Below are 72,089 nucleotides of genomic sequence, written 5' to 3'. Positions count from 1 at the left end.
ACCACCTTGTTGTCTACCTGGCAATGCCCTTAATCTGCCTGTATAGGTGGATGCTGGCTCCCCCCTCTCATCACGGGGTGTTCCTTCATGTTTGCCATGTGCCTTGGTAGGCTTCGACGCCCTAGGTTCAGATTCACTGGCGTCAGACATTCATACCCCTTGGCCTCGAGGGCGCGGCTTTTCGCATCGCCTCCCTCCCTCCCTCCCTCCCTCCTGTGCCTCGTCCTCCGTATCCCCACCGGAGTCTGACTCTGAATATTCCCAGTTTACACAACTTCTTGCATCATCTTCGTTCTTTCCAATTTCTAGTCTATCTAGGGACAATCCCCTACTCAAACTACTTTGAGTGATATCTTCAGTGTCATATAGCTGAGTGCTCTCTAAGTGCTCGTCTTCCCTTCCCCCTTGGTAGGCTACCTCTAGTCCCATCTCATCATATATTTTGTCAATCGTTTCCCCGATGCTTCTGGTATCGAAGTCATTGCCAATATTTATCCCGCTTGTACCTGGTACCGCATCGCTTGCAGGAAAGAATTCTTCTATGTCTTCCCATTCTACCGTAGGATTGGGTTTGACAACTACCCGCTCCAAATACTCAAGATCTCGTGCCCTTTGTCTGCGTTTTCATTCCAATTCCTCATCTATCTCTTTTCGCCTCTTCTCTAGCCTTATCTACTTCTCTCATTTGTACATTTCTACGTTCCTTTGCCCTTCTACTCTCCTCGTCTTCCCACTTTTTCACCTTCCTTTCGTGCACTCTCCTTTCTTCCTCCAACTTTAACATGTTCAGCCTGTATTATTCATAGGCTGCATACTGTGTGCGACTGAGCGGTATTCCTTGCTCTTCGCGATATAGTTCTTCTCGCCTTAATCTATCCTTCTTTCTTGCCCTTTCATCCCTTGCTTCTTTCTCCTTTCTTTGCTCTTCATCGTGCCTTCCTCTCGTTAGCACATCATCACTTCCCTTTCCATCTAGCTTTAATAGTATCTGTCCTCCCATCCATTCGTCTTTTGCAAATGCTGTCTCATCACTTCCTTTCCGCTTCTTTCCCTCTCTCTATCGAGAGGTGCACTAGCCTGTGCCTGATCCTAACTACTATCGCCACGCCTCTCCTTGTCCCTCGGGACTGTGGAGGCTAAATCAATTTCCTGCTCCTGTTCTTTAGTTTTGTCACTAGCACATGTATGTGACTCATATGCGGGGTTACTGTACCCTGTGGCTGCTTTGAGTTCTCGTAACGGGTAAAGACCCTCTGATTTGCTTCCCTCTATGACTGGTTCTGTCGGGACTGGTGGTGTGGTAGGCGTCTCACCCCCCTCCGTACATACATTTAATATCCAGTCTGCAGGTGGTTCTTCTTCCTTCGTTTGCTCAAACATCTTCCAAAGCTCGAGAACAGCAAGGTGTTTCTCAAGCTTCTTGCCAGTATATGTGACATGTAGGAAGGTTGTCATGTGCTGTAAAACAGCCTTAGACAATGACCCATTCTCGGGCCAAGGCATAAACATCTTATTGGCAGTACCCTTAACCCACTCCTGGCTATATTTCTTTAATTGTATTGCATGCTTGCACAAGTGCCCAAGTGGGGTAACCTCTTCCATTTTTTAACTTCGACACCAACAATATTTACACAGTATTTTAATCTTTCCACTAGTATGAGCGAGCACCACAACCGCAAGCTCCAATCCACTTCTTCCCGCCAAAATGTATACTATCAATTTATTCAAAAGAAACCATCAATTCACTGGTGATTTCCTCTTAGGTACAGAATCGCGTAAAGCCAAAATGCATTTCAATCAATCACGGATACAATTCTTGCACATTTAACATGCAGTAAAACACATATGACGGACACTTGACAGACTAGACAGACACCAGTTGGTCATACATATACCTGCCTTCTAATTAATACCACACCATGGGATTTGAACGAACCCTGTTAATTCCGTCTTTAAACGTAATCGTAGCCTAAACTGTCCCCCCTCTGTGGGCTCTGGGTTCACGTTCCTTCTGACCACTCTTTAAAGCGCAGGAACAAGGCAAAATCTCATTTTTCTCTTGGGTGTCCCCCCCGGTATTCTTTTACATTTTAGCTCTGGTGCCCCCCTGGTATTCGCTTACGTTTTAGCTCAGGTGCCCCCCTGGTATTCCTCTTTATATATGTTTTTTCTTTTTATACTCGAGTCATTAACCCTTTAAGTATATACCATATTCTCTACCTCTAGCTAATTTATTTTTCTCCACCACCCTCCGTTACCTTTCCCCTACTTGCTCTAATGCCTATGAGACATTTGCCAAGGTAACGAGTTTCGTTGTTTCACTCACCGATCGCCTCTTTTCCACTCTGGAACTTCAGGATCACCGCCCCTTCCTCTTCCCGCTTTTATACTTTTTCGTCCGATCCGCTGCCCGTGGGAACGAGAAGGGTTATGCTTGGAAAGGCGGGTTCCTTCAGACCCACTGAAGATTTTTTGGAATATTACACTATCATTGTCCACGAGGAGCTTCTCAGCCTACTCAGCCGGAATAGCGAAAGGACTTGTGATGTAACCGAAGGCCCAAAGTTACTTCATGCTGTCGGCCTATGGGTGTCTTATAACTATATCAATCGATTATCAGTAATCAATGGCCGAAACCATCCTCACGCTACCAAGTGTTCACGGTGAGAGGAAATTACTGATGGGCCCATTGGTCAGTACTCAGTCCCCGAGAACCTGTAACACAAGATAGCTGCACCATGTCAGGACAGGGTGCAGGATTCACATACTCCAGCACATCTAAAAAATCAGGACTCAATAAGTTGGCAAAGGGAAGTCAGTTTAATGATAAATACATCAGCATATGGAAATCAGCAGCATCGCGAACACCTGTCTCGCTCTGACTTCCCCGAACTTTAGTCCAACAGCCGTTTTTATAGGCTAAACTCGACATCATTGACGTCTAATTCTACAAAAGAATCATCACGCAATATAATTGGTTGGGAAAGGTAACTTAAGTATAGGTGTTATATCTGTATATGACAATAGAGCATGCAGGTTGGTTAACTCTTATTTAGAGGGCGTCTATGCCCATCCCTCTACATCACACGTGATTGACGTCATTATAAGTACGACATCCTATTGGTTACAGTGTCTATAGGACCCTAGATTACATGGTCCATTGTGATTGGGTGAGTTACACTCCTAAACATAAATCTCCACTTTAATTAGCAGCATGCAGAATGGACACCCAGGTGCCTAGTGTGCCAAGATTCACCCTGCCTCCCTTCCATCAATCAGTGGTTTTAGGGCGATGTGTCAATTAGTTGCCTAAGGAAGGGCTTGAAACTGTAGTCTCTTATCAGGAAAAGTGATGTCACCCCTTGGATCTGGGTGACATCAGACGGTGGTACCATGAATCTGCTCCGGTTTCCAGCTTTTCGTGTATTTAATTCTCTTTGTAACCTCACTCCCTTGCCCGGGCCTCCTTATATCGACCTTCACAGGGCAGGTTGGTATGCTCTGAAGTTTCAATTCTCCGTACCCGAGCTTGCCTCCCCCTCTGGGTTGACCTCGATTTACCAGGCCTGAGCCGTTCTTTTGTTAAGCTTCATTTCCGCTCTTTTCCTTGGCTTGGGCCTGGATATGAAACTCGACCAGTCAGGCCTTGGCCGCCTGGGCATACTTCTGCTTTTACAAAATGGAGTCACACGTGTACATTGTGCTGCATTGAGGTAGACGTATATAGTTGACGCTTGCTGCTCTATTCTTCTATTAAGCATTGCAGGTAGTATCGATTTCTTAGCTTCTTGCATTTCAAGCTTATTTACACACATTAGTTGGTTCAATTCTTTCATCTTGGTTCTTTTGCTATGACGTTTTACATTGTAACATTGTGTTGTCCTTCGTGTCTTTTGCACCTGTTTTCGTGGATCCTTGTGTTCGCGTGTTGCCTTTTATCATGCGTTAGTCTGTCCAGGCCCTCTTCTCATCACTGTTTCCCTTCCATCAGGGCTCTTTGTGTCTCTTCATGAACAGTCTGTAGATACTCATCGTTTCGTATCAGCAGCTGGTATGGTTGTCTGATTGGGTACCGTGTGTTAGGCAGAAACCTGTGCAGTTCCCTTGGGGACCACTGCAAAAGATTTAAGACTACAGGTGTTTGGCAGTAAACCCGCTTGGTAGCAGTCTGTACCACACAGATTCACTTGGTAGCTCTGGCTGAGCAGTCAGACTTCCCTCAAGAAGAGTTAGGCAGTATATAGAGTATACACAATAGGTACAGAGACACAGTAGCACAAGCAAACACTGACCAGAGCTTAAGTATATAATTATTTATTTAAAGACACACTTGTAATTTACACTAGCAAAAAAGGTGAGTAAATTCAGCCCACAGTCACTATCATATATATACAACCCTAGTTACTTATTAGACAAGTCTTAGTGAGAAACACCACTTATTTTCAGACAGAGGTGAGCGCTTAACATAAGATGGCACTCTAATAAGTTATCAAAAAGGGAGGGAAAAAGGCAGAGTTATGGAAGCACACGAGTTTCAATACTTTTACAAAAACCACAGTAAGGCAGGATAGGCAGAGTTCTACTGGAGAGCAAGGAAGTCAATTGCAAGGCCCACTCTTGGAGAGAGAAAGCAGAAGGGGTCCAGGTTCACCCAGTGAGGTTATGCCCAAAGAGTCTTGTAGATAGTTCGCACAAAAAGGATGAAATTAAAGTCAGGAAAAGTTAGCTAGGTTGTCCCAGGCCAGCCCATGTTAGAAAGTCGAGGCTTTACTGTCACCCCGAACGATCTGTCGCAAGGGAAGCCAGGCGGGACATAGTACCTTAAGTGTGAAGAAGATCCAGCGGGGGCAGTTGTTCCTGGCAGCGGGTGCAAGTCGGTGTTTCGTCTAGAGGAAGAGGAGGTCTCGCCGTGGAGGAAAGATGAAGGTTGTTGCACTGCCGGGGAAGAAACCAGCCGTGGAGTTCTTCGTTTAAAAGGTACTACCCTTCTCTTCGCGGTAGTGGTAAACCGTGGTATACCGGTTGCCTGGATGCTTGGCACGGGCAAGGCGGCCACGAGATGCTCCATGAAGGTGAAAAGAAGGCAAAACTGGTTATCCCCACCAGTCAAAGTAAGAAGACTCTCCGGACTGGAGATCTCCTCTGTCGTCGGGAAAAGTAGTGAGACGGTTCAGCAGAGCTCCACCGGTGGCGTCGTCGTTGCAGGTCGGCTCAGCTTCTCCCTCCTCGGATTCTTAGGTCCTGTGGCGACTTCTGAAGTTCCAGTTCCCAAAGCCCTGCTTTTATGCAGCACACCCCCATTCACTCAGCCTAGCTGTCAAATCAAACATGCTAAGTGGTGAGCCGGCCGGCTCACCACTTTGGCCAATCACACAAGAGTGTGACTTGAGTTACCAAGGTAACTCTGTCCAGGGTGCCTAAATGCCCTCCAACACCCCCTGTGGTACCCAGAAAGAGTGGCACCACTTTTGGAGGCTTCTGTGGAGAAGCCCGCCAAAAAGTGGAATAAAGGCTCGACTTGGGTTGGAGTCACAGAAGAGAACACAAACGCCATTTTAGAATCGAGTTCTGGCAAAAAAATACCAACCGGTGAATTGATATTAAATAAATAAACCGGCGGTATGTTCGAGGCTATAAGAATTCAATAATTAAACAATGGGAAAATCCCATAGAGATATATTCGCGGTCGAATATAAAAAGTAGTATCCACCGCCACCAGCCAAAACCCAATCAGGGGGGACAGAGACGTGCCCCCTCGAACAACAGACCCCGGGGCAATCGAATTGCCCCGACCAGTACGTCCACAATGTGATGGTTTGTACTGGTTTCTGGTCATAATTTGAGACTAGTAAAGCCAATGGTGACTTTACATGCCCTGGGAGACAGTAGTCGGTCCCAGGGTATGGAGTCTATGTTGGGGGGGTTGCTACGACACCCCTGGGTTACGGCACGGAGGGTGCTGTGTAACCCACATCAAAAACACATGAGACCCTATGGAGTAAAAGACCCCATAGCCCATAAAACACATGGAAAGAGACAAGGGAACACCTCACATCATGTCTAAGAGTGGGAGTAAAAGTCTCACTCTTAGCAGGAGAAAAAAATAAACCCCAAAAATCCAGCAAAGCTGCTGGGGGACTCACTAGGTTTGGGAAATTAGCCTTTACATAGAATTCTCCCTAACACACCTTCACAACTGGCTCACATGATTTGGGCATCGTGGTGCAGGGTGGCAATAAATTATAGCCAAAAACGAAGGTGGAGGATCTTGGGAGTTGCTGATCTTTCCGAGAGCGAGTGAGGTATGCGAGTTAGTGTGACCTCAGCTCTCCCCACGAGCCCATGCCTGTTACAGCAATAAAATAACAATTTGTTTTTGGAGCCAATTCATTGTTAGGCCAACTTCACCTCGGATGACTAGCCCAGCAGCGCCCACATGGACCGAGATGCACAAATGAAGACGGGCCAATGGCTTGGCATCCCATTTGGAGCAGGCCCTACATATATAGGGCATCTCCAATCCGTATTGTAGATTTGTACTATACGTCATGACGTCATTAGTGACTTCTTTTGTGCGTATAACGTGCTGCACATCAATACGGAACTCAGAATTTTTGGTGGCAGCACTTCTATCTTGTAAGAAATAAATACTTATTATCCTTGCAAATGTATCTTGGGCATTTTTCCCTACAGGGCTGTATTAATTCTGGTGTGAGCGTGCTGGGGTGTGCCTCGAAGGGAAGAGCAATCATTGGTTCAGGTCAAGACATGGTGATCGATCCCATTAATAATATGGCAGCAAGTATTAATTATCCCACCCTACTACCATAACAAATCTAAGCAGGTTCTGGGCTGCGGCAGACTTTTCCATGTATATGTTACACGGATGCTTTATGATCCCAACAATGTCCTTGAAACATTATGCATGGCTGTTTTCAGGGGACTGCCGAGAGGTTTCGATCTACCTCCCTCCGCCCCCCTCCTCCTTGACAATTTGTTGTCCCTTGGCAGTTCTGGAGGGGACATCGGTGATCAGAATAGAAAGTCAAGATTGAGAGTTGGACAGAAGATGACAACAGCAGTTTGGGTTTCTTAACATATAGGGTAGCGCACAAGAGTGGCTGTCTCACATTAAAGAAAGCAGATGTCATCAAGGCAGTCAGGAATATTATGCATAGACTGAAGGATTAGACCTGCCGTACCACAGGGCATGCCGCTGTTTGACAATCTACAGACACACAAGTATTATGGGAAATGTGGTATTTGGGTATAGTTCTAAGGTTTGCAAAAAGTCGTGCTTAGACTGCAATAAAGGAAAAAACAACATAATGCCTCTCTGCCTTGAATAGAATCAAGCCCTTCTTATGCAAACAGGTCTGGCTAACCTGCAGTGTAGTACATCATATCCACATTCAAATAACCCTTTGTCCTAACACAAAGAACGTTGCTTAGTTCACTCCACCAGTCAGTGAGCAACTCGCACGTCATCCCCATGCATTGATATGCTGATCTGTTTGCCCCAAAGAAGTGACCAACTTCACAGACACGTTACAAGTCAGGGTCTTCCCATCTGCCATTATGGCTCACCTGTACACTGAATGCTGGATTTGCTTAAAGAATCACACCTGAAGTCTACTAATCAAGTGTAGTCATGGCACACACAATTGAAACAAAAATGTTTGTGAATCAGTAAGCATTGTAAACAACGAGTAATCCTTTATTTACTTGTGTATACAAGCAGGAAAGGTACTTGTTTCGACGATTTTTCTACTTTACTATATACTTTCTCAGAAGAGGGAGTCCTACTGAGAAGAGACTTCAATAGGATGATGGAAGACACATGGACATGCCAAAAAAGAGGTCTATGATCTCATTGATAAGTTTCTAACCAAGCACTAGTAGGTTAATCTTTTACACCCGCGAGTATCAGTGTAATAAAAAGGCATATTTTATACTACACCTAGTATGGTAAACTCTCTGGTGAAATAATTAAAAACCACACGGATGGCCCTCATCTTCATATGGACTTAACTTTTCCATTAAAGAATCGCTGTAAAAGGTAAGAGCCAACAGAACTACACAGGTTTTGCTGCAGCAAGTAGGTGCTAAACATCGCCTTACGTGCAGACAATGTTTCGTTAGACTAACTAGATTGGAAGCAGGACTTAAGGAATTTTCAAAACGTCTTGGAGTAAAATATAAACGAATAAACATTTGATGGAATTGTAGCATAAAAAGAAATGATCAATTCAGATACAAGTAATTTAAAGTGATTTGCAATAGATTTGACACTTGTGATGAATTTACTTCTGCCCTGCAGGAGTAAAAATGGAGAGTAGTGGCTAAAGCGCCTTCTTTGCCCTCAAACTGCTACAAAACAAGAGTGATCCAAATCATAGAGGTAAACAGGCTCAGTTTAGAGATACAACTCCTTTGCCTTTTGTGGCTACGTGGGGCAGAGGAAGGCTATACTCTCAAGAGGGGTGCGAGTGTGATACAGTAGCAACCCAAGCAGTGAAGATAACAGTCCAAAATAAAGGAAATGTCCAATCAAGTGTCTATAAAAATAGATACACTTTAATGAATGACACCATCTGCAAAAATACATATAGGAAAAAACACTATACAAAACCCACTCCAGAGGATGGAGCATAAAATATGTACACACAGGAAGATGCAGCACTCGGAGTCAGGGGTGCAAAGCAAGTAAAAACCACAATGTTTGTAAAAAAATATGTTAGGGTGCAAAAAGGAGGTAACCTAACCAGTCTCTAGGGCACTAAGGTAGACCAAGGCGGCAGATAGCAGTCAATACTTTCTGCAGTTCCTGGCAGTTCAATGGATTCGAACCAGGCTTCCTGGTACTTTTCACACGGTTCAATGAAGTTGTGCAGCAGTCGTCTTTTAGAAGGGGCGTGGGCAACTGTTGAGCAGGGGTCAAACTGCAGCTCACAGTGTTTCAAAGACAATGCTTGAAGTGTGGATCGGGATGGTCAACACAGTCTGTTCAATGGCTGATTCAACAAAGAGGCTGGAGACTGGATGCGCAGTCCTGCTCAAGCAGCTTCATGTGGCATTCAAGGGTCAGGGCCCGATGACCCACCAGGGTCGGTTTGACTGGCAAAGATTGGTAGCAAAGATGCTGGCGGGTGGAGTGGCAGTTTGAAGGTGGCAGATGCAACAAAGAGCTTGTAGTTCAAGGCAACAACGCGCTCAGCTAGTGCAGTACAGTGGCAAACAGGTTTGAATGGGCAGTTCAGCTGTTCATGTACAGCAGTAGCATTCTAGATGGGGAGCGGCGCCAAGCAGGAGCTTGTGTGGTTTGAAGGTGATGCTTGGAGAAGTGTGGATCATGAGGGGTACCAAGGTTGGTTCAACAGTCGGTTTTATGGCCAAGAGGCTGGTGACTGGTGTGGTGTTTGAAGGTCAAGCGCGAAGGATACTGCAGGATCTTGTCACCTGTAAAAGATCAGCAGTAAAGATGCTGGCGGTTAAAAAGGTGGTGGCTGCAATAATGAGCTTCCATTTTGAGCCGGACCAACGTCACGCTTGGCTAGAGCGGCGAACAGGTTTGAACCTACAGTTGAACAGTTCAAACAGCGGGTGAATGCCAAAGGCAGCTCCGGGCCCTGATGGTTTGAGGAAGTTGGACAGGCTTAAATCTCGGTTCAAACTGGTTAGATGGCGAAAACACAGGGATACTGGATGCCTTGACTCTGGGTTGTTAAGTCCTAATCAAGGGACTTGAGGATACCTTTTAGTCCTTGTTCTCTGGCTCCCAGACACGGCAGAGGCTGGCCCACCACTGCAAGTGTCCCAAAAAATGGCAATTATAGTTACAGTTGTGGCTGGCAGAGAAACTGACCCTTTTCCCAACCGCAGCTCACCCACAATGGTCCTTGGGGTTGGTTGGGGGACAGAGCTCGCCTCTCCCTTGGACACTCAGTCTTCACCTCACTGGTGGAGAATTCTGGAGAGATCAACTGTCCCAACAGAGGTCCAATGAATTCTTCCAACAATGTTTATCCAAAAGCGAATCAAAGAAGGAGCAAGAGACCCAAGTAAAAAGCCAACAGGTGATTGGACTAAGGCTAGCCTACTTTAAGGGTTGTGGTGAAAAAGAAGGACTCTGACTACAATGGGTCATGGTGCTGGATTTGTTTATTCAAATAAAAAGAAAAAATGCCTATATGGCCCTAAAACAAAAACTAAGGGTGCTCGTCAATGTCCAAAACAAAAGAGTCTGAAGTCCAAATTCCTAGTTAACCAGCCCTACCACTTTAGAAAAACTAACTAAAAGGAAAAGGAGGCTTGCACAATAGCCCCGGAATGTGCTTCTGCCTGACCTGGCTCATCACAGATGTATCATCAGTCTCAGAGTTCCTTTAGAATGTCTTTACACAGTTCACAGTCTTAGTAAAGAGTTTCTTGGTTAAAAGGATATGCGTTTTGGATGGTTTTCTCCTCCCCTTTTAGAAAAAAAGACATTCTGGTCCTCAGTTTTTTACCACTGGTTAAATCCCTCCAGGATCTCCGTTTCCCACCTTGGTGGCAATGGGACTTGCCAAAGTCCTGTGGCTTGGTGGGGTTATTGGTTCTCAGTCCAATTAATCTTTTACATTTGTCGGCTTTCACAGCCTAACAAGCACACTTATCCCGTTCACTCTCTTGTTCACAGGATATGTGCCCCTTTGATTCTCCAGCCTTGTTATACAGTGTTCATATTTCTTCCCCTCCGTTTTACTTAAGCGGCGTGCCTGTTATACTCTTAATTTCTTATTTAATTTCTATAAAGCCCACAGGCCTCAGGGTGCACAAAACAAGAGCGTAGCCCTTTAACCTGGGGAAAGCTCAAAGAGGTGGTGCTTCACCAGCTTTTTGAAGAGACCGATTGAGCATTCCAGGCAAAAGGGGCCTGAACGTCAAAACTTGTGACACCAAACCTGACAAGTGTGTACCTCGGTTGGGCCATTTTGAGGTTGTCCTGGAACTGCAGGAGGCAGCCCAGTTTGTTTACATTGGTCCAGTCTTTTAGATATTGTGGTGCTGTGTCTCTCCAGCACCAATAAGAAAGTGTCAGGATCCTGTGGGTGATCCTATGTCCAATGGGAAGCCAATGTAGATCCCTTCTAGCATTGGATACATGGTTCTGTCTTGAGAGGCCATGAATGGCGAAAACTGTGCCGTTTTGGGAGACTTGCAGGGAATGCAGGTAAATTCTTGTGGTGCCAGCCAGCAGACTGTTGCAGTAGTTTAGTTTTGAGTTCACCAAGACGGTGGCTAGCAGAGAACAGTTGCTGACTGAGATAAAAAGGAGAATGTGGTCTAGATGCTTTGTTGTAAATGTGCATGCAGAGCGGGTGTGTGAGATTTGGGATTTTATGGGGAGTTCGGCGTCCAGGACCACACCGAGTTTGTTGATGCTTTTGGCTACATTGATAAAGTTTCCAGCAATGGTTAAACTGGTGTAGGCTGGACTGAGTTTCTTCAGTCTTGAGGCAGAGGCCTTGATCAAGAGCTTCGTTTTTCCTTTGTTAAGGGCCAGAGAGTCATCGGCCATCCAGGACTGTACTGCATCATACACTCTATTGATAGCACCAGCATCATGTGCGTAGTCCCCAGTAAGCTCTAGGACGACCTGAGTGTCGTCAGCGTAGTTGGTATAGTGGACACCCAGGAGGTCTAAGAGGCTGAGGAGAGGCCTGATGTATAAAAAGAGCACAGGAGCAATACACAAGCCCTGGGGGACACTGCAGTTTTGGGCAGTAAGGATGGAGCTTGCACCACCAACTGCCACTATGACAGTGCAAGGCCTGAGAAAAGAGGCAATCCATTAGGGCGTTGAATCCGAGCAGCATGTCTGGTCCCTTCGTCAAGTCACCAAGAGGGAAAGATCGACCAGATTGAAGGCTACAGAGAGATCTAACAATTAGCAGGGCGGGGTGACCTCGATCGCCTATGCTGGCCAAGGTGGATTTAAGGTCCAGAATAGCCGTTTCTGTCCAATGCTTAGCTCTAAAGCCCGACTGGCATACCCCCCAAAATGGCATGTTTGTCAATGAAGCCCTAAAGTTGTAGGCTACCTTATGCATGATTTTAAGAAAGAAGGGGCCATTCGTGATAGGACGATAGTTTTTGGCTGCTGCTGGATCTAGATTGTTTTTCTTGAGCAGTGCCATGATCCAGGCCTTTTTCAGGGACACTGGGGGCAGGCCTTCGCTGAAGAAGAAGTTGATAAGTCTCATTATATCCAGGGGACCAGTGATTCAAGGGACCCCTTTGAGGATGTTGGCAGGGCACTTGTCTTCCAGGCAGGATGTGGGTTTCATACCATCGATGACCTTTTGAATTTCGGCATCGTAGCAAGGTGTAAAGCTAAAGGTGTCATTATTGAATTGAGGAGAGTTGGCATCTGAGTCAGACCGCACACTCCTGGAGGTCGTTGATCGTCTGTAGATGACCCCGAATTCTACAAGAAAATGTGTTATGGATTGCCTGCAACCATGCAGAATCTTTGGTACGATTTGAAATTGGTTTATCCTCGAAATCGTTTAGGATTTTGAAGAGTTCACTAGAGCTTGAGCACGCATTTTTTGATTTGGTTATTGAGATAAGCAGATTTGGCTTCCATGAGGACTATTTGAAGGCATTTACTGCCTGTTGGAGGTACTTAAGGATTGAGGACTTAGGTTCTAACGCCACACTCTTTAGAGTAATCTTTTGTTGCGTCAGAGTAAAATCAGGTACCTAAGCATTGAAAGTGGGAGAAAGACGGAGGACTGGGACCCCAGTCTGGATTGACATTTTAGAATAGCATTTGGCAGTAATGAGGTTGGCTTCGCGTCATGCCAGTAGATATGGACGCTGACATAGTGACTTTTGTTGTATCTGTGTTTGATATCTAAAGACAGTACTTTAGCTGAAACTGAAGAGGGTACTTTCCCTGAAGATGGGACCCAGAGTCGTGAAACGCGCAGGATTTGTTCGAATGTAAAACCCTCATTTGTTGAATTCTTTTGAACTGTTATGGATAAACATTGTTTTGAAGCTAACAAGGAGAAGGGGCATAGTAAGACAAGGTCTAATTAATATGAGTTATCATGCTTTCTGTTTCTGTTTTGGAGGTAATAACAGAAGGGAACTTGCTTCTTGTTTTTTGAATAGCTTTTTGAGCTGTTTTATGCTTGTATGAATATGTCCAAATGCATATGTATACTGCAGGTAAAAGGGTATTTTGATTAAAAAATATGTTGTAGAATATATTGTTGATTATGAAGATTTCTTCAGAATTAATGTTTCTGAAAGTCTAAGACAAATACTAGTAGGACCTTGTGTCCACAACAGGAGTGCGCAGGTAGAGTTTCGGACTAGGACAGGTCTGGACACATTTATAGACCCATTGAGCCAGGTTTCTGTGAGTGCCATCAGGTCAGGGTCAAATTCAGACAGGTGGTCAGCGATTTCCACTCCATGTTTCAGGAGAGAACGTATGTTTAAGAGGGAGATGGACATTAGGGAACCTTGGGGAGTAATATTCCCTATCAAACTAGAGCCCGCAATTGTATTTGATAAAGCCATGTGTGTGCCAACATGAGAGGTCTGCACTGTGCTTGCAGGTGCCTCTATGACAATCGTAGGCACCCCAGAGGTGCCATTATATGGTGCGATTTCCCTAAATATTGTGATGTCGGTGTGCGGGTCTTCTACGGGCACCACCTGAGCGATAATTTGATAGCGTAAGACTTTAGGAAAAAGCAGTGATTGTTCCCCATAAATGGGAGCAAGCACCGCCTTGTCGTGCGGGCATGGTTGTTTATACTGACCGGGGATAAGATGGAGCCTGTTTGGGGTCTTTCAGTCACCCCGTGTTCACATGAGGTGGTAAGGGAGCCTGTAAGACCGTCATGGAATTTGAGGACAGGCGCGGGTTGCAGGGAACAGAATGGGAAAGGAAGCGCTGCAAAATGGTCTCCTTTTTGCTCAGATATGGGGAGAGGTCATGTGTGTGAATGCATGTACAATTAGTGTGCAGCTCTTGAATGCCTCAATAATTGCAGACATTATGGAGAAAAGTAATTCAAAGACGCACAATACCTTGATGGCTCATGGACTAGAACAGTAACAGGCACACAGCCCACACCTTGCCCAAACCTGCGCCAAACGGCCTCTCCAAACGTGTCAGTGCTGACGTGTCACCGACATGTACAAGACGGTGGTTGTTGGGGGCCTGTCCTGGACCACCGGGCAGGCCCCTGTATGTGTCGGGAGCACCCGACACAGTCCCTCGGTGCGGCGCTCACGCCACAGACACATGAGTGGGGGTCACCCAGGCAGGGTCGCTCAGACAGCCATGATCACATGGCGGTGGTAGCCTTCAGGGACGGCTTTGCCCAGCAGGGGCACCGTCCTCGTGCTGGGCCCAGTCCTTGGGCCCACAGCACGCGGTGTGGCACCAGCATGGTGCCAGACAATAACTAAACCACAGTCTTTGTTGGTCTGACTGACGAGCCGGAAACGGCTCGCCTCTGTTATTAAGTTAGTCATGTGGCTCCTGCCGCGTGACCCATTACAACATCCTGGGAGCTACCATGCTCCCAGGAGGGGTGCCATGCAACAGTGGTGCAGGGAAATGTAGTTCCTTTGAACTACAGTGTTCGCAAGCGGCTGAGCAGCTGAGGACTATGGGGCGAGTTACAGCCAACACATGCTTAAAATTTAGGGAGTAAAATAATTCCATTACAAATTAAATGAAAGTTAGTCATTAAAGACATGCAGAATCCTCCTGCTGTCAAGAGTGCAAAACTGAAGTCAAAGTAGCATTTGAATTTGCAAAAGTCCAAATATGTCCACATGGAGTGAAAAGGAGGGTTTCCGAGAGACATACAAATAAGTGAGTTTAATAATACTTATAACACTACTCCACAGCTGAAGGTTTTGGCTACATGGCTCCCTTTTTTCAGATGTTTTTGGCTTTTTCTGGAGTTAATGACCAAAACGTTCTTAACAGAGTCTTTGCTCACACACAGCAGCGAACGTACTCCCATTACCTGTTTTAATGTTCAGCCTTCAAGTTATGCTCCCATTGCCATCATGTTATTATAGTTGTACGGTTGTCTCCTCTTCCCATCCCCTCGACACTGCAGCTCCCAGCATGCCCCAGCCACACACTGCAGTCCTTAGGTATAGGTATTGTTCTTCTCAGGTGCCTCACTGCTCCACCAGTAGTGAGCTCATTGTGATGCATGAGCAACATTACTCCTCATGAATGGTCTTATCTGAAAGCTTTTCATGTGTATGGAGGCCACTCTGACACAGTTGATCAAAAATCTCACCTATATGGTGTCATGGAGGCAATGGGACGACTTTGTCCAGCAACCTTTTACTGTATGAGTTAAGTGAAGGCAATATATATATTTATATAACGACTTTGAGCCTTCCAATTGAAGATGAACAAAATAAATCCATGTTTCAAACTCGTCAGACATGTGGAATAAAAAACCTCTACACAGACCAAAAAATTATAATGAAATTAGAAGAGTACACAAGTTACCACGCACAGGAGCACACATTGAGGGCAAGAGGTCCTCCCTCCTGAAAGGGGCCACCTATTACATCCACAAAAAATAGGAAAAGTAGGTTGCAGTAGCTGACGAAATGGATACTTTTATATGAAGTAAGACAGTGTACAGCGATCTTTCTTCACACGATTTGCAGTAAAGTATCTGAACATAGCCTCTGTGGGTGGAGTCAACGGCCAGGAATTCAATGGCTTCAGGGCAAGTGGCTAGAAGCAAAGATTGGCTGCATGTAGCACTGCACTTTTTTATTAACTGCAATAACGTATACCGAGGATTCCCAACCTATCAACAGGGAATATTTAAAGCATGTGAATCAAAGATCCAACACCAGAGAAAATAGACAATATTGACAACTCAAACCCTAATTAGCTAAATAGTGTAAGTAACACATAATTGATTACTTTATTAGTATACCTTAGTGGCATTACACTGCCATTTGACGTAGGCCAATGTCACAATATTTAAGAAATTCATTAATTCTCTACTGGATTTAAAAAATAACAAAAATCGTACTTAAATGCAATTAATCTAATATAGTGTATAGGTCAATACAGGTTTGAGTAATGTTTACAAAGGTTTTCACCACGCATTCAAAAATAAATACCATGCAAATCAACTTTAAGAAATTCAGTAATAATCAATACTGTAATATTACATGAGGTCATAAACAGAGTCAATGATGACAATTTGCAGTATTTTTAAAGTTCACATTTTTTTTTTAATTATAAAAGAGACCTTTCCGAAATCTAAGTAAACTATTAGTTGTGTTCGAGTCAGACGCAGTAAATGTTTATGGACCGCTTTCATCCTCGAATGTTAAAGTGCAATTAAAGTGCTCTTGAAAAGATTCCATGAAAGGTAAGGTGGTCTCCTCTACAGTGATATCCCTGTCAAGTTCCCGGCTTAGTGATGTGACACCTTTCCCGATAATTCCACAGGGAACAATGTGTTCAAACCATGTGAGATCCGTATTGCAGTTGAGCGCCAGTCCATGTGATGTTATGTATCTCCCACAGTGAATACCTGAAAAGAGAATAAAATACCAAATCAGCTACAGTGTTTATATTAATAAACAATTTGTTACAACTATTGGGGCAAAAATTGTTCATAAACAATATTATTTAACCCCATTACAAAATAGCTGAACACCAATTGGTGCAATACACGCACCCAAGAGGATCAGTGATTCTCAACAAGCCTATAAGCTTCAACACCATTGCGAGGTGTAAACTAACAAAAGGGCGCCTCGTTATAGAGCCTGAGAGGACTTCTTGGATTTGTGCAATTTTCTCATTGAAACAAGTTTAATACATTTTAATATTCACATGGCCTTCCTTAAAGTTTACACAGATCCCTCATCTGTTTGGATTGCTTAAAGGGCTCCTAATGCATTCCCTGAACATTTCTAAAAACTAAACATTAAATATTTTAAAACAATACATTTTTCTGCTAGGCTATTTAACAAATCTAATTGGAGCACAATCATATCCCCATTTGATGCTTGTAAAATACTGTGTGAAACAGCGCGCTCAAGTAGGATTTCTGAAGATCCCAACTGAAACCATACCAGCTGATGGAAAAACTCTTGAGGTTCAAGGAGCCAAATCTCAGAACAGTCATCTTTCTGAAGGAAGACATCAACTTAACTTACAATTTAGGAGACTTCGGAAAACTTGTCAAACCATATTTGAAAAGCAGAGCACTGGCTTTTATGGTCCCCACATTTGTCCCCTTGTTGGCCTTCCCCTTTACTAGATGCCTACAGGTCATAAGCGCTATATAAACACACACACACACCAAACAACAGATACAAACATGTACAGTTTCCAGATAAAAGCGTGGAGTTCTGCTGTGTGTGTTCTGCTTAACATGGTGCATCAGTTTTGGGAATTCTTTGCCTGTTCAAAACAACTATGTCTGGCTATTAGGTGGCGCTGAAAGGGCTACCTTTAAAGCTGAAACTATTGTCATTAACATAAAAGCTGGGGGGGGGGGCGTGGCCAAGCAGCCATGGAATAGGCTGCACTACCCGAGAGCTCCATGATCCGACAAATTGATCCGGAGCAAGGAGCGAGTTGCAGCGGCATATTTCAACTTTAAAACATATCGACAAGCATGTGAGCAGCCCAGGCATAGAGTGAGCAGATCGGTGGACTGCAGGAAATAAAGCGACAGGAGCTGCGTGACTTTGTATCCAGAGCCGGCACGTCACAATGAACAGCAAAATGTCGGCGTGGTAGAACAAAGGGCTCCTCGGCTGATTGGGAAACGAGGGGCGAGCGGGTGCCACTGCCCATACTGCAATCGTCTGGCAGCCCGGCGGCAGCCCGAGTACAGCTGATCAAGGTGCCCCAAAGTGAAATGAAGAACGTGCGGCCCTGCAGTGGATGCGAGCATCCGGAAACTGGCAGCACCGGGGTTCTGGGGAAGCGGTGACCCCAGCGACGCACAGACCGGGCGCCCTGCCAAGGCAATCGGCCGTGAGGAATACCAGAGGACTCTCTCCCCCGCGGTGAGGAGCAGGGGGCTCAGAAGCACAGAGAAACCGAGGACCAGCGTGGAGGACCGCCGCAGCTGGGAACGGGCAGGTTCGCGCAATAAGCCCAAACTTGGAACGAGTGTGCAAACGCTCCATGCTAAGTGGCACAACGGGCTGATCAGAAGGAATCGGACACGCTGAGATCCCCCGTGGGACAGCGCGCATTTAAAGCGGGCAAAAAGCGGAAAGGAACCATAAGCTGAGAAGTTGCTGTCAGCAGAAGCCTCGTCATAAGACTGGACGGAAATAACTCCTTGTATTACAACGTGGGAGCCCGAACTGTACCACCAACGCACCACAGGTCTCACAAGCAAATAGCCCTGGGAAGCAAGAGCATCAGGTGCAAACTACATTGTGTAACATACGAATGGCATGACAATGAGCCATAACCATCACGCAAGAGAGTGGAATTAAGAGGCCTGCACAGTCTAAGGGTGTAAGGTTAAGAAGATCAAAAACCAACGTTTACGTATCCAAGTAGAGAAAGCATTTACTTGGGTGGAATGCACAAAGTGAGATGGGCATCATCATTGATAATATCATACCCAAACATGTAGCCATCGTAGAGCAGACCATGGAAGGTAAACCATAAGAGTTAGATGACTTAAGTGTTTAAAACATTCTCTTGGTTGTTTGAAGAACTTTCACCATACGATTAAACTCAAAGGGTACCAATAGCCTTGAGAGGGGAGGTTGCGGAAATCAAGAAGTCAGGTTGTGCGAGGACCTTAGGGGCCTAAATCGGTGTGTGGATTTTGACAAGTTCCCGCTCCCAAACATAGGAGAACTAGTCAGTATGGCAGTGTTACATTTATCATCAGCATAGCACCAGGCTGTCCTTCATCCCAACTCCAGAGATTACACCACATTCATTACAGAAGAGGGATCGTAAAGGTTCAGGAGAATGCCTTTCGGATTAGTCTCTGCGTCCTTCTTCCAAAGAGTCATGCACAATCTACTGGGAGGGGTTGATGGAGCAGTATTACTTCCAAGATGATGTTTTAGTGTCGGGCTCATGCATTTAGGAACAGAATTGAAGGCTCAGGAAGCACATGAAATTCTTGCCAAAGCTGGCCTTACCCCGAGCAGGGAAAAACATTGCTTCAGTGTTCCACCCATAGAATACCAGGGACATAAGCTCAGTTGGAAGGGTCTGAAACCGAAAGAAGAGCTAGTAAGGGCCATAGTGATAGTGGTAGTGCAACCACCAAAAGACATGCAGTGATGCAGTTTCAAGGAATGGTGGAGTATTACTCCAAATTTATTAGGAACTTGGCAGATCAATGTGAAAACATCAGAATGCTTTGCAAGAAGAGTCTAGAGGGGGGCACTGTCTCATATGCTCCATGCAGAGCAGTGGTCTTATCTGAACCAACACAAGCGTGACGCTAACCCCATTTAGTGAAATTCAGGTGCAGGAGAGTGCCAAGCATAATCTGATCCGACAGTCGGTCTCTGGTGTGCGGGGTTGGACAGAGATATCGGTATGGGTCACTTGCGGCTTGCAGAGCAGACACTCGGCCCCGGAGTCGCTTGCCATGTGGAGGATAGTGAGCTGGATGGCGGGCTCCCCAGTATGGGAGACAAGAAGCAGAGCAAGCTGATCAATCGGCCTGTGTTTGCCCGTCAGCAGAGAGGATGGGCTTGTGGCAGTGCAGACTGTGACCATTGGGTCCTGTGCGCCGGCCAGTGCCGACGTGGGCAGGAAAGCATCACTGAAAGACTTGCTTTGGATAAGGTCGGGGAGGCCGCTTGGTCCAGCAAGTGACTACAGGTCTTGAAGCTCGAGGCGAGGAGTACCAGGGACATGATGCAGCATAATTGTACACACTGAGACTTGCGGCAGCGGCACGCTGGTCGCATAGGGGGCAGTGGCAAAAGACACTCAGGTTAGAGGTCCCAACCTAGTGCCAGTGATGCCCAACGATCGACAATGTACAGTGAAGGTACTAGATATGCGCGTGAGAGGCCGGGGAGCCGCTTTGTGACTGTACCTGCTAGGTTGGAGGTAGAGAGTCTGCGGGGAGACATATGATAACTGCCCAGTGTGTGGTCTGCTGCTGTAACTGCATGGGTCTGACCGGCACAGGGAGCCATTGTTTCAGCTATTATGGAAGAGGAGCATTAGGGAGTGGGTGCCACCTGAAATCTTAGGAGTGGGTCCCTCACGCAAAAACATTGGCAGGTGCATTTTAACCACCTGCCCCTGAACTGCGGTAAGCAATATACGAATGGCTAAGGGTGCTGGCGCCAAGAAAGGCGGCGGCATTGATCGATTCACAAAGTCTGCCTCAGGGCTGTCTGATGCTGCCGTGGATAACTTGCAGGCCTAGGGCCGCCCAAAACACCCCCACCTCCCGAGCTCAGCCACTAACGCGCTTACTGATATGCAGGACATGCTTGAGACAGTGTAGCAGGGCTTTGCGTCCGTTATTGTGAAACTGGGCGGTATCAATGCCAATGTGGCATCCATACGTGCTCAGCTTGAGAAAGACGCTGCACATCAAGGAGGCGGAGGGATGAATAAGTACAATGGGGGATAAAGTTGCAGGCGGCCGTCACTGCTCTGACCAGAAACATAAAACAGATACAAGCGTGTGAAAACCTCGAGTCTAGGTCCCGAGAAATAACATTCCCCCTCCAAGAGCGAAATTCCTACTCCTCACCAAACACCCAGACATACAGACCTTGCCATCAACCATGAGAAACACATAGCTAAGAAAACTCAGCTTGGTATCAGTTCTCCCTCCCGCGGAGTCAAGCCCTTTCTCCCTCCGGACAGCTTTAGATCCACCATTGAAGCATTTGTCCTTTGGATGGGGGCAATGCACTCCTCAAAGCCCTCCAGTCGCCCTCGCTTGTGCCACTCAGAAGGGATCCAAGTGAAAATTACACAGATGAAAGGTTTGAGTTCTAAAACACGGAATAAAAACAACAAAACCCATTTAAGAAAACGCATGTACACCATACGCAGTGCTTACATGGAGCACCTGGTCCTGCCGTAACCCTACCAGCTACCCATGGTACCCCATTTACCTGTTCCCTCCCCCCCCCGCTGCCGCCTCCTCACTACCAAACCTTGATGCTCCCATCTCCCTCTTCACCATCTTGAAGGAGCTAGAAAACCCCAATCCACCGACGGACATGTCCGTGAAAGACCAACTATGATGCACGAGCATCCAAGATGCCCTTGCGAATAAAATCACTGGCCTGCAAATGAAAATTGAAAACAAAAGACTACAACTCTCCAATAGTAACCCCCCACCCCTAGCTTACCTACCACCTCTAACACTAACCACGGCTTCACCTTCAAAAAAGTAACCATACTAGAAGTGCAAAAAATCATAACTTCTCTCAAACCGTCAAACTGCAAAGGGGACAGCTGCCCCGCACAGATTATAAAAGATGCAGCAAGAGACCTCTCTGCATTCATCTCCAAGCTAATAAACCTATCATTCTCCACTAACTCAATACCCAACAATCTTAAACAGTAATGGGTCCTCCCCCTCCTAAAAAAAAAAACAGACACTGGACCCAGCCATTCCTACTAATTACAGGCCTATCACCAGCATTCCCTTCCTGTTAAAAATCCTTGACAGAGTTGCTTATCTGCAAATTCAAAATTACTTGGGGTCCAACCAACTACTTGGATTGCGTCAATCTGGCTTTCGTCCTCAACATGGAACAGAAACTGCCCTTGTTGATCTCAAGAGTCAGATTGATGACATTAAAGATAAAGGTAAGGCTGCCATCCTACTCCTCCTAGATCTCTCTGCAGCCTTCGACCTAGTCGACCATAAAATACTCTGTAACCACCTCTCCTCTGCTGCCCATTTCTCCCCCTCTGCTGTCACATGGATACAATCCTTCTTGGCCAACAGAACCATGAGGGTCTTTTCCTCAGTGGCAGCAGCAGACCCCATCACCTGTGGCGTCCCACAAGGCTCATGTGTTTCCCCCACCCTATACAATATCTTTACAAAACCTCTCTTTGATAAACTGGATCGTCTGGGTGTCACCTACACAAACTACACGGATGACACCCAGATACTCCTCACCATCTCCGGCAATTAAAATGCTGATGTCACTAGGATCAATGAAATCATCTCCGTCATTCAGGCCTGGATGGCCACACACGGCCTCTGCCTGAATGACGAGAAGACTGAATTGCTCCTTGTCGGTTCACCCAAAAACTGAGCCCCGACTACTCCAATATCATCATCGATGGCAACACCATCCCTGTCGCCAAAAATGTGAAAACACTCGGCTTTTATCTTGATGTCAATATTAACCTCACCAAACAAGTCAACTCGACCGCCTCAGCTACCGCCTATATAGGGAAACTAACTAGAGCCTACAGACCCTTTCTCTCCACTAATAGCTGACTTACGCTAGCTAAGGCACAGAGTTAAATTCATACAGGAGTGTTTGTTTGGCATCAGTTGCCATGGGGAACCAAAAGTGCCTCCTGGTAGCGGTTGTGATTAAAAAAAAAAAAAAAACAGGCTCTTCTAGGCCATAAGCAGGAGCACAATAGCTCCCAGCTCTCCCCAATTTCGAACACTGCCAGGGTGCAGCAGGATTAGGCATGAGGGTGTACCTTTCACCAGGGCACAACGGTTGATAATGTTTTGTGAGGGTGGTGTTGAGTTCTTGGAGAAGCGAGTTGCAGTCCTGGTACGTCAGAAGGATCAGCCCACGTGAGGTTGAGTTTGGCGAGGTTTTCCCAGAGAGCCTCCGCTGGGAAGGTCAGTAGAGCGGAATCAGAGAGCTGTGATGGATGGTAGAGAGGGCCGTGATGACAAGGATATTAACATTCCTGTGAGTTGGGCCTTTCGTGTGCTGTGTGAGGGTCAGTGGGTTGAGTCGGCAGTGGTGATCTTCCTTCATTGACTTGGTTGCCAGGGATGTTGAAGTCACTAGTAAGAGGTTGTTGGAATGAGTGAGAGACATGGTGGTGACCAAGTCCGTGAAGTCTTCACTGAAGGAGGAGTTGGGCTTGGGTGGTCTGTAGATGAGGGAAAAGTGACAGTGTACATTGGGGAGAGCAGGAAGTGGCAGGGTAGGTTTTTAAACCAAAAAGAAAATGGCGATGTCCATTTTGGTGCATGGCCATTATGACTTGTGAATGATGGTGAGGCCTCAGCCGATCTTGTTTGAATGGTCTTCGCTGTAGAATTCTGTAGCCATTGCGGGCGAGGACATCTAGGATGTGGGTGGAGATGGCTGTCACCCACGTCTCAGTAATGTAGATGGCATCCAAGTCACGTGTGGTGATGAGGTTGTGATGTCCGCTGCATGGTTGATTGCTGAGTGGACTTTGTCGAGCATCAGTTTTCATGTAGTGGTGGATGCTGGAGTGGTGGTGGGGTGTATGGTGACATGGGACAGCTTGCTGCGAAGCAGAGGTCCATGATGTTGCAGGTGAGCGGCGTGGTTGGCGATGAGTGGTAATGGTAGGGATGGGCTGTTGAGAGAGAGAGGGGTGAAACACCTACTCAAGAGAGCTTACCGGATGTTAAGAGGGGGGGTGTTGGTCTTGGGTCATCCTGGTCGAAACAGGAATTGTCCTTTTCTTCATCTGCCCTTCACTTCGGATGCCTGGGAGGGCGACTCCCTTGATCTAAGAGTTAAGAAGAGAAAGGAAGAGGCAGGGCTAAGAAGATGGGTGGGTTTTAGGTCACATGACCTAGATCCACTTGCAGATGCTCACCAATTGCAAAGGAAAAGAGGCTGGAGGGCTGCTAAAGGAGGGAAAAGGTCGGCAAAACAAGGCAGCCCCAACAGATTAGCAGTGATTGACAGGCAGGTGGATCTTAGGTCACGTGACCTAGATTGGGATGCAGCCTAAAGGGAATGGGGAAAATGTGTTACCTGTGTTTAGTACTTTCCATTATTGTACATAGTTATACATGACGTGCTAGATGTCATGGCATCTGTTGATCATTGAATGCTGTTGTGCATTATAGACTGGAATGGGCAACCAGCTAGAATGTGCACAGCATCTTGATATTCCAGACCAAAGCAAAGAATAGCAAAACATTCCAATACGTCCTTAGTAAGAGAGGGAAGAGCGAACAAGAGAGCAAAATACTGAATTTAAAAGTGAAATGTGTCTCGACAGAACAGAATTCGGACCAATCTGCCAGCTTTGTGTGTGTCTAGCCTGACTTCTTCCATGCTAATCAACACTGCATTGGATAACTCCAGTGTGATCTGAAAACCCATTTAACATCTCACACCGAGTATTTACAGTGCTATATTGGGAGGATGATGATACATTCTTAATCCAAGCTTTGAGGCAAGGGGTGCCCTCACCAATTCGATGCATCTCCTGGTTCAGGTGGTAGCTACTGGGAAAGGAATGTAATACAAAGTGAGGGAGACCACAGTTCTGGCGAGTGGAAACCCATTTATTTTTAATTAAAGTAGCAAGGTAGTGGGTTCAGAGCTCCTCGACTGCTCCTTTCCCCTCCTCAACCGTCGTTAGCACCCGGCAGGAGGGGAGCTAGCCAATCAAGTGGCTAGGAATGCAGGCTTGAATCTCCAGTGTAAGCCCATGTTCCAAGCCACCTGATGGCCTGTTCCCCCCCTAATGGCTACTTTCCTCAGCGGACGTCCACAATTGTTGAGAAATCAACAGCTTTAGGGAGCTTAATGGACCGAGTCTGAGGCATAGAAGAGGCTTACTCGGATCAATGTGTGGTTCCAGCCATGAACGTCACAAACATAGGAGATACTACAGCACTCATGATTGCCACACATATGGCATTGGTAGATATGACAGAAGGCATAAACAAAAAACGTATTTCAGCAGATTCACGCCATATCACGGCATAAGCACTGCCAGTTGCTATGTCAATAATATATTCAGGTTCACAACCCCCTTCCATTCTCTCCCTTATTGTAGTAATGGCTTTGGCTTTATGTTGACGCATCTTCCAAAACCAAAAAGGGAAAGTATGATCTGCATCATGTGAAGGGATTCATATATTATGAAACTTTAATTTGTCCAGTTATATCCTGTGACAAGAGCAGAAATTCAAATTACAAGCTACTAGCCAGCCATCAAAAAGTCACTCGACACCTTAATTCTATACATACACACAGCACACCATTTCTTACTCAGCAAGAGTAAAATATCACTAGCCCATGGCTAGTGGGGAGTGCTAATTTTGTATCCTGTTTAGAGACCGTACTGAAATTGGACGGCACCCGTATGATCACCCCGGACAATAGTTGAGGGACAGAAGGAAGGTAACACCCACGTAAGGGAGATGTTAAAGGTTTTTTTTTTTTATTCAGTTCAAACAGTATGCTTACGGTCCACGCTCTGGCAACTTTACTTTCTCTATTCGTCCCGTAAAATGAAGCAAACATTTGAGATTTAAATAAACCTACAACATGGACAGTATTCAGGAGACGATTTTTTGAAGATGCAGATTAAAGTGCTGTTGGAAAATAAATAGGGCATGCATTATCACAATTCAGAAACCTCTCCTATGACCGATTTCTATTTTAATTTTGCTGTTGTAGCTGTATAAAATTTGAGGTGGCGATGACTTCTTGTGGCTGATTAGTAGCTTGCAACTTGAATTTTTGCCCCATGTTTGTAGCAAAAAAGGGTGCTCTGATGTTAAAAGCACCCAGAGACCTTACTCTTGCACTCAAAGGATACAATGGGGAAGTCCACAGTGGAGGGACATGCCCTCGGTAATAAAAAAAAGAAAATCTTAGGTCCTTCCTCTGAGTTCCTGATTTTTTTTCCTACAGCTGCAATGTTGCTAGGAATACATAATATGCCGTTCCTCGTATCCACCTCCTTTGTAGTTAAAAGCAAGCGAGGGATCAACAAACTAGTTAACGAACATAAGCAAATCTAAATGAGAGATGGGCCCGAGAACAGGTAGTCAGTCCACTTAGTCTAATGATTGCTAAGAGGCAAAACAGTTATGAAGTGGAATTTGATCTACAGGTTGCGAGTCCTGGTCATTTAAAGGGACCAGGTGATCTTGCAGTCTAGAAAGTTTCAGGATAGAAGACACAACCAATGGAAGCATTGGCATCTTATATTTCAGCCGATTTCGATTAGATAAATCAGGTTCAATAAATAATTCAGTCCTTGAGAACAGAGAGGACTCAACATACAACCACTATTAAAAGGTTTCAATGTGGGGCCGATCCACGTGGATTTCTATAACAAAAGAATTATCTTGCAATTTAACAGCAGGACGAATTAGATCTATGTTACACCAGTGCGAAAACTTGTTCATTAAAGGCAACTGTATTTTTATATTCAGGACACAAATGGAGATACTTGAGATAAAACTACTACATAAGGAAGCACAGAGGGAGGTAATTATAACAATGCAATGAACATCAAATCACTTCTGCGTTTCGATTCTACAATAGGTTAGGGGGTCTTAAACTGATTTGAATGCTAAATTGTAATCATATTCTCACTAGACCCTTAGACACCAACCTGTTAATGTCTCTACTTTTGTCTCTTAAACTAGAGGCGATTTGCAAAGGTAGGTTGTCTCTTACCTATCCGTGACCACCCTGGTGATTGCAATGAGTTTCAGGGTACCTCTAAGCAAATTCATAAGGCTCTGCATAACACGTCCCAATAGTTACAGTATTTTTCTCCAAACATATCAGCCTTTCCTCCACTCTTTTTAATTGCTCTGAAATAAAAACTGAGACGACCAGATCTAGTGGTTTCAGCATTACATCAGCTGGTAAACAGTCTCTCATAGCTTATGATAAAGCTTGGTAAAAGACAATTATCCGATGGGGGAAGAACGGTAAAAATCAGGATTCACTTCAATCACATGTAAAACCGTAGCCATGTGTTGCTAACAATTTGGTTTAGAATAACCAGCTCTGTCACGATTTCATTTAGATCCGGTCGCTGATTAAGATCAGTAGAACCAGTAGTGGCTATGGTTTTCATTTCCTTCCCACCAACTATTCGATCTTAAATTGGTTTCCAGAGTTTTTGTTTGGATCTTTTAAATCACTTGTTACAGTCGATTTCATTGGACTAGGGGTTTCTGAGAATAGGAATAGGTGTCTTTATGCCGATGTACGTAAGATCAATATCAGTTAGATCCACTGAACCAGGATCTGTTTTATCCACCAAAATGTTAGCCAGAGATGGATTTAGATTAATAGCATACAACTGAGCCATTGTGTGGTCAGTAGTAGCTTTAATATGGTGTTCTGTGGCTGTAATTTTGGACTAAATTTTACTGACAGCCGCTTTCAGGAATAAATCCAAAGTAACAATTGTTGCCGATTTTGTTTTAGCCATTCCACAAACTGGGGATTTGTTTGCTTTCCTTTTGACCATGGCAACAAACGATAAAGGAAGGAACAGAATCGAAACATCCAATCGATGTAGTCCAAACAGGCGAGTGCACAAAATGTTTCACAGAGAGCGCCTGACTGGCTTGAGAGCTGCCCTTTCCCCTTGCCCCTCTGTAACACTCACACGTGGATTCAATATTTCAGGTAGATTTCATTTTCAGACAGCTGGGGCCAAAACTTGCAGGATCACCATACATCCATAGGTTCCCGGGAGGCACACTTAAAAATACTTAACTAAATAGGGTAAACATTTCAATTTACAAGCTACTACCCAGCCATAAGAATTCACTTGCCCCTCGATTCTGCACATAGAGACACAGCACACCATTTCTTACTCACATCATAAAAGAGTCAATTATCAATAGCCAGTGGCTAGTGGCAAGTGCACATTTTGAGCCCTATGCAAACAAAAAGGTTTCTTCTATGCATCTTAGATAACAAATAGAGTTTGATGGAAGGTGTACAAGAAGAACAACTTATGCCTTAACAGCAATCTGCTGATTAAATTAGCCAACATATGATTGGAAGAGTTCAAAGAGAAACGGCAGAACCCCATTTCCAAGGCTAAATTTCCACCCCCCGTCCCGGATTCACACACAGTTCTACAGATAGGGTGGCATTACTTGCTCTCTCAATAAATTCGGGAAAAATGTGAACCATCAGACTGCCAACAATCCATCAGACAAATGACAATCACAGCTAAACACAGTGGGTTACCAGTGACAGCTTGGACGACTTCTGGTGCAAAGGAACCGAACTTCTCGTTCAGTGCTTTTGATCTGCAAATTTCAGCCTCTGTTACTATGATCTTCCAGACCCTGAATCCAGCCAGGACAGCCAAAACTTCCTATACACTTTGTGGGCACCACATCTTTACAGATAAATGGGAGAACATGCCGCAAAACACCACCACCACCTCCTCCTCTTCTACATTAACTATTCGATACCCTGTTGCCAAGACTGCCCATTCACCTTCCATGGTTGAAGCCCTTCGACTTCATTTTCGCCACATTCATCACTGTCTCTGTGCAAGGACTACAAACCACATTGACACAAAAGAAGAGCAATCATGAAAACTTGGTGGCCTTCACATAGAACATGCTCTGACTCAGAGGCATAGATAGGGTAGGGCTTGAGCGGGCAAGGCCCACCCAAAATCTATAAGTGCCCACTCAGGAGTGCTTGCAGATGTTAATGTCACTGCGGTGGGCCCAATTACATTATCTTCAGGCCCCACTCAATAGACAATCCTGGATACATCTCTGCTCTGACTCCGAACACTACTATTTAGTGAGTGAGAAGGAGAAGTTGGTGTGCACTTGGGCCTCTGAAAACCTCTGAATCTACTAAATGGGGCAATATAAATTTACGGTCGGTAAGCCGCTCATACATATGCTAAGGCTGGAAGGAACCAAGTCCTCTACACCCAGACTAGCTAAGCAATCAGCTAAGCTTCAATAGTACACATCTGTCATACGGAACGTGCCCAGATGGAAGAACAATGAAGCTTATTGTATTCCACAACTACCATTACACGATAGATGGATCCTCCACACCTTTTCTCCAGGATGAGTGTGTGGTAGCATACACTGACAGGTGTGTTGCAAGGGCCCAAACATTTTTCTGCGTAAAGGACTGGGTCAATGAAAAGAGAGGAGGCCCTCAAAAAGGTGGAACAAAACACAATCACATAATTATCGGGGTGAACAAACCCTCACAGCAATATCAACAAATAACCCCCAAAATGGCCCTATTAAAAATGCCCTATTTTTCGGATGCGGCGAGATACCCCCCATCCAAATATGCCCTATAAATCATCACCAATGCATGGCAAGGCCATCTTGTCCTTGCCAAAAGGATTACTAAAATCTACTACTGGCCCCAAATTGACTGAGGTAGACTCCACATTTGGACACTTAGGAATGCAAAAACAGCAAAAAGACTTCAACTAAGACAAGCACTGCAGCAAGTAGTTGAGACCCCGTAAGCCCCTTGGGAAAAGGTGTGGCTGGATTTCATGTATGGATATTGTTGTGATGTGCTTGCTGGTGAGTGTCAGGTGTGTGTATGTTATTGGAAAGGAAGGAGATGTGTTGTGAAGTACTTGTCTGTGTATGTCAGAGCCTGTAATGTCATGTGGAATGTTTGGTTTTGAATGCTGGATGAAGGTTCTAACCTGTATCAGTTGAGCCTGGGTGATGGGATCCAGTGGTTATCCTTATATGTAGATCAAGGTAACTCAGTAATAAAGTATATGTAAGAAGCTCAAGGAGACCCTGAAGTCACATTATTACAGATATAATGGAAGAGGAACAAAAAGGTATGGCCTTGTAAAGTTGACTACTAGTGGACAGAATTTCATCTTCAACAAAGCATTACCTCAGCCAACTTTTCAACCCTTTCAGAAGTATTCAGAAGGGAAGGACTACCCAAGCATATGGTCACCATCTGGTTAACCTCAACTGAAACGCAAATCACTCCTATCTAGAAAACAATGGCATAAAGCTGCATAAAGCCAATGGCCAAGTTGAAAGGGCACACAGATTCATATAGGGCAGTTTGCATTGGCGGCAGCATCATCACAAACAACACCCAACCAACCCGGAGACAATACCCACTTTGGTAAAGAAGCTTCCTGTCATATACAGAGATACTGAGATGTGTTTCATGGGCAATGCAATGGATACTTCTTGTGAGGAAAGGAACTCCATCGAGATTGGACGTCATGCGTCCGATGCACCAAGTAAGCAATGGCGCAGAGTGTGAAAGGGAATTTGTTTTAAAATTCTGTAAATGCGCAAGCAACGAAGCATGAGAATACCCTTTGGAACAGACATATGGATCGAGCGGACACGATCCCTCTACGCACCCTCCCAGACCTTGACTCACATCACTTATCCTTCTGACAAAGACATAGCCAGGAAAATAAATCCTCACCATCATGGCTTCTGAGATGCTTTGTTGCCCCACACAATGCAAGGACATAATCGAAAATACACCTCCAACACAAACGTGCAGGTTAACACAGATAAGAATAATCAAAACTATAACTCAGCAAATGTATTTGGAGACCATGTTCGCGATCCCAATGCAGACTACATAGCTAGCCCCTAGTACTTGACTCCAAAATTTAGAGCCAAACCATATGGTCCTAGGCATTGATGACGTTGGGCAGAATTTTCCTGCATCCAGGATCTGACAAACAATGTCTCCTGAAAGCTCATCTGCATCCTTCATTTATTTCAGTGCATTCAGACTACTTTAAATGATGCTGCAAGCCGAAAGTGGTTATTAGGGTCAAGTGCGCGCTACTTAACCACAAGACCACGAAGCTCTATTCTTTTTAATCTGTTATTGTATATGTTTGTGGAAAGTTTGTTTTAAAATTATATCACAATATTTCTAGTCAGATTGTCATGCTTAAAAATGTGCACCTTTTATACTTTGCTATGCAACATTATAGGACAAACCCCACCTCCCCTGTGTTATTTTCCAGTGGTACATAATTCATCTTCTATAAGATCCCCAGTAGCTCGCTGATTGGGTCCCCCAGTAAAAATAAAAACTTCCAGCACTGGTCCCATGCACTTTGGTCTTAAGGCCTCGCATTCTCCCATCATCCATATCAAATAACTTCAAAGCAATTTATCTTGGCAAAAAAAAAAACTTTAATAAGTCAACCTCGTTCCAAGATGGCTGCAGGCATATCCTTAGACACCATTTTGGAATGGGCTATAATGACAGCTGTATGACAAGTACACTCTTTCCGAATTGGTTGTCTCGCTGGGCACCCGCCCACTTTAATGCGTCTAAGAGCCAGGCACTGGTTTTCGTCCATACTATCTTGTTACCCTCCCTGGAATACTCACCAATAGCGCAGATCTTGTTATCGCGCACCCAAACCCCGGTGTGCGGGGAGCGCTGCGCCTCGATGCCCAGGCGGCGGCACAGGCTGATGGCTGTGCCTTCTAGCTGAGACACGTACCAGCGTAATCCACCCCCGCGGCGAAAGCGCCGCAAATCCAACACCGGGTAACACACCAGCTGCCCGGGCCCGTGAAAGGTGAGCAGACCCCCGCGGTCCGTGCGGTAGAAGTCTGCGCCCAATGCACGCAGCCGTTCCTCCTCAGAAGCAGGGTAGGGCGCCCTTCGGAGACCCACCGTGTAGACGGGAGGGTGCTGGCAGAGCAGCAGCGTGTCAGCTGGCGGCCCAGGCTCCCGATGCTTCTCCACGCAGTGTGCCTGCGCTGCCAGGGCCTGTTCATAACTCCGCAGCCCCAGGCGAAGGACCCGCACCGCCGGCCTCTCTAGACCCGGCATGACAGCCAGGATCGACAGAGAGGAGGGCCAAGCAGATAGACAACCATAGACACAGAGAAAAGACTAAAAACACCAACCCACAGTCTTACGCTTGTTCTTCTTCTTGCTGATAGATTTGTATCCATCAGCGGTGATTTTTGGCATAGCTCTCAACTCACACGCTTTTGGCGGGTGACACCCGCCTTGCAAACAGCTGACTCACCCGCCAAGCCACCTTCACCCCCATTCGTTTCAATGGGCCTCTCACCCGCCAAAAATAAAATCGGGTGTTTTCACCCGCCTTTGCAACATAAATGGTTGAGAGCTATGTTTTTGGATACCGAGACTTGAGCCTCATTACTCCATCTTCTCAGGTTGAGTATGTAGTCATGGGTTTGTATTCTTCTTGGTCTCTGTGGTTTTGTCACAGTAGAGCTGGTTTCACAGGGTCTTCGCAGTGATGGGCCGCCAATAAAGAGATAAATAGTTGACATTCTGCACGTAATGTGAGAGAGTTCTTCACTTTGTGCTGCTGCAGCATGACAGAGCACTCACTGATATGGGCACAACCATATTCTTAAACTTGATTACACAATGTGAGAACCGTACCTCAGATCTAGACCGGGGTCTCCGGTCTGTGGTCTACGGCCACGCACACCTCGCTGCTCAGGAATGGAGAGGCGTAGGTATCCGGCAATAATATCCCTATATATATATATATATATGGTCGCCGTATATAATGTTGCCGGGAAAAGGTTGTGGTGACATTATATAGGTGGCCATATATATAGGGGCAGCAGGGGTGTCCCGTTCCCTGTGAAAATAAAAAAGGGTTGCGGGTGTCCATGTAATAATGTCCCACAAAAACGGTAATTTTTTGGCACTTTTTTTGCGTGGCGATATTTTTGAGGGGACATTATTACATGGAACCAAGGCGTAGACCGAGTAAAACTCAACACGTCTTTATTCAACGCCCTTTGCATACAGACTGCTGTTCCCCTTCCCTTTCAAGTCACTTCTTTGCCCACACCCTGGTCCCACCCCTGTCCTCCCGGACTACATCTCCCGACGCTACACCTCCCGCCCATTTAAATGGCAACAACAGTATCCACACACAACTTCTCCCCATTTCTTTAATTAGTCTGCAGGGTTTGGCTCGAGCCCTTGGCGGGCAAGAGTTCCCTGGAGCCATCATCTCCCTTGGATCGTCCACCTTCCTCCTTGCTCGGGGCATCCGATTCCTCTCCATTTCCTTGATCTGACTCATCTTAAGGAATATTCTCTTTCATCTTCTCGTGCTCCTTGTCATGGCTCTTGACAGGTCCCAGACACGCTCTTAAAGTGTGACGAGTTTCTGGTTACCTGACGCCGGTTCCCTTCCGCAGTGATGAGTGAGCCATATGGAAAAACGTGTCCCCTTTGCTGGTCCTGGTTTGTCTCACGACGACCACGTCCCCTATCTCCAGAGTGGATGGTCTTGCTTGTATTCTTCGATCAGCGTAGCCCTTCATCTTTTCCTTTGATTGGAGGTCCCGATTTCTCATCTCTCGAACTTCCTCCTGATGGTCATCAACCCCTTTGTGCTGAGGCAGTCTGCTGCACACACTCCGTCCAAACATTACTTCAGCGGGGCACTTCCCCATTGAGCTATGAGGGGTTTTCCTGTAACACTCAATAGTTGATGAAGCACTTGCTCGTACGGTTGTCTTGTCAAATTGGATATTTGTAATGTTTGCTTCAGGTTGGCCATGAATCTTTCAATCATGCCATTTGCCTGGGGCCACAATGGTATCAACTTCCTGTTTTTGAAGACCATATATTCTTCGAAGTCACGGAAGGCTTGGCGCGTGAGCGGCGGTCTGTTATTTGATTTAACCTGCAGGGGAACACCATAAGCACTCAAGATACTATCCAACACCGGAATGACATGGTGTGGCTCCTTTGATGAGGATACTTGTGCTTCGGGATATCTGGAATATTCATTAATCACTGCCACCACGTATTTCCCACCTTTCATCGGCCCAAAGAAGTCTATGGCAACCTCCTCCCACACCCCTTCAGGTAGTGGTGACATGTTAAATGGTTCAGGATGCCTTATATAGGTGATGAGGTTGAACATGGGGCAGTCGCGTAACAAATTTTCTACCAATCCACCTAGTTGTGGAAAACATACTTTCTTGCGGAGCATTCGTTTTGTTGATACTATCCCTCGGTGTCCTTCATGTGCGAGGTCTAGTACTCGTATCCTGAGTTGACTCGGTATGATGATCTTGTTCCCTTTTAGGAGTAAACTCTCTTTGGATCATGCTAGCTCATCTCTAACTAATAGTAGGCTGTCCACGTCTTTTCTTGTTTCGGCAAACTCTCCTTTGCTTCTTTAATTGACTGACTGCTATTTTCCTGTCTTCAGCCCCTCCGTTATTATTTGAAACGCCTTGTCCTCCGCCGCCTTCGCAAGTTCCAGGGGTTCTACACCCTTTGGGATGGTCTGCTGGATGAGGTATCTGATGTATCGGGCCACCACTGACTTTTCCGGGGTATGTTCTTGTCTGGGATGACATGATAAGAAGTCAGCCGGGTTGGCCTCCTTTCCTGGTTTGTGGATGATATCGAACGAGTAGTCTTGTAACCACAGGCCCCATTGTGCAATCCTGGGTGGCATTTTCGCCTGTTGTTTGCCATAAAGGAACAGCAATGCTTGATGGTCCGTTATGATTGTGAAGGGCTTTCCGTATAGGAAAAAGTGGAAATGTTTGCAGGCCCATACGACTGCCAAACTTTCTTTCTCTGCTTGGGAATAGGCTTATTCTGTTTGTGACAGGTGCCTGCTCGCATAAGAGACACTGGCCCTCATTACGACCCTTGCGGAAATCGAAAAACGATGGCGGAAATGCAATACCGCCATCGAATAGCGCTCGGTGCGACTATGACCCGTCACCGCAAAGTACGATGCCATTAGCGACACCGTAGTGAACGCCAACGCTAACTGTACAAGCACGCGCGCGCGCGCCATGCCAAACCGCAAACACCACCATGGTGCAACGGTACGCCAATTCCGACCCTAGCGGACATGTACCTAACGCCATCAGGCATGGCGGAATGGACCATACCGCCATGGCGAGAAGTACGGCATCGCGAATCAACCGTAAACGGCCCCACTGAGTGCCTGTACACCGCTCCCTGCCCACAAAGTACAACTCCCCGTAGGTGCAATGAAGCCACAATGCAACCATTGAAATGCACAAGTCACCCATGCATGCCAACGAACAAAAGAAACACAACAGGGGCCAATGGGAGCTGCAGGGCACAGATGGCACGAATACACAAGCCATCCCAATGGACATGACCACAGTCCCCCACCAAGAAACGCACGCAAACACAGGCACCTGTGACCAGCAATATACCGAAAACCACATCATTCAACCAGTCCACCTGGCTGACCGGCATCTGTTACACAAAACCCAATCCCCCGCCCCTGAGCATGACAACATTCAAACTGGCATATTGGCAGCCCCCATCCCTGACCTCACTGGGCTTCGTAGGCAAACGCGCACAGCACAGTACCACGCAACTAAACCCCGAAGCTGGAACCCAATGCAGATCTCCTCACAATACATCGCCCCCCAAATAGGCATATGCCACATCACTTGCAAAGAAAAACGCTACACGGGCCAAATCAGAATAGACATTTATGCACATCAAAATCACCAAGCACATACAGCCATCAGGCCATGAAATCCAAAACACCAACCACCATTGTGGGCTGCTTCCGCAAGAAACGACCAGCCACTACCTGTGTGTCGCCCTGTTCCCCCATGGTACACAGAGCCACATTCACGTACGAAAAGGCAACATGGAAGCGCACAGAACCGCAGGGCCGTCCCAATGGGGAGGCACTAGTCCAGCTGAAAGGCCGAAATGTTGCTCCGAGCCACCAGTACTGCGTAAGGGCATGTGGGCCATTGGCGATCGTCCCATAAGATCGTAATGCTGCTCCACTGATTAACACGAAGCAGCAGGTGTCGGGAGTAAAATCCATCTGCAGGAGTGGCATACAGATGGCAGTGGCAAAAGGGGAGGAGATACCTGTCAACAAAAAGAAAAGAAAAAGAACAGAATGGCCATCAGAACTACATACCAACAACTCACTTCAATGATCACACGAAATCCACAGCCATATGCATGCTAGCCCACTCCAAAGGAACATCACCACCCCAAAACCACTTGCGACTCACAACCATCTATATCGAGGTGCAAACACCATCACAAACGAGTGTCTGAGGGCGCCTCGAGACAGGGAGGGCTCAACAAGGCCAGATGGACGATGGTCCCACTATGGCAGCCCTGCATCACATAGCGTAGGGGAGGCGGATAGATCCCAAGAAGCCCTGTACATGGCAAACTCTGTACCAAATCACCTGCCCATGCATCCATCCATCATTCCCTCATCCCGGGATCAAAATGCCTGAATAATTACTCACATGACATTAGAAACATCCATTGAGTCTGTGCGTTATGCAGCCTGCTAAATCCACAGTGCCCCAGCCCGTAATTCCAGTGTTGTGAAGTAACATGTATTTGGGAACGGACGGCCTCATCGCCCACGTAGCTATTGCGCATCCCAAACTATTCATATCAATCATTGCTCCCTCGCCATGGGCCCTGTCTCAAGGACATAGAACAATAGAACGTTACATTTGCAGTCAGACCTGTGGGCATTTCCTCGCCGCTAGCTGGAAACCGAAAGCGCCGCCCTTCGAATTCCTCATTTGCAACATCACGTCGAAAAGGCATCTGTGGCCGTTTGAAATCACTAATTATCCCATCGAGTGCGGCTGTGTGTGAAAATGGCAACTGCCTTCACCCACGAATGGGACGCCCCGCCCGTCGTTGCAACTCGGTACAGTGATGCATGAGGGCCCACCGTTAACCGAGTACTACGTCCCACTGACCCCTCACAAGTCTGTTCGCGACTGCACAGATAGTACGTGAAACAATGGGACCACAGCAGAATGAACATATCAACCAATCTTACACGGCCATCGGGTACAAATACATGATTGCAATAGCAAGATGCCATTCCCCGAATTGCAGCGTTGTGCGCGGGACGTGCTCGGCCAAAGGGGAGAGCAGTTTGCACAGGTGGAATTAATCACCACAGGTGGAGGCCATACAGCCTGAAAACACATAAATTGCACAGCCAGTCCCCTCCCACAACCACACCGAAATGCTACCGGCAGGACTCGCGATGTTGGCCCTGGGGGACCTGATAGCACTGCAAGTGCTCCGACTCCAAGAAGTAGACGAACACCAACTACAACCAGCCGCACGGAGGAGGAGGAGGCCAAGGCAGGGCCAGCAAGGCCCACCAGCACAGCCACTACCACCACGCAGGCAGCCCGCAATTCAACGCCTCCGAGCACATCCGTTCAACCTCACTGATGAGCAGATCCACACCCTCTACCGTCTGGACCGGGACACCATAGCCGCCATTGTGGACATGACACAGGCTGACCTTGTCAGCATGATAGACAGCCCAACCGCCATCCCACCCCTACTGAAGGTGGTGTCTGTACTCCACTTCCTGGCCACAGGCACCTACCAGCACACAGTCGGACAGTTGCATGGCATTTCTCAGCCACTGTTCTCACGGACACTATTGCTAGTGCTCGATGCCCTCCTGAAGCACGCAGACGACTACATCTCTCTACCACGCTCGGAGCTGGAAATAACCAACACAAAAGTGGGATTCCATGCACTTGCCGGCATACCGGGTTGCATTGGTGCCATCGACTGCACCCATGTTGAATTGGTCGTCCCACATGCCATGGAGGCCCAGTACCGCAACCGAAAACAATTTCATTCCCTGAATGTACAGATGGTGTGTGACTCCAACAGGATCATTACACATTGTTGTGCCCGATTCCCTGGATCAACCCATGATTCTATGGTCTTGAGGAACTCGACAATACCACGCTACATGGAACGACACGCAGGGAACAGATCCTGGCTACTCGGTGAGTCTCATTACATGCATGATGATGTGGGGTATGTGATGCGGCAATGACCTGCCAGGAAGGGGGGGGGGTGTGCGTACGTATCAATGGCATTCCACATCATACGTTTCTCGTCCACATACAGGTGATGCTGGATATCCACTGAAGAGATGGCTCCTCACACCAGTCCGGAACCCACGGGACCAGCATGAGGAGGACTACAACCATGCCCACTCACGTACCCGTGTAGTCATTGAACAGGCATTCGGCCTACTGAAGGGTCGTTTCCGCTGCCTCAGCAGGTCTGGCGGGGCACTCCTGTACCGCCATGAGAAGGTTGCAAAGATGGTGATGGCATGTGTCATGCTCCACAACATGTGCGTACGTAGAAATGTGCCCATGCCCCCTGACGCAGAACTGCAAGCACCTGAAGATGGTCATGATGAGGGTGGGGATGTGGCAGCACCTCATGGAGTCTGCGAGGCACCGGAGGGCCGTGACATTCGTCAGCATCTCATTGATGTATGCTTCTAGCACTCACGCCTGGTGGCTGATGCATGGACACGGGACTCGTGGCACTGCGTGTGTCTGGGACATGCACAATATGGACTGTACGCCTATGATGGCCTAGTACACAAAGATCAATGTCCACACTTCTCATTGGTTGATCGTGCACTTTTTATGGCATATGTGATATCATGTTGAACACCCTATCGACCCGCCACCCAAGTGAGCCCAACACACCCCCTCCACCCTCCTACCTCCCCCCCGAACACCAGTGTCCAAAGATGCTCATTGTCAGTGGGCTGTCGCTATTGCATGCCCCCTCTGCGGGTATCAGGGGCACCCCTGCCTGTGGAGCGCAGGTTCCTTCCAGATCTACGTTGGGGGCTGCCCTGGACGGAACTTGCAACGGATGATGTGTCTGCCTGCTCACGTCCATGCATGTCCCTAAGGGTTTGCGAGAGCTCAGTGAGCACACGGCGCACTGCGGCAAGTTCGGCACATACGTCTTTGGACGTCGCATGCAGTTCCCCCCTCAGGCTCTCGGTGCTACTCTCCATTTGGACTCTCAGGCTATCGGTGCTACTCTCCATTTGGACTCTCAGGCTCTCGGTGCTACTCTCAATTTGTGCCCTTAGCGTCTCTGTACCTCTCTCCATTTCTGCCCTAAGTGTCTCTGTTGATGTTTCTATGTCTGCCTTGGTGCCCCCACATTCATCGGCATGGCCCTTGAGGAGTGTGGCCATTTGCTGCTGTTGGACGATTAACTTGTCGAGGGACTGTTGCCTCTGCTGGGCCATGGCCATTTGCGGTGGTGTCACAGAGGGGCTGTTGTCCTCATGTTGCCTTGCCACAGGGCTTGTGGGGGATGGCCAGTCGTCGTCTTGTGGGTGCCCCTGCGTGGTATCCTCATGTTGTACGGGAGGGGACAGACAGGGGGATTGGGACAGGTCATGGATGGATCTGACCTCGACATCCCCGTCTTCTGTGTCGGAGCATGCTGCCATCAATGGGGTGTCACCTATGGTGCTGCTGCCACCAGAGGCAGTGCCTTCTGTGGCATCCGTTGGGGGGACCTGTGGTGGTGGTGTTGTGGGCATGCTGGCTGCTGGGGTGCCTGTTGATGTTCCCTCCTCTGTGCTGCCACCTGATTTGTGCTGCTGCCGTGTCTTGATGCGTGCAGCTGAGGTGGAGGGTCTCTGGCCGTTGGTCTTGGCCCTCTTTGCAGGTGTGCTGGTAGGGGTGTCCTGTAGCTCGTCGTTTGGATCGGACCCTGTGGTGGAGTAAAGGAGGGCGAGGGTTATTGATGGGTCAGTGGGAATTGGAATGGCATTGTATCACATGCATTGGGGTGGTGCCTGAGGGTGATTTGGGTCGGGGTCTTGGGGGTGGTTTCATTTGTGTGTGGAGTGAGGGTGCAGTTGTTTGGCAGCCTGCAGTTAGGGTGTGCCTGCTGCACGTGTAGTGCGTGTTTTAGGGGTTTTTAATTAATTATGTATTTATTGTGGGTTTTAACGTGCGCTATCAGGCCGATGTGTGTGGACGTTCTCCTGGACATGTGTTTCTGTTGCACTATGGGGACACATGGTACTTCACATGAATGGACTTTGTGGATTTGGCATTGTTTTATCTGGGCCACCTACCTGAATCTTCGGATGTCTGCACTCCTTTCTCCATCCCTCCGACTCCCTCTATGCTCTCCATTCCGATGGTGGAGGCACAGATTTCTTCCCAGGGGGTCAACTTGATGGGTGATTCAGGACCTCCCCCGGTGGCTGTGGCAATGTTGCGGTTGGCAGAGAGTATGCTGCGGACGCGTATCCGCAGGTCGTCCCATCGCTTGCGGCATTGCTGTGGGGTGCGGGGTGCGGTCCCCACCGCACTTACCCGCTGTGCCACCAGAGCCCATATGGCCTTCTTGTTTGCAAGTGCCGTCCTGGTCATTTGCGTGGAGAAGACGACGGCAGCATTCTCCTGGAGGGTCTCTGTTAGCACGGTGAGTTCCTCACGGGAGAAGTGGACCTGCCGCTTGCGGTCGCACGCTTTCTTCGCTGCTTTTCCCATTATTCTTGGTTTCGCTAGGGTGGTTGGCGGGTTGGGGTGTGTTTCGGGGTAGTGATTTTAGTGGTTGTGTGGTTTTAGTGTATTTATAGGTGTACGCCGGGATGTTTCCCGTTCCGGGCCCATGTTTTAGCTTCCGTTTCCGTATATTTCCGGCCACCGTACTTTCCGGTAGGTGCACACTGCGGTGACCGCTAAGAGGGGTGGCGGTATTGCACCTAGGGCGCCGTACGGCGGCGGTGTGGGCCGTTTTGGGGTCTTTTCCGCCATCGCGGACTTTGCACTTCCGCCATGCCGTGGTGCTCGTGCCCGATGGGTCGGAATGGGCCGCACTTTGCTCCTTCGTGCAATGGCGGAAACGCTATTTACGCTGTGGCGCTCCGGTCAGTCGCTTTCCGCCAGGGTCGTAATGAGGGCCACTGTGTCTCAGTCCTGTGCCCTCAGGGCTCTTTTGTGCCATTATGGCCCCCAGACCCACTTGGCTTGCGTCGACTGTCAGGTCGGTCTCCCTGTCTGCATCAAAGTAGGCCATGTTTTCCACTCTTGCTAACCTGTAGTGAATGGCTATGAATCTTGCTTGATATTCAGTTAACCAGTGAAAAGGAGCATGTTGCTTCGTCAGTGCCCTCAGAGGTTCACTTATTGTTGCAACGTCCTTAATGTTGCAACGTCCTTAATGTAACAAACACAATAGCTTGCTAGGCCTAAGAACGACCAAAGTTCTGACACATTTGTTGGTGGCGTTGTCTTATTTAGTTCATGTACCTTCTCTGGGTCAGGCGTCATCCTGTTGCTGAGAAAATTTGACCAAAGAACCGAAGGGTGCCTTTTCTGAATTCACACTTCTCGCAATTTAATGTGCGTTTGCCCACTTCCAGGGCCATGCATACTCGCGCCAAGGTGTCATCATGCCTTTCCGTTGTTGTGCCAAAGACCAGGATGCCGTTGCTATAATCAATGCAGTTCGGAATATGCTTGATCACATTGTGGATTTCCGCCTGGAAGATTTCGGCCGCAGACGCGACGCCGAAGCTAAGCCTTTTGTACCTGTTTAACCCTAGATGTTTGCGAATGTTGTAATGTACCAACTCTCCCGGCTTAGAACCCTTTATTTAAGTCCAGTTGTGAAAATACTTTGGTGCAGTTTAATAGGTAAACCACGTCCATGTTGCAGGGGGCTAGGTGCCTCTTCTGTTTGATGGCTTCATTGGGTCTCCTCTTGTCGTCCATGCATAGTCAGATGGAATCCGACCGTTTCGTTGGGACCGGCACAATGGGGAACACCCATGGTGTGGGCCCTGACGCTGGTTCAATGATGTCTTGGCTCAACAACTTGTGAAGCCCTTCTTCTACTTGATGCTGAATGTTCACCGTGGATTCCCCTGTAATGCTGCAGCACTGATCGTACTTCAAGGTCAATGTGGAGCATTTGTTTATTTGTATAACGCTCCTCACCCAAAGGTATCTGGGAGCGATTTGGTGATTCCGGTGTTTGCCGATCCCTTTGAATAGAGCCAGATAGAGTTGTTCTTGTCCACAGTATCAATGGATTTATGGACCATGAGCTTGTAGAGGAAGTGAATTAGGCCCAATTCGATTGCAGTCTTGAAACTCATGATGCACCCCGACTTTGTTGGTGTGGAGATTATATGTACTGGTATGTCCCTGATTTGTGTTTTGTATCAACAGTGGGCCTTAAATTTCTCCAGGCACTTTAGCTGAGTTTTTGAGTCATATGGGTATATGTCTACTTAGGCTGGGCGTGGGTGGCAGTGCCCGATACAACTGCTCACTGATGAGATTTACTGTTGCACCTGTGTCAATGAGAAATTCTGTATGTTTCTCATTCAGCTGCATTAGAAGTGTGGGGCTGTGCTTGGCCGCGTTCTGATTTCCTAATGTGTAGAGGTATCAATTTTTCCTTTGTTCCCCTTCTGAGGAGCTCTGTTCGGTGTCGGTAGTCGGTAGGCGATTGTTCCACTAGGTAACGGGCGTGACGCCTCGAGCGGCGTTCCAGTCTTGTCAAGGGGGCCTGGTATCGCCTGATTTCTTTTCCTGATTGTTCCTCTTTTCTTTCTCTTCAGTGTCTCTCCTCGCCTGATCTGTGGTCTCTCCTCTTTCCTTCCTATCCCTGTTGTAATGACTGACAGCCTTGTGAGAAGTTTCAGTCGCTGTGATGGTGGGCCTTCTGCGCAATTTGATAATTGTGTCTCTGTCGTTCTCCTGACTGAGAGTTCTCGCTAGACGGCACACTGATTTGAAGGTATTTTTGATTCTCTGCAGTCTGAGCACTGTTGTCCAATTGCTGGGCACGAGCCTTCGTGTGGGTACTCCTAACCGTAACTATAACAGAAAGGTTCGCCCGGAGCTCTGGAGGCTCCTGCTAGTTTTTGTATATTGTCGGACTCATTATCTGACATTTATGGCTCCCAAATGATTCTACCTGTGAGTCGATAGCCATTTCCTCCCTTGACAGCATGAGTATTTCCTCCAGGGATCTTGCCTTCTGTATTAGTTTCCTCCTGGATAACTGTGACTCCCATCCGGCAATGATCTGTGAGCGTCACGCTTCAGCGTTTGAGTAATGTGCTAAATCGCAGTGTTTCATTTTGCTGCGCAGTATCATCATGAAGGCATCCACCGTCTCCCCTTTGGCTTGCTTCGTGGTGTGGAAGAGATGCCTCTCGTAATCCACGTTGGTGTGGGGTGTAAAGTATGTGGCCAGGGCTGTCTTGAGGCCTTAGATCGTGTTGATGGAGTCGGCCGGGAACTCATCAATTAAGTCTTTGGTGGCTAGGCCTGCCACTAGTTTTAGTAAGCACTGCTGGCGTGCATCTTCCACTGGGCCAATCGCACGTACATACAGGTCGAAATCAATGGTCCATCTTGGCCCCATATTGCTAGTGTCAGTGACATCAAATGTGCCCGGTAGTTGCACAGCTAGGGAGTCTGCCACTCGTTGATTACCCTGTTGTTGTGGTGTAACTGGTACTGTGGCTGGGATGTCTTGATCAGACATTTTTGGGGCAGATTACTGTGCATTTTTGTGTCTGTAATGACCTGTCTACACGTGATTGTTGCTCACTGGGTGCGGCCGCCTAAAGAGGCACGAGACTTGGGAGCTTCTTGGCCTTCCCAGTTCCTCCTATGTGTCCATCTACTGGATGTTTCCAGAATTTCTCCCTTCCCTTTCTTCCTGGAACTCCCCCTGGAGCCCAGGAAACCCTCCCAATAAAATACATGCCAACATTCTGAATCACCTGAGTGGGAGATTGTGTTACTGAAATCTGGACAAGGAATTCAAGGTCAAAACCAGAGGCTCGGATTATGGTTTCTCTTTCATTTTACTAGTCAACCAGCAATGAACAAACCAATAATATAGTAACAAAGATCAAACTACAACTTCCAGTTTTGATGGAGTCTTTCGTAGTCCCAATATTATTGGTCTATGAACTGACCACGTGACCAACATAGCCAATCATTACTGTCCATGTCCATAAACACACTGTACATCCTCCATAATTTCCTGTTTCTTTGCTGCTCGTCAGCGAGTTAACTACCCATTAATTTCTTCTTATTCATTGAAAGGGAAAACTGTGATTAAAGTTAATGAGTTTCACAGCACGCGCACAGCATAGGATGTTTGGCAGAGCATATCTGCAAAGTGTGTACAAGTGCCACCGAAGTTCGAGATGCAGTGGAAGTCCAGCATGAACGCTGAAGGAGGGTGAAGCACAATGAGTCAATTAGTAAAAGTCAAAATCCCAGTATTAGTCACAAGACGGTGGTGTTGATCAAAATGTATCAAGACAGTTCTTGACAGAGCGGAGGGGAGCAAAGAGGTACAAAGGAGGACATATTGGGGGGTGAGGGGACACAAAAACACTAGCAGGGAGCAAAGAGGGGGTGGGAGGCACACAAACACTCACGGGGGAGCAGAGGGGGGTGGAGGGCAAACAAACCAGGGGGACCAGAGGGTGGTGGGGGGGCACCAAACAAGGGGGCCCAGAGGGTGGGTGGGGGGCAAACAAACATGGGACCAGAGGGGGTAAGGGGGCACACAAACACAGGGGACCAAAGGGGGGGTGGGGGCACACAAACACGGGGGACCAGAGGTGGGGTGGGGCGCACCAAACACGGGGGCCAGAGGGGGGTGGGGGGCACACAAACATGGGGGCTGGAAGGGGGGGCACACAAACACTCACGGGGACCAGAGGGAGTTTGGGGGGCACAAAAACACTCACGGGGGACCAGAGGGGAGTGAAGGTTCATATGAACACTCACAGGGGACCAGAGGGTGGGTGGGGGGCACATAAACACTCACGGGGGACCAGAGGCCACACACTCACGAGGGACCAGAGGGGGGTGGGGGCCACACAAACACAGGGGACCAGATGGGGGAAGTGGGGGCCACACAAACACTCACAGGGGACCAGAGGGGGGTGGGGGCCCACACAAACACTCACAGGGGACCAGAGGGGGGAGGGGCCACATGCACACTCACAGGAGGGGGTGGGGGCGACACAAATGCTCATGGGGGACCAAAGGGGGAATGGGGGCACACAAACACTCATGAGGGACCAGAGGGGGGTGGGTGCCACACAAACAATCACGGAGCACCAGAGAGTGGGTGGGGGGCCACACAAACACAGGGGACCAGAGGGAGGTGTGGGGGGTTCGCATGAACACTGGAGGAAGAGTAGAGCAATAGCGTGCCAGTACAAACTGCATGCCATTAAACTCCTACACAGATGGCAATGCGACCCGCACAGGCTATCCAAGATGTACCAGTCAGCTAGTCCCCTGTGCTGGCATCAATGCGGTAATAGGGCAGATTACTGGTATATGGTGTGGGGATACTTGACACTGTTCAGAAAAATCATTTTACCTACCCAGCCACAAATCTTTGAGATCATCAACAAAGAATTAACAGGAGAGACCAACGTAACAATAGAAAAGTGGGACACCAACAACAGAACTCGACGAAATCAAATGTACGGAAGAGGATTTGAAGTCAAACCCTATGAGAGTAAAAAAGAAACTCAGTGAAACGGACTGGATATTCACTCTCGCCATTGCTTCTGGTAACAGTCAACAGCACACTTACCACCGGAAACAAGAAAACTAAACTTACTCCCGGGATATTTGGCCACATTTCCCAACAGATTCTATGGAGATCAATTCCTATGAAAACGTCTGCACCTTTTTCCCACAAACGAGATAAATGCAATACGAACTAAAACTGATCTAAATAAATCTCGCTTCTGTAAAGGCAAAGACACTGTCGAAAATTTGAAGCATATTTTGCTCCATTGCCAAGGCTTAACCGAGGAAGAAACTAAATCACTCAGGCAGCATCTGCTAAAACTTCCATCATTTAGTGCAGAGGACTGGTGAGCTGCCTTAATGTATGGAGAACAAACTTCATTTGTGATAGCAGTGGTTAGGTTTATGACCAAAATTCTCCCAAAAACAGGAGACTAGAGACTCAACCACAGGAAAGACGTATAGCAGATCTTCTTGCTGTCCATCAAGGAATACAAGGCCACCTTCTTAAACGTTTGTAAAAATTGTATTTCAATTAAAGCAATAAAATAAAGAAATAAAAAAATATCTAGGCTTCTTTGTAGGGAATTGGCAGTGTCCAGCCCCAACAAGAAAAAGTGAAAGCCGCCTTAGATGCCCCAACACCCAAGACCAAGAGAGACCTCACGGCATTCCTACGATTGATTGGTTATTACCGTAGGTTTATGCTAACATTTTCAGATAGAACCACCAGATTAACAGACAAACTAAGGAATGTTGAACCCCAGATATATTGGACTGAGGACGACAATGCCTGACACAATAACCTAAAACAGACCTTGTGCCAGAGCCGGATCCTAAAAGTAGTAGACCTTTTGACATAATTTGTGTTACAAACTGATGCCTCTCTCACAGGCTTAGGAACAGTTTCATCACATATTCATGATGGTCTAGAACACCCTATCCTATTCACTAGTCGTAAACTATTCCCACGTGAGAAGAAATACTCTGTGTTGGAATTGGAGGCCCTTGCCATCAAATGGACAATTGTCCATCTAAGATACTACCTTCTAGGGAGAAAGTTCAAACTTTTCACTGAATGCTTACCTTTGGTATGGATAAGCCAACGAAAGAACTCTAACCCTCGAGTCATGCGATGGTTCTTAGAACTGCAACCCTACTATTTCACTGTGGAACACCAAAAAGTTAAGGAATAGGGGTACGTCAATTTCCTTTCCCGGTTTCCCTGAGAAACAGCTGCGGCTGCATGACATAGGGCAAGGGTATGTGAGAAACCACAGAGTGTCTCAACCACTAGACCCCAGGGATCTCTCTCACAGGTGGCCAGGGCACAGCCATTGCCTTTGGATCCAAACACTGGGTGGTGGACCAGTTCAGGAGGATCACCTGGGTGAGGGGTCTTTGTGGAGTGGGGGTGAAGTAGGCGATTGTGAGAGGCAGTATTCATCCTTATTTTGTTTATCAAACCCATCCTATGTTTTAGGATGCTATGAGATCCAAACCCCCCCCTTTTTTACACAAATACTGGGCCGAGGAAGAAGATGACTGAGAATAACAATACTGACTTGCATACATCGTACTGGCCATGTCCCGCTAATCGAGTCAGGCAAAGTCAGGTACTTAATCCTAAATCCGAACACCTGATACCAATTAGCTCTCCTCACATGAATAAAAGGCAGAAACCAAAGACACACTAGAAGCAAGGCGGAACATGAGAACGAACAGAACTTCCGGGACAAAGGCACACCTACTGGAGCAGAGCAACAGACCAAGGGATGAATGAATCGGGCCGAAAACCCCAAGGCTTCCTTGTTGGAGGGCGCTGCCTGCAACAGGCCACGAGAGAACCATGGAGAAGACCAGATCCCACAACTGAAAATTGCATTGTGTTTCAAGAACGCCAATGACCCTCCCGGGTGAACAGCAGAGTTGGGGAGGTGAGGTCAAGCCTGTGGTACTAACCTTGACCCGAAAATCAGAAAACGCCAAACAAGAAAAAAGCACACACATCCCACGAGTTGGCAAGCGACCTGAGAGAATGCTGTGTGTTAAAGTGAATAAAGTAGCAACATCATATCACAAGTGAAGGCTGCATGCATGTGGATGAGACGTGAAGAAAGGCAGACCTGTGCATGAACTTTGATGTAAAGAACAGCTGGGTAATCAGCAATACTAAGTAATGGAGCGGTCTGGTGAAAGGAAGTAACCCACTGGAAAGTCTCAGTGAAAAGCACTTTGTTTAAAGCGAGAAAGTGAATGAAAAGTAAAAGGAAGATTCCTAAAGAAGGGAAGAATGGACTTTGAGTCGAAGTGGTCCTGCAGTGGTCTGAAAAATAAGCCACACACATTCGAAAGTCTTCGACATCCGAAAAGGGTCTGAGCCCGACAGAGGGAGACCCAAAGTTTGTGTTGAAAGTTATTGTGAATGTTCCGAGCCCGACAGAGGGAGACCCGAAGTGAAATAAGCTTGGGGAAGGGAGCCCCGCTTTGCAACTTGTGTTGAACTTTATCGTAAGAGATCTGGGCCCGGCAGAGGGAGATCTAAAAGAACTGTGTAGTGAAAGTACTGAGCCCGGCAGAGGGGGATCTTTTGGGAATGTTTTGGATAAGACATTATTTTGGAAGAAAGAGAAAGAATCTCGAGCATGGAAGGCCATGCAGGCCTCGATCCACGGCTATTTGAACTATATTCATTGTGTAGAAAACAGAGCCAGAGTGTGTCATCCTAACTACAAGGATCGCCTTACTCTCTGAGGCCTAACGTGGGGAGGAGAGCTGGTTCAGCAACATTATCATTTGAACACTGATTTTTCCTTTTGTAGACATTGTTCCTTTTCATGCTTTTTGTACAAGAGATAGGGCAGACATTCATTTCTTTTTTTAGCATAGGCAATTTTGATTTGACAGACTCCACTAGGACTGCGTTATTTTATTATTTGATGGTTGAGACTACTGCCATCTTAGATAAAGGGCAGATTATAATTTTTTCCAATACCAACCATTTAAATAAAGGTTTTACAAATTGTACCAATTGTGTCAGTGTATGCTGATGTATGCTGATACCCTGCCTCCCCTATACCTTTTACAGATTCCCAGAAAGTGGAAACGTGTCCATGCAGGTACGGTTGCCAGCTCCATACACTGTAGTTCCTTTACTCCAAATCATAGAAATGCAAGGAAAAGCAACTTAAGAGGAACAGGAGCTTTGGGCAAAGCGAGGATATGCCCTCTTGCCACAGATCTTCTGTGGAGACAGGAGCTGATGGGGAAGGTAGTAATACCTGTAGAACTGCTTCTTGTGGCTCTAGAGCAACTACATTACCCATGACACACGTCTCGATGACAAATTGCAGCAGAGCTCCAGGAGGAATGGTTCATACCAAACCTCCAGGAATGTGTAGGACACTGCATAGTTTGTTCGGGAATTCAATCCTGGATACAAGTGCCCCTCGACCGGCACAGGCGCAGGCTCAAAGTTAAGTATGACCAAGGATTTGCAGTTCATTCGACTGGAAAAAGGGGGGTGCAAATAAAAATCTGGAATTGACTTTTTCCAAGAAGAAGAAGAAAACTTTGGAATTATACTGTATATTAGAATGATTGTTTAGTTTCTTTTGTCATGTTGAAAGATGGCAAACAGTATGAATTTGAATGGTTTAAATGTATCTAGAATCATGGAAGGTGATGACATATTGTTGAGGTCACAAACAAATGTTGATGCTAATTTCCCGGACAATGAGGATAATGTTAACTTAGACCCAATAGTAGATGCACATGGTTTTGCAGCAGATAATGGGCCTCATTACGTGTTGGGTGGTATCCCGGTGGTAAATCTGCTGGAATACCACCTAAACGAGTGACTGTTTCTGTTACCGCCCTTGGTCTGTTGGAATTTCTCCCGCATTATTAGTGGTGGTGGCGGTGTAATTCCCCATTTAATTAGAATCGATTGGACTCAATGGGGCTTTTTTGGCAGAATTTCCACAGCAGAATTACCACCATGGTAATTCTGCCGATTTTTCAGTGGTGAGTTGGAGGACCTACCACCAAGAATGTTCTGAAGGCATATCCTCCACTTCAGGCCCAAACTTGTAATTTGGCGTAGTGGTAAAGTTGGCGGTAAGCGAGTTACCGCCAACTTTATCACTTACCTCCAGACTCATAATGAGGCCGAATGTATGGTATAGCAATATGAGGAGATTTGGGAGAGAGAGATCCGTAGGATTTCGCTGCATTTGCTCTCACATCCCCCATGCTTCTGGTATCCCGGATGAAATAGAGTTAGCAGAGACACTGTGTCTACTGCACCTAGATTTATACAGGGTCCGAGGGCAGTTCCAAGGGCAATCAGTCACAGCATATATTTTACCTGTTGACGATGAATGTTCAACTACAGATCGTAAAGAGAAGAAGAAGAATGTTCGCGTATGCAAAGAGTCCAATTGAGTTTAAAAGGGGGTTTTATCACCAATAACCGATGGGTGCAAGGGGTGAAGAGTTGCAGAACTGGATGGATGAGGGGATTCTCAGTAGAAGGAGTGTCACGTGTAAACCAAGAATGTTGAAACATGTGGCAGAAATATTTAAAAAATCTGACATGGCTCAAGGAGTCAGAAAAACCGACACTCACCCATTTTTCTCTGTGCTTTATGGGCAATGGCACGGTGCCTGTTGTCACAAATGGGAACTGCAGCTGTACGCTTCGAATCCGCCAGGCTTGGCTGGTGATACAGATACCTTTCTAGATATTTATTAGATTCACCGACCGAACACCTATAGGCAGTTACCTCCAGCCTGGCGAAGTGTGTACAGTTTTACCACATTCATGGACATCCGGGAACAGTATCCGTTGTTTAATCGTACGGAAGTGTTTGTTTTGTCCCTCCTGGCATCTAAGCCGCAGCCAATGCAAAGTGGCTTTAGGTGACCCAGTATGAACTCCTGCTATTTGTGAATTTCTCTGAATCAGCTTTCAGTGGCATCAAGGAAGAACTGCAGGCCATGAGGCTCATAGCTTTGCAGAACAGGTATATCCTCGACCACCTGACAGCTATGGAGGGAGGGGTCTGTCAGAAGATAGGGAGCACTTGCTGCATGTTTGAGCCTCCTAATGATTCAGAGAATGGGTCCCTGACTCAGACTGTTTCCTCCTTGCAGAAGCCCAGAGTGATCATGGAGCACGAGGCAGGAATCACAAATTAACCTTGGTTGAACTCTCTTTTTTCTTGAGTACTGTCTTGGATGAGCCTAGCTTCGAAAATTCTAATGCCAATTTTTGTCTTTTTACTTATCTTTTGTTCCTGTCAAATGCTCTTACGATGTTGTTCTGCCCAGGTACCGAAAGCAGCTGCCATGATGACTTTGACTCTGTCCAAAGCTGGAACCACTACCATTTCATATCACATGGGCACTCAGACTGAAGCTGTCTTGTGTCCTCCACCAAGTTGGGATAATTGTGTGGAGCAGGGGTTAGATAGCGGAAATGGTGGGGGGGGCGAGTTGGGTTTGTTCAGCGGAAGAGTATGCCCATATTGGGACCAATGTGAGCGATGATTGTAGGGTTTTCCCCAGAGAAGATGGTTTTAAAGAACAAGAATTTGGTTTAATAGTTAAAGTATTAAAGAAAGGGCAAATGTTGGGGCCGTCAGGAAATGTCACACTAAAGAAGAGGGGTCACGTTGTGTGTGCCATATTTGTGACTGGGGTGCAGCGAAGTTAGTGCAATATTGCAATTTTATATGTATCCAGCATCGGTAGTGTGAATCTGATGTGTTACTTTAAGTGTTACTTTATGTTTAAATTGATACATTTTAGATCTGCACGCATGGAGCAAGATAAATGTCAAAATCTCCAATGAAATATAAACACAATCTAGATATGGTGTGCTGTGAGGTGCCTAGAAGCTGGGCAACAAGGAATTTCATAATGCAAATGCATGGAAGGGGACTTGTCATGAAAAACCCATTGTGAAGAAGATACAATCGTTATTAATCATTCATGCACTGATTTACACACATAGGGAATTTACAAATCTAAACACAGTGTCTCTTTTTATAAATTGGTTAGACTCTGCAGTCAGAGGTTCGCAAGGTGAATTTTAAATGACTGGGAAAAACTGGTTTTGCAGAGTTGAAGACCGAAGCAGAGGCAATGAATAACAGCGCCATTTAGCAGATGGTCAAGCCAACAAGCAGGCATGGGGTTTTTATGGCCTGGCAGTATCACAGAAGGCAGATGTAATCTTTTTAAGTGATGGGGTTTGTTATTTATTGTTCAGGGGGATACAGCCATTTCCATTGACCAACAATAAACTTGGGGTGAAGTGACACTCGAGGCCAGAGTGACCGATACTTCACAGGTTTCAATTGTTTTCTGAGGATGTGACCAGAGGCCATGCGTGTTGAATTGGTAGTCGTTTATAATAGAATGTTCCAATGATGCCAGCAAGTCAGGGAGGGTGGGGTGGTTATCGTCAGTTTACGGGAACCTGTTTATTCTTCGCCTCTTCATATTGTTTGAAGTACTCTTGCAAACCATGTGCAATTACGTTCAGGGATAATGGGGTCTCCGGTCAGCTGGGACTTGTAATGAATTATGTTTGTATGTGAATGTGTAACTGTATGATGATGGCATGACCTGCCATGGACAAATCTTAAAAAGGGGTCTGTTGTACACATGAGTTGAAGATGGTAGTACAGGTGTGTTATAAATGCCACATCATATCAAATAATATCATACAAAAGAAATCCAATCTTTCTCTAATTCCTCCGTTATCATTGGTCAGGATAAACTTATGATGTGGCATTTATAACACACCTGTACACAAGTGTTTCTAGGCGTGACAAGACAAGGAGGGGGAAACAAGGGAGGACAAAGTAACAATCTTACTAGGCTTTGTGTTATGCAGATCGCGCAAGTGCAGGGAAGGGGAGAAGTGCCAGGTGGGGGCAGGGGGAAGAGCAGTTAACTCTTATGTGCAGCCAGTGGGTGGCTCATAAGTGCAGAGAGAATCGACTGTAGGGTTGCAGATACAGACCGTTAAGTGCTGGGGAGCCCGGAGGCAGTGCAAGGGCAACTGGACATGCAGGAGCCCGGGCCCGAGTTTAATGGATGACCAGGTGACCAGTGCGCGGAGCAGCCAGGTGCATCAGCAGGGCAGAGGAAGAGAGAAAGCGGAATCGAAAAGGAAGGTCTTGAGTTGCTTCCGGAGCCAGAGGTAGTTATGATCAAGTTTGAGGGAGGCTGTTCCAGAGGGAGGCCCCAGCCAAGGAGACAGATCTGCTTCAAACTCCCTGCTTGCAAAAGCGTCTGACCCTCAGAGAGTTGGAGGTGGATGAGTGGAGAGCTCGAGAAGGAAGACGTTTTGGAAGAGAAAGTTGGAGGTAGAGCCGTCCCATGCCCCAGAAAGCCTTGTGGACAATGTAGAGGGTCTTGAAGTTGATCCTTACAGCCACGGGCAGCCAGTGAAAAGATTTCAGAACTGGAGAGATATGATCCCTGGGCTTGAGGCCAAGGACAAGTCTTGCAGTCCTGTTCTGGATAAGCTGTAAAGGTCGAAGAGTAGAGGCAGGAAGATTTAGAAAGAGGCTGTTGCAATAGTCTAGCCTAGAGAGGACCAGAGCTCTGGAGACAGTGAGCTTCTGGGGGATAGTGAGAAAAGAAAGAATACCTCTGAGGAGGTGCAGCTGATAGTTTGACTTCTTCGAGATGTCAGAGATGTGAGGAGACAAGGAGAGGGTGGAGTTGAAGATGACACCAAGGTTCTTAGCCTCACAGGAAAGAGCAGGAAGAGGGCCCGGAGTGGGCAGCCAGAGAGAGAGAGAGAGGAAAGAAGGGAGCAGGTGTCCCAATGAGAAGGATCTCAGTCTTACTGACATTAAGGGAGAGATCATTGGCGGCACACAATTCCTGAATTGTGGCCAGACAGTCTGGTATGAGAGAAGAAGCAGAGGTGGCTGAGGGGAGCCTGAAAGAGAGCTGGTTGAAGAGCCAGGGAGAGAGGTTAGACCCGTGTGGAACACCACAAGTAGAGAGAGAGAGAGACAGAAGAGAGGAAAGAACCCAGCTGGAATGGAGAGGGTCGGTCGGTGAGAAAGGAGGTCAACCAGGCCACGGCATGATCAGTAATGCCATGGCTGTCCCGGAGACGATTTAGCAGGTTGGTATGGTTGACCATGTCAAGAAGAGAGATTAGAGCCAAGATTGGAGAGCAAGTCTTCATGGGTGCTCAGGAGAGCAGTTTCTGTGCTTCTGGATAGGTCTTGACCAATTATATGCAGGGGGTGGATTGTTATAAAATACATGGGTGTGTTTTAACTTGCAAAAATGTATATAATGTGTCAACTTGTGTGGTTCAGAGAGACTGGTTAGTTTGACTATATAAAATAATCTAGTCCCTCCCGGCAGATTGTACAATAAACTTGCTTTACGTACAAACCTGTACTCAGTTCTTAAGTGGTGAGCCTGCTTTGGGTTAAGGTGATTAGAGGCCCACCCCCACACATGTTGATTCTCTCTTGTGTACAGTGCTATTTACCAGGAAAAGAAATGAGTAGTGGAATGTATCAGTTGTGTTTTAGCTCTACTAGCTTTTAAAACCTTTTTTCGGTTTCCTTTTGCTCTTCTCAAATTCTTCTTTTTGCAAAGAAATGTGTTACTCTGCCTTCTGCTGCACTGGGGTGCACCGCTTGTGTTTTATTAAGGGTTGCTTTAGAGCCTGATCCTACAGGAGCAGTGGAGCACATTTTCATGGCAAAAAAAGCTTTTACACCCAGTTGCTGGATTTGCAATAATAATTCAGTTGTCACTGCTGGAGCTACTGTTTGTGTCCTTTGTGCATATTTGTAAAGTAAAACATGTTTATGGCAGCCACATGTTCTATGTCCCTCTGGTTCAACCATACTTTACTCTTGTCATGTGAGACCATCCTGCCAAGTGACTCATGTCATATGTGCCACTACAATATAAATGTACAGGAAGGTTGAAAATAGCAGTTTGCACTCATCTTTACACGTCAGCACCATCAGGCTGTCAAATACCCAGGGTAGAATAGGGACCCTAGATTCCAAGATGGCCGCCGGACCTTGAGGACGTGCACCTCGGGTCCTCTGTGCAGACCGAAGCGAAAGGGGAAAATTGCGGCTCCTAAAAGCTAACATCCGTACAAAATCAAGGTTTTAAGGAACATATCAGCAGCCAGATTAAGTAAACCTGAAGGTGTGGGGCTAATGGAACCGTCCGACTCACAGCAAAGCTCAGTGCGTAGCGGCCCCCCGCAGAGATCAGACGCACACCCAATGGGGGGAGGGGACCGGCCCGCTACCTGCCAGAGGCTGCGGAGTGGGGGTGCGGAGAAGCTGAGCCCATATAAGCTGTGATGCACAAACGAGAAGTGCCACCTCTGCCCTCCCACGACATGGCAATAACCGCCGGTGCAGGACCCAGGCACTAACGGAGGAACCCGGTTTTGGAGGGTGGACGGCCCAGACTTGAAACCCTCCCACCCACCGGAGGGTGCAGCGGAACACGCCCAGAGGAGCGATACCAATACAGATGCGGCTGGGATAGAGTGCGACGTGGGAGCAGAGAGTGTCTCGAGCATCGGAGTATCAGCGCAGAGAGTAAGCACAGACAACCCGAAAGCCTTGGTTCTCAAGTAAAGAGATAGCGAACACTGGAAGCCCCGTATGCCCCACAAAAAAACACATAGCGGGACGCGACCAACACAACACACACGGAAAAGGGGTGTGCATTTGAGGACAAGTCACCTGCAGCAGTTAAATCAATACAGTGAGGCAGGAAATCGGAAGGAGGAAGAGTCCCCAGCACCAGCTCAGGTAGAAGCGTGCATTTGCAGAGGAGCGCGACAGCGAACTTGGCCATGGAACAGGAAAAGCGGGAAGACACAGGCACTGCTGTGGTCTGGGCCGCTCCGACGGGCTGACGACCTCTGGTGGAGACTGGAGCCGGGTTTGATCCTGCCGGAACCCGGAGAGGACTGAGGTCCGAGACGCAGCAAATGTCATGAAGGGCCGGTAGCCCACCCCCAGAAGCAGTACGGTAAGAGTGGGGAAGGACTAAGAGAGCTGGTAGGGGGAGGTAAAGGAGACAGCTGGTGTCCCGCGCGGGGGGCCCCTCACGGAAGCGGAAACATCTCCGGCCTGTGGTCGAAGAGACTAACAAGGGGCTCCCATAGAAAGGGACACGGATCCCGGGGGGAATTGGCAGGAACCCAGAGGAGAGGCTCAGAATGAGGTCCCTCTCCTCCCCAAGAAAACGGGAGTGCACAAAGGCGTTTGGACATACTCAGAGGAGAGGGGATCGGGGGAAAGGTACACCTCTCCCCCCACTCTGCCACCCATTACAAGAATATAGCAGAGGCTCAGGAGCACAGAGCCAATTGGAGGGCGGCGGATCTTTAGAGTCCACTCAGCAGGTAACAAACGAGCTGGCCGGCGGGGCCCCGCAGGACAAAAATACAATACGAGCATTTCCGCCCGACACCCTGTCCCAAAGTAAAGAGGTGAATGAAGCCCCAATAGCCCAAACAGGGCTAAGGGGAACCCCCCCCCGCGGAGGGGCGGATCGGAGTAGTGAAACCACAACAGGCAATCAACAGCAGTGGTCACTAAAACCACAACAAAAGGGCCCGGCAACATCAGCAGTATACGCATCACACCACGGAACAACGCTACCCGACATTGACCAGGGTGACCCAGATGCCAGGCACTAAATCTAAAACTGGCCCAGCAAGAGCGAGAACCCCAGCGAGAGCCCAGGAAGGACAAATAGAGAAGTGTTGGAGGCAGAGACGCCAAACACACGCTGAATCGTCTTCCCCCCTGCCAACGCTGTCCACTAGAACAGAAGACCTCCCTCCGAGCACAATGGCGTCAGATAAAGAAGAACAACTGAATTGCTTAAAGGCAATGGAGGCCAGATTGACGAAAGCATTCCACAGCCAAATGGAACAGTTGAAGGAGGACCTGAAATCCTCCCTCCAGGAGGTCAGCAAAGAAATGGCAGAGATAGGAGAAAGAGTGGACACAGTAGAGAGCGGACTCTCGAATGGTGCAGAAGAAACCAATCAAAACAGTGTGCTGCTGGACCAGCTGGCGAACGTGACCAACAATCTGGAACTCCAGGCGGAGGACCTTGAAAACCGCTCAAGAAGATCCAACATTAGGGTCAAGGGTTTGGCAGAATCAGTGCTTAATAAGGATCTAAAAGACACTATGAAACACTGCTTTAGCAACTTGTTAAATGATACCCAACCTGAGGCAATTGGATTTGACAGAATACATCGGGTGAGCCCAAAACTAAATGAACCAGGGTCAAGACCCAGGGATGTCCTGATAGTGATGTCATCATACTGTCTGGAAGAAGACATATTACGAGAAGCAAGATGGGGACCTCACGATTTATGGCTCCTGCATACAGTTATACCAGGACCTAGCACTGGTCACCCTCCACAAAAGAAGGCTAATGCAGCCAGTTATGAAAGCTCTCCAATCACAACAAATCCAACACAGATGGACGCACCCGTTTGGCCTATCATTTACAAGGGAAGGAAAGCAGACGAGAATCGGTAACTGTGCCAAGGGCTTAGCTTTACTGCATCTGTAAGATGACCAACCAGAAGCAGCTGTTCGACCACAGCGTAACATGGCTGGCCCATCCAGCAAGCCATGGGAGTGGTCAACGGAGAGAAAGCAAAGACGGGGTAAGGCAGGAAAATCTGGAAGCCAACAACAGAGCCAATACTGAGGGAGTAGAGGAGCAACGCTGGTGAACAAGGCCTTAATACGGACAATGTGTGAAGTGCCGGCCGCACTTGATTAGACTGCACAGTATGAGTAGAGGCGTCTGCACGGAGGTAGGAGGTTGCATATCTTGTTAGTAGAGTCAGAACAAGAGAAGGGAGAGCAAAGAACCAAAAGACCACGAAGAAACCTGAGCCAACACTTCAAGGGGGAAAAGCAGAAATAAAATCAGAAAGATACAGCAAATAGAGCAAGGGATGAGCCCTGTAGATAACCCTAACCCAGGCTACAATGGAGGAAGTTGTTATGATGTTGCTCTAGTTAGCATGAGAGCTATGCTCAGGTAGTCTATGAATCTTGACTACCTCTGGTTCTAGTGAGGTCATAGAATTTATGTTGTTGTTTGCTTCCAATGTTCTGACGTTGTCATTTGAAGTTTGCCTTGGTTCAGTGAGGAGCCTCTGCTGTTGCTGGGGGTCTTATCATTCTTATAACCTAATAAATACATTATTAAGACTTATCTGTTTCCACCGGCGTCTTCATAACAGAAGTGAACATAGTCTCGATTAATGTACAGGGGCTGAACTCCCCCGCTAAACAAAGGGTGATCCTGGGCAGACTGGAGGCGATGCATGCAGCAATAGCAATCCTTCAGGAGACGCACCTCCTCCAAAAAGATGAAAAAAGGATGAGAAGCAGGACATACCCTCTCCAATATTTTGCCTCAAGCTGGAAAAAAACAAAAGACATGCAGTAGGGACCTAGGCTTCCGAAAACAACAATTGATAAAGGATGAGGAAGGTAGATACCTGGGAGTAAAGGGCACAATTAAAGGTCAAACAAACTCAATTATAGCAGTATATGTACCCAATGAAAAACAAGACCAGTACATCCCCAAATTGCTCCAGAAGATGGGAGGTTGGTGCGAAGGCCAGGCGATTATGGGAGGGGACTTTAACTGTGTGATGGACCCAAAAATTAGATAAAAACACTCCCCCCGACTGCTGCGGATCAGAGGAATAGACAGGCCCTGGGAAAACTGTTTAGAGATTTGGGGGTGGTTGAAACGTGGCGTTTTTTTCAAGGGGAAAATCGAGAATACAGACATTATTACAGACATTATTCAGCAGTGCATAAGGAATATTCTAGAATAGAGATGATATTGATCTCCTCCACATTAGTCCCCTACGTCAAGAAGATAGAATTCGGAGTCCAATACCTCCCCTATCACTCCCCAATAGCGATCTATATAGAGTTGAAAGGAACAGAACACAGGCCCGACCACAGTGTAGGCTAAATGAAACAATCTTAAGGGATATTGCACTCAGGGCACACATGGAGGATGTCATTAAAAACTATTTCTAGGAAAATTATAACAGTGAAGTCGACTGAAGGGTGGTGTGGGATGCTGGGAAAGAAGTAGTCAGAGGGAAATTTATCGCACAGGAAACACAATATTTCAGGGTAAAAGCCCTCATAACACGTAAACTTGAGGTAGAAGTGGGAGAGGCAGAGAAACTCCATAAGTCTCGTCAGACGCCCAGAACCTGGCAGGCACTCAAGAAGGCTAGAGCCGAATTAGAAAACCACACTGCAGATAGAACCGCGCAAGCACTATTGAACACTAAACAATGATAATACATACACGGGGGGAAGGCGAACAAAGTTTTAGCAGCCAAACTACGAAAACAGAAGGCACGCAACAACATTATCCGGTTTAGAAACAGCCGGGGGGAATTGCAAGCAGGGGACAAAGAGAAACTAGAAACAATGGTCCAATTCCATAAGAACCTGCAGACCGACGATAACCTGAACACAGTAGTACAGACATCTTATATCAAGGAACAACACAGAACAATGTTGGAAGATCGAATTACAGTGCAGGAGGTTAGCGAAGGGATAGCAGCCCTGCCCAGCGGGAAGGCACCGGGCCCAGATGGTTTAGGAAATGGGTACTACAAAACTTTCCACACACAGTTGCTAGCCCCCCTCACCCGGCTCTTCAATGTGATCAGAGATAGGGGGTCAATTTCAAAGGACATGGGACACTCGGCCATGATATTACCACTAAAACCAGGAAAGGACCCAGTAGAATCCGCTAGCTACCGGCCCATAGCACTCCTCAATACGTATGCAAAATTGTACGCAAAAATATTGGCAAATCGTTTGGCAACAGTGCTGCCTGAGATAATACATGAGGACCAAGCGGGCTTCGTAAAGGGAAGGCACACACAGGATAACGTTCGACGAGTGATCGACATCATCGATTGGGAAGTGAGACGAAACCAAAAATTCACGATTGCAGCGCCGGATGCCAAGCGAGCATTCAATAGCATAGATTGGGAATACCTAAGACTGGTGCTAGAGGGGTTTGGCTGTGGACCGATATTTTTTAAGATGGTATTAGCAAATAACCAACACCCGTCCACGCAATATATAGTGAATGGCTACACCTCCGAAAGAATCAATATTAGGAGAGGTGCACGACAAGGATGCCCTCTTTCCCCGCTCATATTCGCTATGGCAATGGAGCCATTCGCAACTAGAATTAGGAAAGATCCAAGTATTAAAGTGGTATGTAGCGGGGAGTCCCAAAATAGGATATCGCTCTATGCAGACGATGTCATGCTCTACATGGTAGACACCACACACACAATACCAAGAGTTATCAATGAACTCCAGAGGTTCGCAGTGACTTCAGGGTTTACAATAAATTACTCAAAATCTAAAGCATTGAACATTACTGAGAAAAGAGAAGACATAGCTCTTATGGAGGAACGCTACCCCCTTAAGTGGGAAAAGCAGTCCCTGGAGTACCTGGGGATCCAGATCACTAGAGAAGTAAAGAATTTACTCAAGGCAAACATCACACCTCTATGGAAGACCTGCAAAGGTGTGATGTTCAGGAACTTTCATGGTTCGCAAGAATAGCGGCAACAAAAATGACCTTGCTTCCCAGGTTACTGTATGTAGTAAACTCAATCCCGGTGGAGATACCCCCAAAGCTAATTAAGGAACTTCAGAGGGCAGTGATCAAATTTATTTGGGGAAACAAGAAACCGAGAATCCAAAGAAGGATCCTGATGCGGCCAATGCTTCTCGGAGGGCTGGGAGTTCCAGACATAGGGAGGTATATATTAGCTGCCCAACTGACACCTATGTTGAAATGGGCGGGCCGGGATCCTCTTCTTGGATAGGGGAAAATAGAATAAACAGCAACAGAGATCCCACTTAAAGTGCTACAATTCCAAAAGCCAAGTGCCAGTGAAAAGGGGGGCACCCTATTGGAAGCCACTAAGACAACCCTACACAGCTGGGACAGAGCAATCCGGAGAAGTAAGGTAAGACAAGGGCTGCGTCTGCTATCCCCCCTAATGCATAACACAGACTTCTGACCTGGACTTCATAAACATTATGGGTAGGATGGAAGGAGGCCGACACGCTGTCATTACAAGATATGTATCAGGAAGGAGCCCCACTATCATTTGAAGATTGCAAAAAAAGATTTGGCATTGGCGAAAACCACAGATTTAAATACATACAACAGCGCCACTGGATCTCACATCCAGCGGTAAAGGAGGCCGGGCTAAGACCTCCAGTGGGCCTAGAATTAACAATGTGGTAGGGCACACCCACGAAGGGGGTAACCAGACTATATAAACTCCTGGATAGGGCGCAAACAGATGACACCCTCCAATACATGAAGGACTGGGAGTGGGACATAGGGGAGGAGATCACGCAGGAAGAATGGAGTCAAATCTGGATGAAGGCGCACAAGCTATCCAAATCCACAGCAATTAAAGAATTGGCATACAAACTCTGTTACCGCTGGTATATGCCCCCAAATAGATTACACAAAATGATCCCCACGTATTCCTCAGAATGTTGGCGACAGTGTGGGGAAAGAGGAGACATGTTTCATATGTGGTGGTCATGCCTGAAGATGATAGTGTATTGGAAAGAAATCTTGAGCTACATCAGAAACATAACAGGCTCTGACCTACCATGGTCACCAAAAGGGAACAGAGCTGCCCTCATAACCCATCTATTGACAGCAGCGAGAATGACAGTGGCCCAACGGTGGAAGGCCCCACAACACTATGGTTTTGGGTCAAAGTGTGGGGAGTCATGGCAATGGAAAACATCTGCGCCACAAAATTAGGAAGGTATCTGAAATTCCTGGCTATATGGGAACCCCTCCAGGACTATGTGGGAGAAAGAGAGGCTCACTATTTTAAGCCGTGTATACTCGGAAACATCCATATCAAATAAAAGACAGAAAGGACTAGAGCAGGTGGTTTGGCTCATGGAACTGAACTGGTCATGAATCAAGGTCTTGGACCCAGATTCTGCAATGCTGGATAGAACTTGCGTTGTTGAGCAGCAGCTGTGTTTTGCTCTATCTGAGCAGTTTTTCTTGAAATTTTGGGAAATTCTCAATGCCCCGCCATGGGAGATAAAACTCGAGCAGTATTTACTTACAAATGTTGCATCACAGATGGCCTCAAGAAACACACAATCTCTCACATGGTTCAAGGGATTTTATTATAATGTTGGAAGCGTGTCTCGATAAGGGCCGTCCCCCTCTCTCTCTGCCATGGGCTTTTCCCCCCATAGCCCAGGCGTGCCTAAATGCCAAGGTGGTTAACAGAGCTTGGTATTCCCTACTGTCTATGATCTAGCTGTACAATAGGGACTTTTTATTTTATTTGAGCATCTGTGCGCATATGAGCTTGGTTCCCCCAGCTGTTTGATGCTGCTATGGGTAATCATAGTGTTTTGAGCGGTGTGCGAAATTTGCCAACAGTTTGATATTAATCGCTCATATAATTTAAAATGAGCAGCGCAGACATTCAACAAGCACTATTATCATATGTGAAGCCCGAAAACATCTCTGCTTATGCCTGTTCGTTGCCGCATGTGAGCCCACTAGCTTTAGCATGGACTGCACTGTTATGTGTTGACAGGCATACAAATAAAATAATCCAAAGGCAATATGTCAGATCAACTAAAGGCACGGAGACGAATGGTAAGTGTCTTGTCTTCTTTAATCCTAAACTCGAACTTGCGTCAGGCGGAGGCCCCGTCCACATGGAACACGTGGGTCGCAGCGCACGAACATAACAATGGAAATGGGACATATAACGTAGGTTGCAGCCCACGAGCAAAGCACTAGAAATGGGACATTACATCTCCCCCCTCCTTAACACAAGACAAGGGGGTCCATTTAGTTATTTCTTCTATCCACCTAAAGGGTCTGCGTATCACTCTTCGAGAGGGAGTGCGAGTGGGTGGAGTGCTACTTATGATGCAGCCACTAGCACTGCCATCAGTGTCTCTGTCTTCTTCTCTGTAATCGGAGCCCAGTTTAGAGGAGTCCTCTTCTTGAGAGAGGTGGGTGTTCTCCTGAGTTCGGTCACCTTTGAAGCTTCAGAAGAATGATGAGTTCTGTGTCATGGTGCCGTGCGAACTTGCGGCAGTTATCATGGACCCCTGTATGTGTGTCACAGTCATTGGTTGAGGCTTGAATGCAGGGACGTCTTTGGCATCTTGTGATTGTCTTACTAGTACTTGGTCCCCTATCTGTATGTTGCAGGACTTTGCCTTTTTTCGTAGATCAGCATATTCCTTCATCTTTTTTTTGCTCTCCTTGTCATTCGTTCGTGCTATGTCAACATAGGTGTCGGGGAGAGCGGCACTTGGATTGTGTGGCAGTGTGGTTCTTACCACTCGTCTAAACATTAACGCCGAGGGACATGTTACTGTTGAACTGTGTGGTGTGTTTCTGTAGTCCCCTAATAGAGGGCATATGGCCTGCATGAAGGATCCATTGGTGATGGAACACACTTGGAGGGTGCGTTTGAATTTTCCCCATGAATCTCTCTACCGTTCCATTCCATCCTGGGATATTTGACCACATTTCCCAACAGATTCTATCGAGATAAATTCCTACGAACGAGTCTGCACCTTTTGCCCACAAACGAGGTCAATGCAATACGAACTAAAACTGATCTGAATAAATGTTGCTTCTGTAAAGGCAAAGACACTGTTGAAAATTTTAAGCATCTTTTGCTCCATTGCCGAGGCTTAACCGAGGAACGAACTAAATCACTTGGACAACATCTGCTAAAACTTCCATCGTTTGGTGCAGAGGACTGGTGAGCTGCCTTAATGTGTGGAGAAAAAACTTCATTTGGTTAGGTGGTTAGGTTTATGACCAAAATTCTCCCAAAAACGGGAGACTAGAGACTCAACCACAGGAAATATGTATAGCGGATCTTCTTGCTATCCATCAAGGAATACAAGAACACCTTCTTAAACATTTGTAAAAATTATATTTCAATTAAAGCAATAAAATAAAGAAATAAAAGATACCTAGGCTTCTTTGTAGGGAATGGCAGTGTCCAGCCCCAACAAGAAAAAGTGAAAGCTGCCCTAGATGCCCCCACACCCAAGACCAAGCGAGACCTCATGGCATTCCTATGATTGATTGGGTATTACCGTAGGTTTATGCGAACATTTTCAGATAGAACTACCAGATCAACAGACAAACTAAGGAATGCTGAACCCCAGAAGATTCATTGGACTGAGGAGAACAATCCCTGTCACAATAGCCTAAAACAGACCTTGTGCCAGAGCCCAATCCTAAAAGTAGTAGACATTTCGAAAGAATTTGTGTTACAAACTGATGCCTCTCTCACAGGGTTATGAGCAGTTTTATCACAAATTCATGATGGTCAAGAACACCCTCTCCTATTCACTAGTCGTAAACTATTCCCACATGAGAAGAAATACTCTATGTTGGAATTAGAGGCCCTTGCCATCAAATGGACAATTGTCCATCTAAGATACTACCTTTTAGGGAGAAAGTTCAAACTTGTCACCAAATACTCACCTTTGGTATGGATAAGCCAATGAAAGGACTCTAACCCTCGAGTCATGCGATGGTTCTTAGACCTGCAACCCTACTGTTTCACTGTGGAACACCAAAAAGGTAAAGAACAGGGGAACGTCACTTTCCTTTCCTGGTTTCCCTGTGAAACAGCTGCGGCTGCATCGCATAGGGCAAGGGTATGTGAGAAACCACAGAGTGTCTCAACCGCTGGACCCCAGGGATCTCTCAGGTGGCCAGGGCACAGCCATCGCCTTTGGGTCCAGACCCCGCGGGTGGACCAGTGCAGGGGGATCACCTGGGGGAGGGGACTTTGGGAAGTGGGGGTGAGATAGGCGATTGTAAGAGGCAGTATTCACCCTAATTTTGTTTATCAAACCCATCCTATGTTTTAGGGTGCTCTGAGATCCGAATCCCCCCTTTTTTACACAAATACTGGGCCAAGGAAGAGGATGACTGAGAATAACAATACTGACTTGCATACATCGTACTGGCCATGTCCCACTAATCGAGTTAGGCAAAGTCAGGTACTTAATCCTAAGTGCGTACACCTGATACCAATTAGCTCTCCTCACATGAATAAAAGGCAGAAACCAAAGACATACTCTGAGCAAGGCGGAACACAAGAACGAACAGAACTTCTGGGACGAAGGAACACCTACTGGAGCAGAGCAACAGACCAAGGGACGAGTGAAGCGGGCCAAAAACCCCAAGGCTTCCTTATTGAAGGTTGTTGCCTGCGACAGGCCGTGAGAGACCCATGGAGAAGGCCAGATCCCACAAGTGAAGATTGAATTGTGTTTCAAGAATGCTAATGACCCTCCGACATGAACGGCAGAGTTGGGGAGGCGAGGTCAAGCATGTGGTACTAACCTTGACCCGAAAATCAGAAAACTCCAAACAAGAAAGAAGCGCACACAGCCGGTGAGTTGGCAAGGAACCTGAGATACCGGTGTGTGTTAAAGTGAATGAAGTAGCAACATCATATCACAAGTGAAGGCTGCATGCATGTGGATGAGACGTGAAGAAAGGCAGACCTGTGCATGATGTAAAGAAAAGCTGGGAAATCAGCAATACTAAGTAATGGAGTGGTCTGGTGAAAGGAAGTAACCCACTCGAAAGTCTCCATGAAAACTACTTTGTTTAAAGCGAGAAAGTGAATGAACAGTAAAAGTAAAAGGAAGATTAATTCCTAGAGAAGGGAAGAATGGACTTTGAGTCGAAGTGGTTCTGCAGTGGTCTGAAAAATAAGCCACACACATTCAGAAGTCTTCGACATCCGAAAGGGGTCTGAGCCCGACAGAGGGAGACCCAAAGTTTGTGTTGAAAGTTATTGTGAATGTTCCGAGCCCGACAGAGGGAGACCCGAAGTGAAATAAGCTTGGGGAAGGGAGCCCCGCTTTGCAACTTGTGTTGAACTTTATCGTAAGAGATCTGGGCCGGGCAGAGGGAGATCTAAAAGAACTCTGTAGTGAAAGTACTGAGCCCGGCAGAGGGGGATCTTTTGGGAACGTTTTGGATAAGACATTATTTTGGAAGAAAGAGAAAGAATCTCGAGCATGGAAGGCCATTCAGGCCTCGATCCACGGCTATTTGAACTATATTCATTGTGTAGAAAACAGAGCCAGGGTGTGTCATCCTGCCTACAAGGATCGCCTTACTCTCTGAGGCCTAACGTGGGGAGGAGAGCTGCTTCAGCAACATATCATTTGAACACTGATTTTTCCTTTTGTAGACATTTTTCCTTTTCACGCTTTTTGTACAAGAGATAGGGCAGGAATTAATTTTTTTTTTTAGCATAGGCAATTTTGATTTGACAGACTCCACTAGGACTGCGTTATTTTATTATTTGATGGTTGAGACTACTGCCATCTTAGATAAAGGGCAGAATAGAAGTTTTTCAATACCAACCATTTAAATAAAGGTTTTACAAATTGTACCCATGTGTCAGTCTCTAGTTGTGATACCCTGCCTCCCTCACAACTTTTACAGATTCCCAGAAAGTGGAAACGTGTCCATACAGGTACAGCTGCCAGCTACATACACTGTAGTTCCTTTACTCCAAATCATAGAAATGCAAGGAAAAGCACCTAAAGAGGAACAGTAGTTTTGGGGAGAGAGAGGATGTGCCCTCTCGCCTACTAATCTTCTGTGGAGACAGGAGCTGATGGAGAAGGTAGTAATACCTGTAGAACTGCTTCTTGTGGCTCTAGAGCAACTACATGACCCATCACACACTTCTCGATGACAAATTACAGCAGAGCTCCAGGAGGAATGGTTCATACCAAACCTCCAGGAATGTGTAGGACATTGCATAGTTTGTAAGGAATTCAATCCTGGATACAAGTGCCCCTCCACCGGCACAGGAGCAGGCTCAAAGTTAAATATGCCCAAGGATTTGCAGTTCACTCTACTGGAAAAGGGGGGTGCGAATGAAAATCTGGAATTGACATTTTTCAAGAAGAAGAAGAAAACTTTGGATTTATAATGTATATTAGAATGATTGTTTATATCTCTTTTTTGTTTCTTTTGTCATCATGTTCAAAGATGGAAAACAGTATGAATGTGAATGGTTTAAATGTATCTAGAATCATGGAAGGTGATGACATATTGTTGAGATCACAAACAAATGTTGATGCTAATTTCCTGGACAATGAAGATAATGTTAACTTAGACCCAATAGTAGATGCACATGGTTTTGCAGCAGATAATGGGCCTTATTACGCGTTGGGTGGTATCCCAGTGGTAAATCTGCTGGATGCCACCCAAATTAATTACTGTTTCTGTTACGGCCACTTGGTCTGGCTGAATATCTGCCAGATTACAAGTGGTGGTGGCGGTGTAATTCCCCATTTAATTGGAGTCGATTGGACTCAATGGGGCTTTTTTGGCAGAATTTCCACAGCAGTATTACCACCATGGTAATTCTGCCGATTCTGCTGATTTTTCAGTGGTGAGTTGGTGGACCTACCACCATTAATGTTCTGAAGGCAAATCCTCCACTCCAGGCCCAAACTTCTAATTTGGCATAGTAGAAAAGTTGGCGGTAACAAAGTTACCGCCAACTTTATCACTTACCACCAGACTCGCAATGAGGCCGAATATATGGTATAGCAATAGGAGGGAGAGAGAGATCCGTACGATTTTGTTACATTTGCTCTCACATCCCCCAATTTTCTGGTGTCCCTAGGGTGTTTATCCCGGGTGAAGTAGAGTTAGTAGAGACACTGTGTCTACGGCACCTAGCTTTGTGCAGGGTCCGAGGACAGTTCCAAGGGCAATCAGTCACAGCATCTATTTTACCTGTTGATAATGAATGTTCAGCTACAGATCGTAAAGAGAAGAAGAATGTTTGTGTACGCTAAGAGTCCTATTGAGTTATAAATGGTGTTTTATCACCAATAATCAATGGGAGCAAGGGATGCAGAGTTACAGAACTGGAGGGATGAGGGGTTCTCAGAAGGAGGAGAGTCATGTGTAAACCAAGAATGTGGAAGAGTGTGGCAGAAATATTTAAAACATCTGACATGGCTCAAGGAATCAGAAAAATCGTCACTCCCCCATTTTTCTATGTCTTTTAAGGGCGATGGCACAGTGCCTTTTGGCACAAATGGGAACTGCAGCTGTACGCTCCGAATCAGCCGGCTTGGCTGGTGATAGAGATACTTTTCTGGGTATTTATTAGATTCACCGACCGAACACCTATAGGCAATTACCTCCAGCCTGACAAAGTGTGTACAGTTTCACCACATTGATGGACATCTTGGAACAGTATCAGTTGTTTAGTCATACGGAAGTGTTCGTTTTGTCCCTCCTGGCACCTGGCATCCAAGCCGCAGCCAATGCAAAGTGGCTTCAGGTGACCCAGTACGAACACCTGCTATTTGTGAATTCCTCTGAATCAGCTTTCAGTGCCATCAAGGAAAAACTGCAGACCCTGAGGCTCATAGCCTTGCAGAACAGGTATATCCTCGACCACCTGACAGCTATGGAGGGAGGGGTCTGTCAGAAGATAGGGAGCACTTGCTGCATGTTTGAGCCTCCTAATGATTCAGAGAATGGGTCCCTGACTCAGACTGTCGCCACCTTGCACAAGCCCAGAGTAATCATCGAGCACGAGGCAGGAATCACAAATGACCATTGGTTGAACTCTCCTTTTTCTTGGGTACCGTCTTGGATGAGCCTAGCTGTGAAAATCCTAATGCCAATTTTTGTCTTTTTACTTATTATCTTTTTTTCCTGTCAAATGCTCTTACGATGTTGTTCTGCCCAGGTACGGAAAGCAGCTGCCATGGGATTAAGCAGTAAGCCGGTAGTCTTGGCTGCTTGATGGAGGCAGAGCCTTATATATTACATAGGCCTACTTGGGTGGGACTCTTCTCAAATGTTGGTTAAAAGACCTTAACCATGTTCAACAAGCCACTGAAGACCGGGTCGGCAGCCCCTACATACTGGGGTCTCGTAATTGTTAGTTATATATTTATTCACAAATTCTCCCCATAGCAATTCATACAGAACAGATTTCCCATGGATAGCTGCAGTTATATTTTCCATTGTACAGATGTTGGTGGCGACATTAATCCATTCTTTCTTTCGTGGCACCTTGGCCCCCTTCCATTGCATCACCAGGCAAGCACATGCAGCCAATAGGAGTGGCTCTGCGACAGCCTTTTATTCTCACAAACTCCCCCTCAGACTCCTCCGGCCCAAACAATATGAGAAGAGGTTCAGTAGTGCGTTGGATCTCGTCCAGTTCCCTAATCCAACCCAAGACCTTGTCCCAAAAAACTTTAATACGGGGCACCCCCACCACATATGCCAGTCATCTGCCCTCTCACCGCATTGACACCAGACAGGGGACTAGTTGACTGGTACATCTTGGATAGTCTGTGCGGGTCGTATTGCCATCTGTGTAGGAGTTTAATGGCATGCAGTTTGTACTGGCACGCTGTCGATATTTGTGAGGCTCCTTTGAGATCCCTTTCCCTGATCCTCAGAGCTTCAGTTGAACCCCTCCCTGCGACTGTCATGGCGCTGTACATGGCAGAGATTAGGCCCTTTGAGTCCCTCTGTTTGTCCGGAAGCTCTTCAAAAGGGGTAAGGTCCTTCTGGATCTTCTTCTATTTGTCCCGTGTTAAAATCCCTTTATGCTGGAGGAAGGGGAAGACCGGAAGGGGTCCCATGCCCAGTGCCTCCTCCAACTCAGTGATTGTAACAAAAGTGCCCGCCTTCCAAAGTTGACCCACTCTCTCCAGACCTGCATCAAACCAGGATTGGAACCGTTCATGATTGGGGATGTCTTCTCTGACTCCGGGTGCCCAAATATGACTCAAGGGAGACGGCCACGAGGTGATGCCCCGCATGGTAACCCCTTCCTCCCAGATTTCCCATATGGTAGCCAATATAGGATGGTCCCTAATTCTGCGTATGAGTTTACTTCTTGGGACCCAAAGCCATTCCGCAACCTTGGCTGAGGACAGGTTGAAGTTATCTAAGTCTATCCATTTGAGTCCTTTCTGCCCTATGAGATGGGGAATAAGGACTCTTAACTGCGCTGCTTCATAGTATTTCTGTAGGTCTAGTAGACCCACACCTCCCATGTCTTTGGGCTACGTTAGGACCTCGTACGCTACTCTTGCCTTTTTCCCCTGCCACAGAAACCTCAGAATTGCCCTCTTTACCTGACCGAAGATATATTTCGGAAGACGAAACAGGAGTATTTGGAATGGGTACAAAAATCTCGGTAGACACACCATCTTCACAGCATTAAGTCTCCCAAGCCAGGATATGGTAAGATTTCCCCATTTCTCTGGGTCAGCCCGGAAGGTTTAGAGAAGAGGAGGAAAGTTGGCCTCTTATAAGGTGTCTAGCACCCTCGTTAGGTTTATCCCCAAATAGCGGAGGATGTCTCTCCCCCATCATCAGACCCAGCGGGGCAAATCTGTCGGTCTCCCTCTGGTCGGGTTTCTGAAGTGGGAATAAAATGGACTTGTCCCTATTGATCTTAAAACTGGTCAGTGCACCGTACTGCTCAATCAGATGAATCACCCTAGGTATGGAAGTCAGAGGGTTCTGTATGTGTAACAGGAGGTTGTCTGCGTTTAGCGCTACTTTGTATTCTCTCCCTCCCACCCTAAGTCCCTCTACCTGTTGGTCTCTGAGGCTCTGAGCCAGGGGCTCAAGGGAGAGAGCAAACAATATCGCCCAGAGGGGGCAACCCTGCTGCGTTCCTCTACCAAGGTCAAACCATCGGGGGTAATCGCTGTTAACCACCACTGACACATTGGGGGAAGTATACACTGCCTTTACTCCCTTTCTAAACTGAGGACCCAGTCCCACTCTGCTCAGGACCGCCTCCAGGAAACCCCATTCCACCCTATTGAACACCTTTTCCGCATCCACAGAGAGGAGGACTGGGTCCCTTTTCATGTTCCGCGACTCGTGGATCAGGTGCTGTGTCTTCCGCATTGTATCTGTGCCCTGTCGACCCATAATAAACCTGAGCTGGTCCGAGTGTACCAAGCAAAGGCATGTATGTTTTAAGCTTAACTGCGAGCACCCTCGTGTAGATCTTGGCATCAATGTTCAGTAACGAAATAGGGGGCAGTAGGATCCACACTTTTTGGGGTCCCTGCCCTCCTTGGGAATCACTGTAATCTCATGGACATCATTAAACAGCTCCACCATGAAGGGGAGTAGAGGGGAAAGAAAAGATTTATAGAAACCCGCTGTGAAACCGTCCTCCCACGGGGCTTTCCCTAGTAGCAGTCTCTTCATGGCCCTTCGATCTCTTCTGCAGTGATCGGGGCATCAAGTTCGTCTGCCTCATCTCGAGAAAGTTTTGGCAACTGCACGTTCTCTATGTATTCCTCTATTTTCGAGCGCACCTGGGCAGTCTCAGATTTATATAGGGTCTCATAAAATGTTGCAAACGCTTCTGGGAATCCCTCTGTCCCTATGTTCTGAGCACCCTCCTTCCCCTCTATGGACGCCACCATCCTCTCGGCTCTCTTTCCCCGCACTCTGGCAGCCAGAAGTGCGTCCGCCTTATCTCCTTTCTCGTAAAACTTCTATTTAAGAAGCTGTAGTTTCCAAACTATCTGACCTTCCTATAGGATACGAAGGTCCTCGCTCTTACATTTGGCTTCCTGGATATTGCTATCCCTTTCTTCCGTAGCGTTCTGCACCGCTCTGTCCAGCTGGGCTATATCCTCCCTCAGTCTGCCTTCTATTAGCGCCCTCTCCCTCATTTTGCTGGCCCCATCCCTGATCAGGGTCCCCCGCCATGTTGCCTTTCCCGCCTCCCAAACCATCGTCCTCCGTACCTCCCCAGTATTGTTCGATTTGAAGTATTCCCTTATTTCCCCTTCCATCTCAGTTCGTAAGACTGGATCCCTCCATAGTGACTCGTTACAGTTCCATTTTCATCCCTTGTGAGGGAGACTTGCCCAATCCAAATCCACCGTGACTATGTCATGATCAAACCATGTGATCAGTGTGATCTCCGAGCCCATCGCGCCACCCTCAGGCCACCCTTGATGTACACATAATCGATCCTGGTGAAGGTACCATTTCATGTCGAGTAAAATGTGTACCCCTTCTCGTTCAGATGGAGACCCCTCCATACATCCCTCAGCCCATAGATATCAAGCATTTCCATGCCCCCGGTTCAACTCCTGCACAGTGGGTCTTATGTTTCAGGGTTACCCACCTGCCTATCCAGTTTAATATCTACCCAGAGGTTGAAATCTCCCTGCAAGATTACATGTCCGGAGGCCTCTAGCATAATTTTCGAGAGAGCTCTGAAGAAATCGGAGTGAACCGTATTAGGGGAGTACACGGTTGCCAGTGTGAACGTGACTTTCCATGCTGTGCCCACAATCATGAGAGCCCTACCCTCCACATCCGCCCACACCTTGTTCACCACAAAATACAGATCTCTCCTAATGAGAATCCCCACTCCCGCTTTTCTCAAGGGGCTTGAACCCCAATGTTCTACCCTTGACGTTCAGTGTTGCCACCCTGAGGAGGCTATTCCCT

The 72,089-nt window shown here is 46.9% G+C and overlaps 1 protein-coding gene across 1 annotated transcript; it reads right to left on the bottom strand.

Moving 5' to 3' along the window:
* Window positions 1-15,802: 15,802 nt before the first annotated feature.
* On the bottom strand, window positions 15,803-31,869 carry LIPT2 (lipoyl(octanoyl) transferase 2). The gene is made up of 2 exons (XM_069640166.1): window positions 31,359-31,869; window positions 15,803-16,601 (listed from the first exon to the last, which is right to left on the bottom strand). Exons 1-2 carry the CDS (start codon window positions 31,807-31,809, stop codon window positions 16,369-16,371), a joined length of 684 nt encoding a protein of 227 aa, XP_069496267.1. The 5' UTR covers window positions 31,810-31,869; the 3' UTR covers window positions 15,803-16,368.
* Window positions 31,870-72,089: the final 40,220 nt, after the last annotated feature.

Source organism: Ambystoma mexicanum, chromosome 7q (assembly GCF_040938575.1).
Source record: "Ambystoma mexicanum isolate Mex_15411 chromosome 7q, UKY_AmexF1_1, whole genome shotgun sequence".
In the NCBI taxonomy this organism is placed as follows: Eukaryota; Metazoa; Chordata; class Amphibia; order Caudata; family Ambystomatidae; genus Ambystoma; species Ambystoma mexicanum.
The sequence above is the reverse complement of the archived record's forward strand: the minus strand, read 5'-3'. Positions and strand labels throughout refer to the sequence as shown.

Coding starts and splice junctions, on each gene's coding strand:
- LIPT2 (XM_069640166.1), bottom strand. CDS start 31,809: ATGCCGGGTCTAGAGAGGCCGGCGGTGCGGGTCCTTCGCCTGGGGCTG. Junction 16,602..31,358: donor TAACAAGATCTGCGCTATTG/GTGAGTATTCCA, acceptor TTCTCTTTTCAG/GTATTCACTGTGGGAGATAC.